Below are 72,089 nucleotides of genomic sequence, written 5' to 3'. Positions count from 1 at the left end.
GCATTTTATTGTCTTTCTTCTTTATTAGACTGCAGGCTTTGAGAACAGAGATCAGGCTGCCTTAATCACTCAGCCTAGCACATGCTCTGCAAAATATTTGTTGAGTGAGTGAGTGAGTGAGTGAATGAATACATGAACAAATGGACAGAGCTATTGTGCCATTGGCCCATCTGCTATATCAGGGGTCCCCAAACTTTTTACACAGGGGGCCAGTTCACTGTCCCTCAGACCGTTGGAGGGCCGGACTATTAAAAAAACTATGAACAAATTCCTATGCACACTGCACATATCTTATTTTAAAGTAAAAAAACAAAACGGGAACAAATACAATATTTAAAATAAAGAACAAGTAAATTTAAATCAACAAACTGACCAATATTTCAATGGGAACTATGCTCCTCTCACTGACCACCAATGAAAGAGGTGCCCCTTCCAGAAGTGCAGCGGGGGCTGGATAAATGGCCTAAGGGGGCCGCATGTGGCCCGCGGGCTGTAGTTTGGGGACCCCTGTGCTATATTGTTCTCAGCAAATTCATTGTCAGTTTCATTGCTCTTGTCAGGCTTTCCTGGCTACACTGCCCAGTGAGAGTTACATTCACATGCTGGTTTTACTCCAGGGGCACCTGAGCTCCTGTTTTACACAGTTCAGAAGAGCTTCCAGGAACCTTCTCTTCCTCCCTTTTCTCAGAGCACTCCTGCAGCTGAAATACTGACTGAGCTATTGGCATGAAGAAATTAAATTTATGTCTGCTCAGAAATCCCAAACCAGCAGGCTTGCCATCAGTAGGCCTCAGTGGAATAATTCTCTTTCCCAGCAAGTCAAAGAAAAAGGAAGAATGATCTTCATTAAGATGTTTCACCAATCAATTTCTTTCCAGATGAACCTAATGGCTCCCTACACACTGGAAAAGTCCCATCACCCCCAGACAATGAGGTTATACTCACATTACCAAATCTGTGACTGGAACCTGTGGACTACTAGCATTTCTCAACCTTTGCACTATTGACTTTTGTGGCTGAGTAATTCTTCATCATAGAGGGCTGTCCTGTGCATTGTAGAACTGTTGCAGCAGTGTCCCCAGCCTTTACCCACAGATGCCAAACACACACACACACACACACACACACACACACACACGTGTGTGTGTGCACACACAACCCCTTCCCCACAATGATTAATTTTGTGTCAAGTTGTCTGGGCTACAGTGCCCAGCTATGTTGTCAAACATTATTTTGGATGTTTCTGTAAGGGCATTTTGGGATGGATTGACATTTAAATTGGTGGATTTGAGTGAAGCAGATTGTCCCTTACAATGTGGGCAGGCCTCATCTAATTGGTTAAAACATAAATAGAACAAAAGACTAACCTCCCCAAAGCAAAAGGGAATTCTGCTAGCAGATGGCCTTCGGACTTGAACTGCAACACTAACTCTCCCCTAGGTCTCTGGCCTGCTGGCCTTTCAACTGGAACTGCAGCTGTTGGATTTGCCAGCCTCCATAACCACATGAATCAATGATTTAAAATCTCTTTCTCTATTTATATACACATATTTTATTGATTCTGTTTCTTTGGAAATCTGTGACTAATACCCCCCCAAAAGGTTCCCAGGCATTGCCAAAAAGACACCGAGGGGCAAACTTGCCTCAGTTGAGAACAACTGCTGTGGACAATGAGGCCAGCACTCCCTCAGGCCCAGTTCCTACAGAGGTGGACCTGGCTAAAATAGTCTGGAACCTGGAAGAAGCTAAAGTATCTCCTGGGAGGTGTTTTCTATATGTGATTTGGTTGTCCCACACCTGACCTGAAAACTGAGGTCTCAAGAATCTCTGGAATAGCTTCAGCTAAAACTAATCAGCCCGTGCTTTGAGCCATAAAATCCTCTCTTCTAGAAGAACCATTTTATATATGCTTGAATTTTACTTCAAAGAAGAATCAAAGTGATCGCCCTTTGAATCCAGGATTTATGTATATGTTCTCATGTCTAGTACTCTCTCTCAGTTCTGTTGAAAAATAAAGTATTGTTTGCAGAATAAAGTCATGCAGGAGCTCGGTCAATGCAGATTTGGGGTTCCTACAAAGGGCGCCCAAGAGAATCAAGTACAAAACAGCAGAGGAAAAGAGAAAAATACTATGTCACCATTCTTGAGTTTTATACTTTAATATTCTAAGTCCTTTCTGAAAACAGTACTGAGTGAGTCCCAAAGTGCCTGTATTGATGACAAAGATACTTCCACCAAAAATGAACATAAAGGGTTTATTCAATGAAATAAAAAGAAAAGGCAATATTTCTAAATTTATATATCATTTTCAATGTAGCTTTAAATAGGTACAAGCTACTAAATAAATATTACAAGGAGACATTTAGCTGCTTTACTTATATCTATAAAAATTTAAGTAATCAAATTGGCCAAAAGGCATTTTGGGGAATTCTCTGGCTGGAAGAGGGAGGAGCCCCACCACACAAGCACATTCAGTATTTGTTAAGGAACCAGCCCTTTCTCGTTTCTTCCTCTCCTCCCCCTCCTTTTCTTCCCTTTACTTTTTTTCTCTACTTCCCTTTTCCCTTCTCCTCTTCCTAATCTGCTGCATTCTCTCACTCTGTCTTCTTGTTCTCCCAGCTTGGCTTGCTCTCCTTCCTTCCTTTGTATTTTTTTCCACATATGTGTCTTTCAAACATCTCATCCCCTGGGTCACATGCACTTTTTCTTATTCACATATCAAATTTTGATGGAAAGAAGAGAAGAAATGCAGAGGAAGAGGTAGAAAAATTCTGTTCTTGTTCCGTTTCTGTGAATGTCAGGGTGTAGGAGCCTACACAGGGATGGACAGGGTGTGGGAAAGGTTGTATGGAGCATGGTTCCCAACATGAACCTGGCAAATATTGTCCATTGCCTCCCGTGTGAATCTGAAAACGGGGCTTCCCAGCACATAACTTCAAAAAGCAATCAGAAAAACAAAAGTAAAGGTTATATCTTAGTTATTCCTTCCATTACAGCTATGAGTTTGCTGCAAGAATTAACATTTTTTCTTTTCAAATCACATCAATTTGGCTAAGGTCTCACTCACCAGGGGTAATGAACATTTTCAGTTGGGTTTATGGAAACCACTTTCTTACTTGTGGATAATAAAGAGTTCTACTGGACTTTAGCTGCCCATAAAATTAAGGTGTCAGGGCCTTTAATCTTTAGTTCATATGATTGCCAAGAAAATGCCCATTCCTCAAGCCCCACAATCTTCTAGGTAGGTGCTGCTGCTTCACCCACATTCTCCCACAGTTCAGGAGTCCTGCCCTCCCAGTCCTCACCTCCACTCTACCTCCCATCACCACCCTGAGGGTATTCTCCCATAGTTCAGAAGTCCTGCCCCCCCAGTCCTCACCTCCACTCTACCTCCCATCACCACCCTGAGGGTATTCTCCCACAGTTCAGAAGTCCTGCCCTCCCAGTCCTCACCTGCACTCTACCTCCCATCACCACCCCGAGGGTATTCTCCCACAGTTCAGGAGTCCTGCCCTCCCAGTCCTCACCTCCACTCTACCTCCCATCACCACCCTGAGGGTATTCTCCCACAGTTCAGAAGTCCTGCCCTCCCAGTCCTCACCTCCACTCTACCTCCCATCACCACCCTGAGGGTATTCTCCCACAGTTCAGGAGTCCTGCCCTCCCAGTCCTCACCTCCACTCTACCTCCCATCACCACCCTGAGGGTATTCTCCCATAGTTCAGGAGTCCTGCCCTCCAAGTCCTCACCTCCACTCTACCTCCCATCACCACCCCGAGGACACCTGCAATGTTTTCCCTTCTGGAGATTCCAGCTTCATTTCTCCAAGAGCCCAGCCTCTTCTTTCTTCTCCCCTTCCAACTCCTTCTCTTCCTCCTCTAACTCTTCCTTTCCCTTCTCTTCTTCCTCTTCTTTTACTTTTTCCCCTCCTCCTCTTCCCCCTCTGCCTCTTCCCCCCTCCTTCTCATCCCTCTCCTCCTCTTTCACCCTCTCCTTCTCTTCCACCACTACCTCCTCCTCCTTCTTGTGAAGAGCAAGGGGTGTGAGAAAATGGAAAATACCTCTCATTCTTTTAGTTACAGCTGTGAGAATGAGACTAAAGTAATGCCAAAGTAAATTATATCCCTATGCTTCTATTTCTGATTTCCAAACTTTGGTGAGTTTTCTTAAAAGCTCCTACTTGAAATACTTGAACAAACTTTTGAGTTATTTTTACCTTATTTTTTTTTTAATCTCAGTTATTCCTAGGTATTGTTTCTGGGTTTGAATTATCTCTTTCTTTTAGTGTGTGTGTGACAGAGACATAAAGAGACAAAGAGAGAGACAGATTGGGACAGACAGATAGGAAGGAAGAGCGATGAGAAGCATCAGTTCTTCGTTATGATACCTTAGTTGTTCATTGATTGCTTTCTCATATGTGCTTTGACTGGGGGCTACAGCAGAGCGAGTGACCCCTTGCTTAAGCCAGCAACCTTGGGCTCAAGTTGGTGAGCCTTGCTCAAACCAGATGAGCTCATGCTCAAGCTGGTGACCTCAGGGTTTTGAACCTGGGTCCTCTGCATCCCAGTCTGATGCTCTATCCACTGCACCACCACCTCGTCAGGCTGAATTATTTCTTCATTATTTTTTTCTTTTGTTCCCATGAAAAAGACAGGGTAGCTGAAAGGAACAAGTCTAGAACTCTCCCATGAGTATGCTTATGAGCTTTGCCTACCTTTCCCCAGGTACTTTACTGATGCATGTATTTTATAGATATTTTAAAATACTAGTCTTATAAATACTTATTTCCCCTAATAGATTTAAAAATGTGCAGGTAGGGCCAGGCCAACCCTTTCCTGGGGTTAACTCCAAAGTCATTAAATGACCAGAGTCCCTAATGCCTTATAGGGCAAGAGATTGTAAGGCCAGTCTTTGCAATTTTTCCTTTATAAAACTCTTAAAATCTGTTCCTTCTTTGAACTCCATGCAGTCAGCACATTAGTCTGGACTCATGTGACTCTGTTTAAGGGACTGAGATAATCCACTATCATTCGTGCTGTAGCAGAGCCTGCCAGTAGCCTGTCCGTGTCCCCCACCCTCACTTCATTGCACACTGTCTGGCCCCCCAAACTGCAGATGCATCTTTGTCTGAGTATTCCTCCGATGCCACCAAATGCCTTCTTAATGCTCACAAGGTAGACTGGAAGTCTGGGGAACCATGGTCCCCTGCCACCAATAGCAGCCCTCAGCTCTTGACTGGTGGGAATTCATGTATAAACCCCCAGCTCCTGGACTCTGTGGCTGGGATGCGCTCTGAGGTCTGTGCTCTGCACTGGCTCCTAGAGCCCCCCACCCCAAGGTTGCTCTCCAGTTACCCACATGGTAAATAGCCTGATGATGAACACACTGGCTGCCCTCTGTCCTGCATTACTATTTCCTGGCAGCAGCTCCCCAAATCAGTTATTTTCTCCTGAATCTTTGTTTTAGGATTGACTTCTGGAGGAATTCATTCTGAGACACTGCCTTTCATGTTCACCTCCACAAAACATTGAAGCACAGTCTCGTGATATTGAATTTTCTACAAAGAGATTTCTTTTAAAACTTTGCAAACTTAGAAATCATTGGAAACCTCCAGTGGATAAAGTACAAATGGTCTTTATTTATGGTCTGAGATTCTGTACAATGTGGCCTTTTTCTACATGTGTGGTCCTGTTGCCTACAACTCCCACTTAAAATGGAGGTTTGAACCATTGCAGACCACTCACCCATTCCCAAGGGCACAATGCTCATCTTGACCCCACAGCATCTTCTGGTACTGTTTGCCCACATGAATGCCTCTCCACCCCCACTTCAGTGTATCTAAAGCTACCAGCCATCATAACCATCACCCTCTCTGAACCTATTTGCTTAACACACCATGACTTTGGCACTTTGCCTCTGTTTCTTTTTTTTCTTTTTCTTTTTTTTTTTTTTTTTTGTATTTTTCTGAAGTTGGAAACGAGGAGGCAGTCAGACAGACTCCCGCATGCACCCGTCTGGGATCCACCCAGCATGCCCACCAGGGGGCGATGCTCTGCCCATCTGGGGCATTGCTCTGTTGCAACCAGAGCTATTCTAGTGCCTGAGGCAGACGCCATGGAGCCATCCTCAGCGCCCAGGGCCAACTTTGCTCCAATGGAGCCTTGGCTGCAGGAGGGGAAGAGAGAGACAGAGAGGAAGGAGAGGGGGAGGGGTGGAGAAGCAGATGGGCGCTTCTCCTGTGTGCCCTGGCCGGGAATCGAACCCGGGACTCCTGCACACCAGGCTGACGCTCTACCACTGAGCCAACTGGCCAGGGCCTTGCCTCTGTTTCTTTACTCTGATATTTAACAATTTTTTGTTTATTCCTATCCTGGCCTTCCCATCTGGACTGTAAAATGCCCCTCAGACCACTTTCTATAACACCTCAAATGCTGCTCTACAAATAGTAGATAATGAAGCAAAATTTGAGCCCTGCCATTTATTAACTGTGTGACCCACACACACACATTACATTGAGTATTATAGAACCAGTTCCTGGGCATTAGGAGAGCCTGATTCATATCTACTCAAATATTCATTAATTCTACAAAAACTTTTTGCTTTAATGTAAGTCAGATCATTTTTCTCTCCTGCTCAAAACCCAGAGATGTCTTTTCACTCAAAGTAAAACCTAACATCTTTAAAATGACCCCCAAAAATCTTTTTACTATCTACTAACCACTCCCCCCTTCTGACCTTGTTTTCTGTTACTCTTTTCCATAGTTGACCCCAGACGCACTGGCCCGCCCTGTTTCTCAAAGACACTAGTTATGTGGGATGGCGATTCCTGACTTGGGTCTTTGCTCTTTCCTCAGCCTGGAAGGCTCCTCTCTCAGAAATATGTTTAGCAAACTCCCAAACCTCTCAAGTCTTTCCTCAAATCTCTCCTTCTCAGTGAGACCTACTCTGACCACATTGTTCGATGTTGTAACTTGTCCACCCACTCTGATTCTCTCTCTCTACCCAGCTCTATTATTTTTTTACTGTAGTACTTCAGACATATCCTACCATAAATATATTTATTGTTTGTTATTGTTTGATGTTTGTTGGCAGGAGTCTTAGTTTCACTGACTACTATAGCCCACGTGCCTAGAGCAGTGCCTGGGACAGAGTAGACTCCGAATAAATATAGTTGTTAAATCGTTGACTAAATTCTTACTATGTGCCACTGAAAAAAATGGCTAGGATCCTGATACTTGTGAAATTATAGTTTAGCACTGACACTCATTTAACATATATTATTGACAACCAAATATGCGCTGGGCGATCTGTGAGGCTCAGAGATCTATAGCAAACAAAAGGAATGTCCCTGCTCTCATACAGCCAATTCCTGTGAAGTGATTTAGTGATGTTATCAAAATACATGTATTAATATATATGAAACTCTCAGACACCAAATATAAAATGCTAGAATGTTATTTTAGTGTCCCTATTTTGTGGACTGGCTCTAAGAGCTCCCTGCCCTGCACATACTCAATCTCAATAGTACAATGTGGTGGAAGAAACACTATATAGTGTAGCTCCCCAAAACCTAACTTCTACTCTCAATGCTAACCCATATTTTAATTCTGTAGTTTATATAATTTATGGTCCAAGGAGGGTTTTTTTGGGCCTAATTGTTTTGAGTTGCTAAATACTAGATAGTACATTAAAGACTATATGGTAGAAATTAATCTTATCCCTCAAAACAGAAAAAGGGCTGAGGATTAGGCTCCTAAAACTCTGATGATAGTTCTGGTTTTTCTCCTGGTCTTGGCACTACACTAAACAAGTCATATGACTGTGGCTGGTAGAGAGTGCACTCAGATCTCATACTTTTTCAGGGTCCACCACCAGACTCAAACCAAGGTCTCAGTCTCCTCGGGCTTCTCCAAGCTCACAACAGAATGTGGCCAGGATGTAAAAGCCAGGACTTTTCTTCCCAACTTGGGACTCTTCTAATGGTTAGTCTTTGGTTTGAGGCTCCATACCAGCCTGCCCAAATCTTTCTCTGAGCCTTTCCCTAGGTTTCTTCCTCCACAGTCCTTCCTTCCCATATCAAAGGCAGAGGTTCTCCCACTGAGCCCATTCCCCCTTACCTTTATCATTCTCAGGCTGTTCCCTGCATAACTCTATGGTATTGCTAACTCTGTCTTTGTTTTTTCTTCCCAGATAACTTGAAATAACACAACTGGTACTTGTAGTGGTTCCAGAAAGCTGGCAGTAAAATGGGACTTTAAGGCTGGATCATTTACCCTGGGCTGTCAAGGAGGAGCACCCTTCCAAGTGGTATGTGGGGCACAGCTAGTCCTGGGCATAAGGTGGGTGCTCAACTACTAAAAAACCACCACTGGTGATGAGGAGGATATCTGGGGAGGAGAAATGCTCTTGCCAGTGCAATGGTCCAGACATTTGGAAGTTATGGGGGTGCAACATATGTAAGGATAGCGGAGTTGGAGGTTTTCCTACAGAGTGATAATGAGAACTGGAAGCAAGTAGTTAAAGGCAAGTGGGAGAGCCACAGGCATTTTGGAAGCTTACAAAGAGGACAGTAGACGGAGCAAGCACAAGATTTCAAACAGTCACGAAGCTCCTAAATCTTTTAGTTGTTTAGCCAAGGTAGTCTATTACACTGAAGTCTGTAGCCTGACTGGGAAAACATGAGACCCTGAAATATGGGACAGGGATTTTGACTCTGCTGACTTCCCTGAATGTATAGGGCTTGCCCACACCTCCTTATTAAGAGCTAGAGTGCCCTTGTGCAGGACGACACTGCAGAGGCTTCTGCAGCAAGACAACTGCTCCCCTACCCCCTGCCTTCAGGATCTGCTCCTGGTGCCTCTCCTGATAGCCAGGCCAATAACAGAGTTAAATCCAGCACAACCCAGCTGAAAGCATGCTGGTCCTGCTGAGTGTGACAGAAGATTATACCCCAAAGAACCTGCAAGAATTGGCCAGCATCCATATACCATCAAGAGCAGAAGAGTACCTAGGTACTGGATTGTGAGGGTGCTTGACCAAGGGGCTCGAGAGTAAGAGTAAACAAACTGAAAACCATTTCCTTGGGGTCAGTGTTTCGGGACTTAGTCTTTAATACCATGACAAGAACCCCGGAAGATGGGACAAACACATTGCTGCGTGGCTATCCTGAGCCTGAAGAGCAAGGGCTAAATTCCTAGGCTGTCATAGTATGTGGTAAAATAGGATAAAAAGTAGACAGAAAATAGGATCAGAAACAGTTCATATACCTTGGAATGAACAATAATATACATTTATGGTTTTACACCAGGGCTATGTTAGCTCACCACCTTCTTTCTTAATATAATTCAAAGAGATGTGAACCCTCTGAACATCCTGCTGAGCTCTGATCCATTACATTAGTAAAATAAAGACATGGCTCGTATGCTAGAGTCCTGGGTAAGAAATGTGTGTTTAAGAAAGGTGGAGACTGGCCCTGGCCGGTTGGCTCAGCGGTAGAGCGTTGGCCTGGCGTGCGGGGGACCCGGGTTCGATTCCCGGCCAGGGCACATAGGAGAAGCGCCCATTTGCTTCTCCACCCCCCTCCTCCTTCCTCTCTGTCTCTCTCTTCCCCTCCCGCAGCCGAGGCTCCATTGGAGCAGGGATGGCCCGGGAGCTGGGGATGGTTCCTTGGCCTCTGCCCCAGGCGCTAGAGTGGCTCTGGTCTCGGCAGAGCGACGCCCTGAAGGGGCAGAGCATCGCCCCTGGTGGGCGTGCCGGGTGGATCCCGGTCGGGCGCATGCGGGAGTCTGTCTGACTGTCTCTCCCTGTTTCCAGCTTCAAAAATAAATAAATAAAGAAAGAAAGAAAGAAAAAAAAAAAGAAAGGTGGAGACTAACTCTATAAAAATTCAGGGACAGGCCACTTCAGTCAAGTTTTCAGGAAACATAAAAGCTAAGACTAAAAAGGGGGGGGGGCGCACACTTTCAGGGTCAGGGGCATGTCTCGACATCCCCTCCAAAGTAAAGACATTTGCCTCACTTTGCATTCATAAATACAAGGAGGAAGTACAATGCCTGGTGACCTTTTCAGGCCTTGGAGGGCACATATTCCACATCTGGGAATTCTGCTTCAGTCCACATACCGAAGAACATGGAAAGCTGCCAGTTTTAAGTGGGGCCTGAATCAGGAAGAAGCTGTGGAGCAGACTGGGGCTGTAGTGAAAGCAGCCTGACCACTTAGACCAAAACATCTGGCAGACCCTGTGGGGTGGGAGGTATCAGCACTGGGAAGAGACGCAGGTAAACGCAACTATAAGGATCACAACCCAGGGCCTCGGGGTTCTGGAGCAAGGCCATGCCATCTGTACTGAAGAATTATACACATCTCTAGAAACGTCTCCTGGCATGTTGCTGATCCTGATAGAGAAGTTTTTACTATAAAGTATCTAGATTTGCCCATCTATAGCTGCCTATATGAAAGGAATTATGTTTCTCACCTGTTAAGTCATAAAGCCAGGTGGACCCAGTCACAATCCATTATAAGATGAAAATTGTATACCAGGGACTGAGCCCAAGTAAGACTGAAGGGCCTGAGTTAGCTTCATGAAAAAGGAGTACAGACCTCCATATCTCCCACATGACTGCACCAGCCCCCGTCCTCAGCTCTCATTGGCCACATAACAGGGTCCTATAACAGCTGAAGGAGGAAGACAAAGGCCAAGCATAAGGTACAGATGAGCTAGCTCAGTTGGTGGGTGCAAACTAAAACTAGGCAGCATCTTTTCAGCCCCACTCAGGCTGAACGACAGTGAAGAGAGAAAATCTCCCTAACAGGCATGCACCTGCTTTATGTGGAAGGGGATATGGTGCCATATGTGACACGACTGTGGATCACATGACGTTCTTTGCTGTGAAGTGTGTCCTCTGTTCAGATGCTGTGTTGTGTAGGATAGATATGTGCCTATGTGTCAGGTACTTATGAACTCCTAGGTAGATGCTCTGTGGGCAGGAAAGGCAAGCCTGTTCTTGGACTGGGACTCTGTCCCTCTGAGGAGAAACTGCTGACTATTCCTGAAAGAAAGGTGCCCCATGTCATCAAGTTACCAGCAGGTGGCCTGTTGCTCTCTTTGGGAAATAGTCCCAGATCAGGGACTCAGCAGTGGTTTCTTTTACTGGCAGGTTCTAGTTCAGATGAAGCAGTAGTTAGATAAGTGGAAGTTTATGCTATTGGGGCCATGTGTAGTCTCCATGTGTGCCATGCCATTCATGTACCTATCATGCCAGTTTTAGAGTGCCCAATTCTGAAAGCTGGCTAGTGACAGCTGGCTGAGTTATTTTGTCTGCTTAGTTGTTCAGTGTTCATGGTGAATGCCTTTCAGTGAGTATTGATATGTGAAAATGTTCACATTTTGTGTCCTCTGCCATATGTCCATCCACATACCTTTACCCTGGACCTCCTTAAGCCCCATTGTCCTTTTCCTTCCAGGCCTCTGACCAGCTGTTTGAGCCATTGACCAATGATTAGAGGGCTGGTTCCAGGGCAACCCGGGGATACCAAAATCCATGGATGCTCAAGTCCCGTATATAAAATAGTATAGAACAATGCATATGTAACTCTGATCAAGCCTAAAACCAGAATTTAAACAAAAACTTGAACCAATAAAACATGTTAATTGTTCTCATTCTAACAAATGAGAGCTAGTACATGTCACTTAAGGAGTTTTATTTCTATAAAATCATAATACAAGTTAAGTAAGTGCTCTATGTATATATGATAATTGGTGGGCTTTGAGTGATATTAACTAGTCATTATTTTTATTTCTTCATCACATGCTGACAAGATCTTTCATTAAAGGCAGTGGTGGGATTCAAATAATTTAATGACCGGTTCTCCGCCCTAATGACCATTTTAAGTATAAAAAAATACATTAAAGGGTAGTTTATTATTTCATGCATTTAATACTTTAAAACAATAAAAAAGGAACACAAAACTAGATTATAGGAGTTTTAAAATATTAATGAAAAAATATTAAATAATACCTAAAAAAATAATAAAATTGTTATTTAAGATATTTCCATATTGCTTCTTAAATTTTTTTAAATTTTAATTTTTTCGTTTTGTTTTTTACAGAGACAGAGAGTCAGAGAGAGGGATAGACAGGGATGGAAAGAGATGAGAAGCATCAATCATCAGTTTTTCGTTGCAACACCTTAGTTGTTCATTGATTGCTTTCTCATATGTGCTTTGACTGCAGACCTTCAGCAGACCGAGTAACCCCTTGCTCGAGCCAGCGACCTTGGGTCCAAGCTGGTGAGCTTTGCTCAAACCAGATGAGCCCATGCTCAAGCTGGCAACCTCAGGGTCTCGAACCTGGGTCTTCCGCATCCCAGTCCGATGCTCTATCCACTGTGCCACTGCCTGGTCAGGCCATATTGCTTCTTAACTGGCATCCCCACTTGCAATTTTCTTCACCTTTATCCAATCATCATCAGCTGTGTGAATTATCCTTAGTCATCTTTTCACTCTAGAAGTAGGATCCATTCCTTCAGAGGTAGGCCAATTAGACTAATAATCTAATTAAAATGTAGTTTTTCATCAAAGGTATAATGAATTTTATGAGCTGGATAAATAAATATTACAAGCATAGTTCTGTCAAATCTTTTTCACCTATGAACAGAATGAACATTGCTATGGGTGCTTAGAATACGCTGTTGCACAGATGAACATTAAAAAAGATTAAGAAATGTAAATTTGTGATTTCCACATTGGGTGGCTGCCCAGGCACCCACCTTAGAGAGAACCCTGATTACAAGTGCTATTTTAACAACTGGTTCACTGAACTCAACAAAAAATTAGGTATTGGTTCTACAGAACCGGTGTAAACCGGCTGAATCCCACCAGGATTAAATGTGATACTTTGTACTACAATCAGATAAACTTTCATATTGGTCATATGATTTTCCTGCTGCTCCTAATCATTTCACCAAAGAAAGTAAGTTAGGACAAGGTCACTTTATTTTTACTAGACAGCAAATAGACATTATGAATATGTAGTTAATATTTACTCTATTAGTACAATTTTTAGCAAGTTTATGGTATTGAAAAACATAATCCTTCCTCCTCCAAAGCATCCTTTTAACTAAAGAAAAATGTGTTGGCAACTGCTCCGTTTCCATGGATTTATGATTCTAATAGGTCCTGAAAATAAAACCCAATCTTTGCCAAAATCTCACTTATGCTTTATATCAATAACATGCCCTTTATCCCTGCTTCTGTATTTTGGAAACAGAGAAACAACACCAATTAGTTAAAAAGTCATGAATTAGAACTCTAAAGAACTGATTTGGGGGAAGGGAGATGTGTGGGAGCTGAGAGCTAACACACTTTATTTTTATGAAAAAGAGAAAAGTTGCACAAAATCACAAGGAATTGAAAAAAAAACATTTTCTCAAATTCATTTGAAAGTGTATAGTCCAGATTTAAACCATTTTCAGTATCTAATGATATTAAATCGCTACAGGAGACCTCAAGGAACAAGAAGATTACAGTTATGTCCAAGTGTATTATACATTTAATTCTTTAATTCTGGTGACTGCAAAGGACGGATCAGAAGGTGACAGGGCTTAATCCTCAGTTAACTAGAAAATCAAATCCACAACTTGATCTCCATGCCTTAAACAAGTGGCTCTGAATTTTGGCTGCACATTGGCATGATCTGGGGAACTTTCCAGATTTTCAGTGCTGAGTTCCCACTCAGACTAATTAAATCAGAATTATTGGTTTTGTTTTTTTGCTTTTTAAACTCCCCAGGTGATTCTCATGTGTGGCCAAGATTGAGTCACCACAATGGATACTAAAATTATTTTAAGTTTTAGCTTACTATTATTAAATTTTGTTTTAAACCAGATTAGATTAAATTACAAATTAAATATCTACCGCTGGATAAAGGCATATTTTCCAAGTGACCTTTAATGTTACTAGAGTAACAGTGAAATCTAAATGCCTGGTTAATATTATGTCTGATGGACTTCCAATCCTGGTGGTGCTCAAGTGACCCAGTTTTAGGCATTGAACTATAAGGCGAACCTTGCTGGGTCTTTTCCTTCTGGGATAAAAGGATAGCAGCCTACTGAGGGGGAAAGTAAATTTATTTTTTTCTCCATTTTTTCTAGCCCTGAACTCTGATGTAAATCCTGAAACTGAGAAGTACATCTTGCAATCAGAAAACACCAGTGAAATAAGTCAAAGACAAACACTGTACGATCTCACTTATATGTGAAATTGGAAAAATCCAGAATTTACTAAAACACAACAGATTGGTGGTTGCCAGAGGTGGAGTGAGATGTGTGTGTGATAGGATGGATAAAGGTGGTCAAAAGGAACAAATGGAGGAAAAATAAATAATAAATGAAAGCAGCAACTGGGAAAATGAAGTTGACAAGCAGAGCATGGTGAAGCATAGAAGCTGTGAAAGAACATGAGTCTTTTGTGACATTGTGGAGTCATTGAAAAGGAGCAATGATTTTCAACCAGTATGCCATAAGAAATTATAAAACATGAAATATCAGACTATTTAGTCAGGGCATGGACTTCTTTTCCTTTAGACTGTCAAATAAAAAAATGACAACAGCTAACATAACAGTAGCTGTCTGGTATGAATGAATCAAAATTATATCTATTTTTTTGTCAGACTGGCAAAAAAAAATACATATTTTGGTGTGCTGCATATTTTTAGTAATTAATTTGTGTGCTTATGGAAAAAAATTATGTGTGCCATGAGATGAAAAAGGTTGAAAATCGCTGAACTGAGCAACCAACTACCTTCGGAATTTTGTTGTGTGAAAAAAAATTATTGCTTATTAGCTGAATTCTCACTACTTGTAAACCAAAAGCATCTCAAATGGAAAAATCTTGGTTCTATCTCTGTCTCCCAAGCTATGAATCACTCAACATTTGCTATTGGCCAATAACTTTATAGTTATTATTACTTCTGTGTCACAGAGCAACCCCATAAGTGTTGTCATTCCCATTTTAAATATGCAGAAACTGAAGCCCATAAAAACTGAACTATCTTGTCCTTGGTCATACAGACCTTGGATTCAGAGCCAGATTCATTTGATTTAAATGCCAGTCCTCTTAATTACATTGCTATAAAAACTCTTGGATATATACTAGTCTAGTTGCTCTGATTAAATTGTATCTTATATTATTTAGGAAGAGCATTTTGTGCTTCTAGGAATACAGATAATCCTAGACATTTAAATGATTAAATGTTTGAAGAACTGATGGGCTTAACTTGGTTAACTCCAAAACTACAGGCTAAGCTTTGTCGCTGTTGTGCAAAACCACAACATACTCTCAGTCCACTACAAACAAAAACACTCAAGTGAATCTACTTTTTGACAGCATAAAAGGCTTGAGAAAAACATTATTAATATTAATCAAACACTTTTTGGTATGTGATAATTTTTTTCTCCCCGATGAAAAGGCAACTGAAAGGGTTTTGAGGTACCTGTTTCAGAAGCTATACAGATGTGTCTGAGAGGATGTAAGGTGCTGCCATCTGTGGCCTTGAAAATACAAACATGTACTTGTGAAGTTATTTATATATTTAGGCTGGCATGTACCATAGTATTTGGCTAATAAGCACTGATGATAGACCTGCAATTCTTGTTCTGTATTCTCTTCTCTCAAGCATTTGCTGCAGAATTAATGGATTAAGGAAAGCAGTACAAGGCAGTCAGGCTGAGTTTGGAGTCAGGCTCACCACATCAAAACTACTTTATGTTTCCCCCTTTTCCCATAACACGAGGGAGCAAGACCTACCTGAAATGTTCTTATGAGATGTAAATGAGTTTAGATGCAAACATAATGGTTGAGGCAGACAACAGATACTTATTAAACACCTCTGTGCTGAGTAGTGGGATAAGTGCCTAAGTAGTGGGAAAGTTGCCCTGACCCTGCCTTTAAGTCTAGAGAATTATCAGGCTGAAGCCTAATGCCTTGAGGGGCAGTCAACTGTGATTTGGAAAATAGTAAAATCTGAGCTTAACACACCTGGTATCAAGTTCCAATTGTTTAACTTTCCAAGTGGTCCTGCAAAAGATATGTCAGTGTCCTCACCCCAAAACTTATGGAAATGACCTTTCTTGGGAAAAGGATCTTTGCATATATAATTGAGTGAGGACCTCCAGAGGAGATTATCCTGGATTATTCCAATGGGCCCTAAATCCAATGACAAGTGTCCTTATAACAGAGGAAAAGACACAGAAGACCATACGAAGACAGAGGTGGAAATTGGAGTGATGCAGCCACAAGCCAAGGAACACCTAAAAACTCTGAGAAGCTGGAAGGGGCAAAGAATTCTCTCCTAGAGCCTTAGGAAGGTGCACAATCTTTCCAGCCACTTGATTTTGGACTTCTAACCTATGAACTGTCACAGTCTTGTTCAGAACTGGCCCATTGTGCAGCAAACTGGTACAGCCCCTCCCTGCTGATCCGTTCCTTTCCACCGGTTAGTTGCATGTTGCCTCTCATTTGCACTCGTCCTTTTCCCCTGCAGAGCAAACTGGGATTAGGTTTGTTGAAAATGACCTTCAACAACCAAGGACACTAAAGTGTTTGTGTTTTGCTGTGTTCTGTGATGAATGGGAAATGCAGATTTCAGAAAGACAGCCATTACTGTTTGAAAACAGGAGAAGGACCTAAGACAAGTAGATCATCCAGGGCAGGAATGGTTAGGTGTTAGGACCAGACCATATCCTTTCCCCAGCCATCCCCTCCACCAGGGGCACTAGCATGTCTTTGGCTGATGTTCCAGGTGCATCGGATCTGCTGGTCGTTTTTTCTCCCCCAGGGTTGCGTGGCCTCCAAGATGGTAGTAGCAGCATCCCCAGGATCCAGTTTTCAGTATGTTACAAAACCTCCAAGGGGAAATTTCTGTTATAGAATAAACTGTGTTTGACACGAGCTTGTGGTGTCAGTTTTCTCATCTATTAAATGGTGGACACTATCGTAACTAGTCTGTTTCTGAAGTGGAAAATGTGATAAATGTAGTCTGGAATAATGGACAGCTGTTAAAAATGGCAAACACTGAACGCTAATCCTGACCATTCACTGCACTAAGAGCTTTCCATGTGTGACTTAGCTATCCCTATTATACTGCTCAGGTAATCAGAGCTCCGAGAAATTTAGTAATTTGCCCGATGCCGCACAACTAGAAAGCAAGGTAACCAAGATTACAGTTCAGGACTCCGGAGAAATCTCTTTTATCCTTCGCACTCGCCCGCCAGAGAGAATGCAAATTCATGCACTCTGAAAACATTCAGTATTTTAGTGTTAACCCAAATTATTGGATTCACCACGCCAACCACACCGGCTTCAAATACTGTCCAGCCCTCGCGAGAAGGGACTGTCCTCTGTCCTCTGCGCTGTGGAAGCGACAGGGTTAATGACGTCACTTTCAGGAGCCGCTAACACGTCCTCGCCCGACGGATCTTCTCAAGGACCAAAACGCACGTGTGGCATGGCCTTAAAACACCGAGTTTCTGTTTTCCCAGCGAATCCCCGCCCTTTAACTCAAGTTCCCTTGCGGAAGAAGAAAAAAGTGGCGCCGGGGGCGGGGCAAGTCCAGGAAGCGGAAGCGGCAGCCAGGCCGAAAGCTTCTTTTCTGTGGGCTACACGTGTGCGGTGAGTGTCTTCGGCTCGGGTGACTGGTCCTGGCACAGGTTCGCCCTGTGCTCGGCGCTGGAGTGGGAGGGTCTCGGGGTCACCCGAGAGGGCAGAGATGTTCATACCTGTCACTCATTGGGCAGTCTTCTGTGGTCTCTATCCCGGGAGTTTTGAGATAGACGGGAGCCTGGCGATCAGGGTGGGTTTACGATCTTCTTCCACGTTGTCCTGAGAGTGATTAGCCTGACTACCTTCACCCTCTATAACCGTAGCCTGTGCTAGTTGCGTTAATCTTTTGGTAGTGCATTTGAAAAACCTCCGCTCTGCTCCTCATCAGTGCTAAGTTCCGAATTTACAGCCTGAACGTACACTTGTAAGTTCTTAGCGCTGGGAGGCAAACTTACTGGGTACTGAGGGGAGTCTGAAGAAGTGATCTTTAAGCCGACCTAAAGCATGACTAGAGGCAACCTTGAAATTGGAGTCCCGGGGAGAACTCCTTGAAGCAGAAACAGTAACTTGGGCTCAGTCCCTGAGGTGGAAGCTATAGAAAAGGAGCCGATGTCGTGAGCTAGGAGTACAGTGATGCAACATAAAATTAGAGTGGTAGCGTGGGACGAGGTTCTTAAGGGCTTTGAAGGCTATGCATTCCTGTTTCTATTCCCATTTGTAATTAAAAACAAATAACCCGTTAAGGCTTATAAACAAGGGAGAAAATTATAGGCCCTGGTTATCTTTAGAAAATGTATATAATTTCTGTTGTTTATATAATTGGAGGTTATTGATGGTTTGGATTAAGGTGGTAGTGGAGATCAGAGCTGGAGGGTTAGAGATATATTAAAGAGGACTGAAGAAGACTTAATGAAGGACTGAAGGTAGCAGACAAGGGAGAAGAAAATTGTCAAAGATAAATTTTGGTTTTTTTCCTTGTATCATTGTGGATGATGTGCCATTGGTTGAGATGGAGAATAATAAATAGGGTGGGGAAAAGATGAGGGTGTTATTATTTGGGTGTTATTTGCAGTGTAGATAAAGTTAAATAATTATGCTTTGGACTTAGTACGTGTAAAGAACATAAATGGAGGTATCAGGTAGGCAGTTATATACAGAAGTCCCTGCTTCTCACTTAAGAAAAAGAAGAAAAGACAGAAACATTAGTATGAGCTTATTTAATAGATACAGAATTATAGGTTTGTGTGTACACAGAGCTTAGTGAACATACACATGTATTTTAGTCCTGTCTGGTGAAAAGACCTGGAAGCAGCCGCACCCCACCAACAGCAAGCATACCTAGCACTCATATCCTGGTTTTAAACACCATTCTCAGTAAAAGGAACCAGGAGAGGTGGCTGATTTCATGACCACCGCAGGAAGAATATAAGGTGAACTTAGAACAAGTTTCAGGAAGTAAGAACATGCTTTAAAGGAAAAAGATGGGGCTGAGTCAAAAGGACACAGTAACATGAAAGATTTTCCACTGGCCAAGGTTGGAACAATTTGAGCAATAGTATTAGGTTATAACCCAAGTAATAAAATATCTCTGAAACCATACTAATGTAACTAAATGGGCGGTGGGTGGGACACATTTTCCCCATGGAAGAATTCAAAATAATAAAGATAGAAGTAATGTGAGAAATAGAAAGCATTAAAACACCACAGTAATTGCTGTAGGCAAGATTCATGAGAATGCTAAAATTAGTGGGAGAAACAGGCTATCACATAATCTCAGAATACATCATCCAAATATTTATTAGTTGCTGTCTATGTTTAACAGATTCTTTAATTTACTTCCCTCTGGGAAGTAGAGCTTAATTCCCCTCACATTCAGTTTGGGCTGAATGTAGTGACTTGATTCTAATAAGTATAGTACAGAAAGGGAAGCATAGTAAGCTTACAGTGGAGAAACCTGGCAAACAGTACCTTAACCAAGTGATTAAGGTAATATTGCCAGTCACGTTGATATCATGTTCCTCTAATATGGTGTGATGCCACAGCACTTCACCTCTGTGGTAGTCTTCCCCAGAAATTTACAAAGCCAGTCTAATAATAAAATATCAGAGAAACCCCAAATGAAGGATATTCTTCAAAGTGCCTGACCAGTAGTTTAAAACAGTGGCCCAGTCCTGAGAAACACGTAAAGACTGACAAACTATCGTAGAAATAGGGTGTTGTCTGAGATCCCCAGCATCTACACTAGAAAGTCAACTTAAGAAATTTAGGAATGAATCAAATGTACAACTTTGGAAGGCAGAGAAATAGCCAGATGCCCTTTGCTCTTGACGTATTCTGCTGCTTTTAGGAGCCTTGTGTAAGTGAGGGGTTATCTGTCGTCTGTCCTGTGTACTGTGGGGTTTCTGTACCTGGATGTGACCTCTTAGGCAAGATTCCTTAAAATGAAATATTAAATGTTTCAGCATAGTCATATTTTGGAGGTCACTGAAAATTACTTGAGAATAACAAATTAAACATTTGAAGTTAGTCTTTGTTTTAGCTACAATGTGTTACATAAGGAACTTTTAGATAATCTTTTATTTTTGTTCATTAAATTTGAATATATGGTAAATGCAACCTGTTGTTTGTTTCTGCCTTTTTAGGATAGAGACCCAAGAAATCAAATGATAATATTGTCAGTTTCTCATCACAAAATCTTCCTAGGTTATAAGAAACACAAACTGACATGTTTATCGTGTTTAATGTATATAATGACCTATGTTTAGCCAGTACTACTGCAGAAGTATGTATATCACACAGTAGCCAAGGTGTGCGTGCGCAAGTTTCTATGTGTGTATTTTGTGTTGGTATCTTGTTTATTTTTTTTTTTTATTTTTTTTTTTTTTTCCATTTTCATTTTTCTGAAGCTGGAAACGGGAGAGACAGTCAGACAGACTCCCGCATGCGCCCGACCGGGATCCACCCGGCACGCCCACCAGGGGCGATGCTCTGCCCGCCAGGGGGCGATGCTCTGCCCATCCTGGGCGTCGCCATGTTGCGACCAGAGCCACTCCAGCGCCTGAGGCAGAGGCCACAGAGCCATCCCCAGCGCCCGGGCCATCTTTGCTCCAATGGAGCCTTGGCTGCGGGAGGGGAAGAGAGAGACAGAGAGGAAAGCGCGGCGGAGGGGTGGAGAAGCAAATGAGCGCTTCTCCTGTGTGCCCTGGCCGGGAATCGAACCCGGGTCCTCCGCACGCTAGGCCGACGCTCTACCGCTGAGCCAACCGGCCAGGGCCTATCTTGTTTATTTTTATTTGTAAAATCTTAGAAGCAGTGATTGTTTACTTCCTGGACATGTGTAGGTACCCACATGAATTGTCCTGCATCTGTGAACTCAAGGACTAAATGTGGCAGTGACTACTTACTGCCTCTTGGATGAGAGCAAATCAGTGATCCTTTTGAGTTTGTTTTTGTTTTCCAGAGTTGCTATGATGGAAGTCAAAGTGAAAAAGAAATTAACAGGAAAAGGTACAAAGACATCACAAGAGAAAAACAGATTTTATAAAAACAACGGTAAGATAGCCTTACCAATATATGCTTCCCGTGTGGTTGTTTTGTTTTCATAATTGGAGGAAGGTGTTTGTGGAATGAAGGGGCATGTAGCAGATGGCAGTCTGTATTCATGGGCTAGAATTAGGATTAAAATAATAGGAAAGTCGTTGAAAGTGAGACATTTAAGAAATTGCCAGGGGAATAGGATTCTGTATTCATAAAAGACTCATTCACGTCAGCTGAAGATGCTGTTGCCTCATGTTAGTCACACTGATTCACTCATTTTAATGTTTGGTAAAATGTGGCCGATGAATACATTCTACTGGTATACCAATACTTTTATCTTCAAGATTTCTAATTGTGCTGTCTTTATTATTCCATCAGGTGTCAGTATTGCAAAGTAGAAAAGTCAGAGTCTAAATTATTCAATGTTTCCTAAACAATCTTTGTTTTATTTTCTTACAGCAGTCTTAGGGTGTAGCTGTTGTTATTTTTATTTCATATCTTAGGTAGTTATTTTGTAAGCTTTGTTGACCAAAGAAGATTTTTGTCAAATAACTTTAATAGACTTTGAAAATTATTTTCAAAAATAGAAATTTTGAAAAATTAATATTTTTAATTTGTCTATGTGTTATACCTCCTAAATTTCAAGTGTTTGTTTTATTTTTAGATTCTTATGATATTGAACCTTTAGAAATCATGTGTAAAAACTTTAATATGCAGTCATTAAGGTAGAATACAAAGGTATTTAAGTAATACCTCATTTCTACTTATTGCTTAAAATAGAGAAAGACACCAGATTGGCAATTGGTTATCTCTAGAATTGGATAGTTTTTATTATGCATTTCTCTACTTTATAGGGTTTCTATAATGAACTTATTATAATTTTACAATCAGATTTTAAACTTTGTTTTGGTATTTTAGATCCTACTCTGCTTCGTATTTGAGAATAAAACAAAGTATTTTCACTAAAGAGGGTGTAATTTTCAGTAACAAATACAATTCAGTGGATAAAAGAGGTCTAGGCTCAGGATCATTGAACTAATTATTATTTATTATTGTCACTAGATTATGGTTCTTCAAAGACCTTCCCAAGAAAAGTTATTAAGGATGGTGGACCTAAAATCACATCTAAGAACTTTCAGAAAAATGCCACAAAACCTTGGAAAAAAGGTGTAAAGCAGTTCACGAACAAGCAGCAAGGGGATAAAATATCAAAGAACAAATTCCAGCAAGCAAATAAATTCAACAAGAAGAGAAAATTCCAGTCAGACAGTAAAAGTGATGGTAAGCCCCAGTTCATTCCTTCAGCATAGTTTTTGTGGAAGCCTTGCCCTGCCTGAGCTATGGCCAGAGTCTGTGCACTAGACTAAAAATCTGTTAGAGACCTCACGTTCTTGTTCTTTGACAGGCAACACCTGGGGTGGGAGAGAAGAGTAGGTGGGATTAAATAAACAACAGGAAGTATCTCTTTGGTCATAATTGTCCTCTGGTGTTTAGAGTCCCTTATGTTCCAGACTCTTGCTGAATTCACTAAGCTGTGGAGTTAAGCTAATTTTAATGCCTTTATACAGAGGGATCTCAATATAACATTTCTTTTTATAGGCTAAAATTTATTTTATTTTATTTGTGTTTGTGTGACAGAGACAGAGAGAAACAGAGAGAGGGACAGATAGGGACAGACAGGAAGGAAGGGAGAGAGATGAGAAGCATCAGTTCTTCGTTGCAGCACCTTAGCTGTTCATTGATTGCTTTATCGTATGTGCCTTGACTGGGGGACCACAGAAGAGCGAGTGACCCCTTGCTCAAGCCAGTGACCTTGGGCTCAAGCTGGTGTGCCTTGTTCAAACCAGATGAGCCCACGCTCAAGCCAGCAACCTCGGGGTTTCGAACCTGGGTCCTCCATGTCCCAGTATGATGCTCTATCCACTGCGCCACCGCATGGTCAGGCTAGGCTAAAATTTATTTATTCATTCAGTCAGTTATTAAATAAATAAATATTTAAGTTTTCTGTGCACTTTGCTTGGAGATGTAAAAATTTAACAACCAGTAAGTGTACTCGTCTTGTCTAATCAGCATAGAAGCCAGCCTTACATAAGTAGTGTGTCCAGCTAAATATCTGCCTTGGCTGAGGATGTCTTGGTGAACAAGAAACATATAGGCCCTGCTTTCATGGAGCTTAAATCACTCTAATGTAGTCAACCGATCAAATGGCTCAGATCCAGCAGGCAATTCTAAGGAGGGTGTAGTACAGGGGTTCCCAAACTTTTTACACAGGGGGCCAGTTCACTGTCCCTCAGACCGTTGGAGGGCCAGACTATAAAAAAACTATGAACAAATCCATATGCACACTGCACATATCTTATTTTAAAGTAAAAAACCAAAACGGGAACAAATACAATATTTAAAATAAATAACAAGTAAATTTAAATCAACAAACTGACCAGTATTTCAGTGGGAACTATGGGCCTGCTTTTGGCTAATGAGATGGTCAATGTGCTCCTCTCACTGACCACCAATGAAAGAGGTGCCCCTTCTGGAAGTGCAGCGGGGGCCGGATAAATGGCCTCGGGGCCGCATGCGACCCGCACCTCCGTAGTTTGGGGACCCCTGGTAGTGTATACATGGCCTATTTGACTTTCATTGGTTCAGAACAAGTTGCTAACTGATGGGATATCCTCAGGCCTCCTATTTGCCTGTTGAAGCAAACTGCTAATCTCTTTGTCATGATGTCCCAGGGGTTGTTTCTAACCTAGAGCTTTGCTGTCTGTTACACCCTCTTGTGTATTATCTTGCATTGGTCTCCAGGTTACATTTGCTGCCATATATAAATATATACCTTCTCTGATGCATCATGGGAATATCTCTGGTGTCTTTCATTGTCTTTTTCTCCAACATGGCCTGTCCTAGCACTGCTCCTTTGCTGCCAGCTGAGACTACTGCCATACAGCCTTCTCAGTCCAGTTCCCTAACCCTGTTCCCTGCTCTCTACTCTGCCTGGGGATGTTTATTAGAGGGACAGCCTCCTTAAGATGGAGGTTGTGGGAGAGGAAGGAATGGAAATTTGTCATTGATTTTTCACTAGGCCTGCAGGGTCCTTTCATGTTCCAGCTTCAGTGTTTTCTTTTGAACTCTTTTTCTTCCTCGTTTTTCCTCACTTCTGCACCCCATACCTTCTCTTTCAGGTTCTCTTCCCTACCCTCTCTAATAGCTTCTAATTCTTCCTTTCCCTGCTGGAATTCTTGGCACTGCATTTTAAACACACACATTTTCACGTTAATGTCCTGTCATGCTGCAGTCTGGTTCATTTTGATATGGGACGTTCCTGACATCTCAAAATGGAACTCTGATTTTATTTTCTCATATTTTTATACTATAGGGGATTGGATACTAGACATCCCTAAAACTTGTGTCTCTACTGCAACCTACCATGGCATATATCAAGGGTACCCAAATGTTTGTGGAATTAAATGAGCTCTGAATCACTTACTGTCCTCTGCTGTATAGTACATGGTGGTCTAATATGGATGGTAAATATGCCTCCTGTTACCTACAGCCCTCTATTACCAGGCCAGGAATAAATAACCAGTAAGGGGAATAAATATGTTGTATGTTGTATAGTCATTAAAAGTTATGGTTTTGAGGAATATTTAAGTAACACTTAGGATATAGTTATTAAATTTAAGTGGAGACAGTAAGATTCTACATTTTTAGGAAGAGTAATATAAAATATTCATAGTAAAAAGACAAGGAAATAAAATGTTAATGCTTATATCTTAAGTTTTGGGATTATAGGAGAATTTTGCTTTTGGATTTTCTAAGTTTTTTATAAGGAGTGTATTTTCTAAACAGAAAAAAAGGAGATATTTAGAAGCAACTAATTCTCCAAAAAGTTCTTTGGGAGGATACTTATGTTAGCAATACATATTTTATTAAGTTGTTCTTTGTTTGGCCTCATCAGCCTTTATTTTATTTTTTTTTTAGATTTTATTTCTTGATTTTTAGGGAGAGAGAGAGGGAGGAAGAAAGAGAAAGAGCAGGGAGAAGGGGAGAAGCAGGAAGCAAACTCATAGTAGTTGCTTCCTGTATGTGCCTTGACTGAGCAAGCCCAGGGTTTGACCTGGTGACCTCAGCATTCCAGGTTGACACTTTATCCACTGCATCATCACAGATCAGGCTCATCAGGCTTTTTGATTAAATCAGTAAACCAGTTCGATTTTTGAGGACAAAATAGCTAATAGAAAGTCACTTGAATTATTCTGCAGAGAACTTAGGAATTTTTTTGATTGTGCTTTGTTGTTAGTTAAGAGGCTGCAGGGCATAAAGTTTCAGAGTTGTCTGGATTTGAATCCTGACTACCATTTACTAGTTACAGGACCTTGAACTAGGAGCTTAACTGTTTGATGCCTTTGTTTCTGTTTAATAATAGTACCTCTTAGCAAATTTCCAGTACTCAGTACAGTATTAAGGATAGTCATCCCGCTGTACATTATCTCTAGACTTACTCATCCTATGCAGCTGTGACTTTGTACCCTTTGATCAGCATCTTTCCATTTTCCCACCTACTTGCCCTGATAAACCAGTGTTCTACTCTCTGCTTCAATGTATTTGACATTTTTAGATTCTATATCTAAGTAAGATTTTACAGTCCTTCTTTTCTGTATCTACCCCAGAAATCATCTTGTACAAGGAAAAATATAGTACATTAGAATTGTTGTAAGAATTAAATGACTTAAATAACATCATTCAGAATAGTGAATTTTTTATACATTGTTTTTCCTGTTTTAATTTGGACTAATTAACTAGGACTAATTAATTTGGATTAATTTGTTTTCCTCACTGATTATACCTAAAGTCCAATGAACTTAATGTTCTAAAGTAGAATATTATTTTATAATTGAAAAAGATACAAGTTTTGAATTGCTTTATCATTCTTTCAGTTTTCTTTTTTTTCTCAGTAGGTATCTTAAGATCAAAAAATATCTGTTGAGTGAATAAATGGTTAGTTTTAATCAAATTTAAAATGTATAAATGCTCAGAAATGAAGTAAAGTATAAGTTTATAGAGAATGATATTTTCCGCCTTCTAGTTTCCCCATTGAGTATATGTAGATCTAATCAGCAATTGTTCTACATCCCTGATTTGTTCTTGTGTTTGGCACTCAGAATGCTAAATGTAATTGGAAATACTTTCTATAATGACTAGAATCAGCAGCCAAGAAACCAAGATGGGATGATTTCAAAAAGAAGAAGAAAGAACTGAAGCAAAGCAGACAACTCAGTGATAGAACCAACTATGACATTGTTGTTCGGGCAAAGCAGATTTGGGAGATCTTAAGAAGGTAATGCTCCTCAGTGGTATCTTATTCGTCTCTTTGAGCTGATGGAGGAGTAACAGTGTGCCTTGTAAATAGTGAGATGTCCTAACACAGGGGTCGGGAACCTATGGCTTGCGAGCCAGATGTGGCTCTTTTGATGGCTGCATCTGGCTCGCAGACAAACCTTAATAAAAAAATAATAACGTTAAAAATATAAAATATTCTCATGTATTATAATCCATTCATTTCATGCAATATAAAATATTCTCATGTATTATAATCCATTCATTTCATGCCGCTCATGTTCATGGTTGTGGGTAGCTGGAGCCAATCACAGCTGTCCTCCAGGACAACACCAAATTTTTATTGGATAATGCGTAATGTACACGAGTCATTGTATGGCTCTCATGGAATTGCATTTTAAAATATGTGGCGTTCATGGCTCTCTCAGCCAAAAAGGTTCCCGACCCCTGTCCGTTATAACTGAAATGCCTTATTAACACTTGGAATATTTAGAGAGTATTCCTCTAACACTCCGGCAGAGAGGCATCAGTAGTTGGATATCTGCACATTGCAGAAATGTGAGGAATCATTAGAATGGTGTTAGATATGTTTATGAAAATGTATGAGAGTGAAATTGGATTTGAGGTTCTTCCTGAAAGAAGTCTGAGAAAATGAGGGACAATTTCATATTGGTTAGGTTTAGAGCTACTTAAGTATTTGATATACTGTGCTTGTTTTATTATTTTCTTTACTTTTGAAGTTCTAGCTGTTAAGATTTAGATTGATGCATGTAATTATACCTTGTGAGATGAGTTTCTGCCTTTGAGAAAATTTATTTTCTTTGGCTGCTCTGGAATAGTAATTTTAATGTCAAAAGCTTTGCCGCTTTTAAAGAGAAAATCACACATAACTGAGTGAATATAACGCTGAAACACTTTAGTTTTGCATGTTTAAAATAATGTCTTTACTTAAGCTATGTTTCCTCCTTTTATTCTCTTTTATAGAAAAGACTGTGACAAAGAAAAAAGAGTGAAGTTGATGAGTGATTTGCAGAAGTTGATTCAAGGAAAAATTAAAACTGTGAGTAGGGCATACTTACAGTTGCAGTTTTAACAGTTGAAATTGACTTACTCTCAGTAAAGGGTAGCTGATAGATGACAAGTGAAATTATTGGTTTAAGTGTATTTGGCCAAAAAATTTTAAATATCAACTAAATAAAGAGTTTAATAATAAGAAAACTTATTGCTGGGAAATTGTAAAAAGACTGTCAAGTATTTATGTCATCTTAAAATAATAAACTTAAGATAAACCAGTGTTCTTCAAAGTGGTCTTGAGGAATTTATTAGTTCAGTACTATGTATTTAAATGTCTTGCTCTGGACTGCATATATTTTTGTATGTGATGCAAACATGATTACATCTTTTCTTCCATGCTTTTACAAACATACAAGATTTCTTTTTTTTTTTTAAGTTTTTTGATTTTTAGAGAGCAGAGAGAGAAAGGTAAGAGGGAGGAGCAGGAAGCATCAACTTAAACTTGCTTCTCTTGTGTGCCGTGACCGGGAAAGCCCAGGGTTCAAACTGATGACGTCAGCATTCCAGGTTGACACTTTATCCACTGTGCCACCACAGGTCAGACAACATGCAGGATCTTTAAAATATAATAGATTTAGGAGTTCTGAAGTAATTTTTATTGTTGCTGATTAGTCCTGTTTTATAATAAACTTCTAATGACTCATACGTATTTGGATAAATACTTAGTGACTGTTCACTGTTCATGTGTAAGGCAACCTACTCAATAGCTTTGGGGACTCTGGAGGGGCAGCATTTGACAAACCACATACATAGGGTCTAACAGGCTGCATTGCAGTTCAAAGGAATGTCTTCAATAGCAAAGTTCCCAGCTCCTGCTTTCTTACACATCCAGCAAGATCTTCTTAGAACAGAATTGTTCCTTTGTTCTAGGAGTCTGTTATCTTCTGTTTACACTCAAGATCTTTTCCCGTTACCTTTAATCATTATTTCATGCCTGTGGACGTGGGAGTTAGTCCGGTGTTTAAATCTGGTGTTCTAATCACTCTGCTGCTTAACATTATCTGTGCCTTTCAACAATGAAAATTTATTATTTACTGTGTGCTAGTAGTTGTGCTAACTAACGTATGTGTTGCCTCCTTTACCTTAGGTTGTTATCACTGTTAGACATTTTGTACCTCTGGGACTCAGACAAGTTAATGTTCATTCCCAGGCTCACAAAGGATAGCAGGCTCCCTAACTTCTACTAAAACTTATTTTCTCATCTGTAAAGTGGGAATAACAACAGCTCACTCTTAAGATTACTTTGAGGTCTAAAGGAGAAAACTATATTTAAAGCATGTACTATATTTCCCATGTATAAGACGCTCCCATGTATAAGACACACCTTAATTTTGGGGCCCAAAATTTGAAAATAAATATATTACATAAAGTTATTGAACTCAAGTTTTATTCATCATAAAATTCATACAACTCCTCATCACTGTCAGAACTCCCACAAATTAGCTTGTTCTCATCAATGTCTGATGACGAATCACTGATCACTGTCTTCAACAATGAGCACAAAAACAAGTGCAAAAAAGTGGGAAATGCAAGTAAAAAAATCTACAACTTCTGTATAAGATGCACCCAGTTTTTAGACCCCAAATTTTTCAGGAAAAGGTACATCTTACACATGGGGAAAAAAGGTATATTGATATTGTAAGAAGTCAATATATGTATATACAAAAACAGCCTTATTTTTTTTTTTAAAAAAAGTAGTGTTTTAGTTTTAATAAATGTCTATATAAATATCCCGTAAGGAAATTCTTCTGAAATCTGTTACTCCGATGAGTGTGATTCTACCTTCTGATTTGTTGGAATTAAAAAATTTTAAAGACAGGCTAAGCAAGAAATAATAAGCACTATTAAAGTAGACAGGTAAAGCCCTGGCCAGTTGGCTCAGCGGTAGAGCATTGGCCCAGTGTGTGGAATCCTGGGTTCAGTTCTCAATCGGGGCACACAGGAGAAGCAACCATTTGCTTCTCCACCCTTCCCCTTTCTCTCTTCCCCTCCCGCCATGGCTTGGCTTGAGCAAGTTGGCCTCAGGCACTGAGGATGGCTCCATGGCCTTGCCTCAGGTGCTAAAATAGCTCAGTTGCTGAGCAACAAAGCAGCGTCCCCAAATGGGCAGAGCATTGCTGGGTAGGGGGCTTGCCAGGTGGAATCTGGTCGGGGTGCATGTGGGAGTCTGTCTCTGCTTCCTCGTCTCTCAGTATAAAAAGTAAAATAAAAGGAGACGGGTAGGCCCTGCCTGGGTAGTTAAGTTGGTTAGAGTATCGTTCTAATATACCAAGGTTGCAGGTTCAGTCCACAGTCAGTGCACATACAGAAATCAACCAGGGAATGCATAAATGAATGGAACAACACATTGATGTTGCTCTCTGTCTCTCTCTAATAATAATAAAAAAAAAAGATAGGAAGGAAAGGGAGGGAAGAATGAAGGTAGGAAAGGCAACTAGACTGGTACTATATAGCATAGTAAAAAATAATTTTGCATGCCTTACTGTTCGTGGTTCTTGTTACAGAAAATTAATCACCAACTCCTTCATTTAGGACTTAATTGATCCAGTGGTTGTGAGGGACAGATGGGTGATGGGATCAGATTTGAGATACAACAAATTTTTAGGACTCTTAATTGGATATATGTTCAGGGAATCATAATAAAAATGTGAGAAATTGAGGGATTGACTTATAATTGCTAAGGTGTAGATTCATTTACTTATACAGCAAGCCTTTATTAGATCTATCTTATATCTATACTTTTGGTTGCCAGAATAATAGTATTTTTGAATTGGAAAATTCCCCTTGTAGGGGAAGTAACTCAGAGAAATGAGAAATATAGTGTATATAATCATTAGACAGATTTAGTTTGATTTTTGGTTTTAATTAATCATGATAGGAATCTGGCAAAATGGTTAAATCTGTCCTTGTCTCAGTGCCATATTGTAGGCAGCAAAACCAAAGAATGCCATTTTGAACAATTAAAACAAGTATTTCTACTCCCAGGTAACCTAGATTTAATTTTATTCATGAAGGCTCTACCTTTTTTCTAACAAGGAATTCTGAAAGAGATAGCAATAGAACATAAATAATATGGCAGAAACCTAAATATCAGAGAGAATTAGTCTAAAGGCCCAAATTGTCACTCCTACAGATTGCATTTGCACATGATTCGACTCGTGTGATCCAGTGTTACATTCAGTATGGCAACGAAGAACAGAGAAAGCAGGCCTTCGAAGAACTGCGAGGTATGTCTTCTATTTTGAAGATTAATTGTAATCATTTTAAGAGGTCACTTGTTTTCTCTTTAAATACCTAAGACTATCCTGGAAAATAATTCTGCTGTGGGAAAGCAGTGTCCTCTGTAGGGCCTTTTTTGTTTATATTTGTTCTTTGCCTGAGACAGAGAGCTAGTTGTTTGTATATATTTCCAGGATTATGCAGTTACTTAGTTCTTTCCTTTGTTGCTAAGTAATCACTGTAATGTATTTTGTTTTTCAGATGATTTGGTTGAATTAAGTAAAGCTAAATATTCCAGAAATGTTGTTAAGAAATTTCTTATGTATGGGTGAGTTGTTTTATTTATAAAATATATTTTTACTAGTTTTTTAATGGTGTGAATACTGATTTTGGGCAGATGTCACTCAAAAGTCTGTGATCCAAATAGTTGTCCTCAAAGGATGCTTGTAGTGTTTTTAGGGAGTGTAGTCTTAAAATTTAATTGAAGGTAAAATAAAACAGTGGTACTGTACTGCCTTTGTCATTCTGAGGAGTATATCCTGAAGCCCTAGAAGAGTAGGATAACTAACTGTAATTAGTTATTAGTATTTAAAGGGTGGAGGGTTGGAGGGGCAGGTGAGTAGACACGGAGAATCAGAGGGTCAGGAAATGTCAAGATGGGAGGATTTCCTGTTTTAGGTGGAATTGATACTTGTCTTGATTTCTCTTTTTGAGTGTAATAAGGTGCCAAAATATGCTAATCAGCAGCAAAAAAGTATAGTTGACAAAATTTTTAAAAACTATTCCTGACTATAATTATGAGCTGCTTGATTTTAGGTTGTAATATAAATACTTATGATTAAGTCTTGTTTTAAAAGAGCATCCTTAGAATATGTTTTATTCATATTTCCATGCAGCTTTGACTTTTACCTTCTCCTTTTCTCCTTCTTTAATTTTTCAAGCAGAGCAATTTAATGGAAACTGACATTTATCGAGCACTTTTGACGAGCTGGCCACAGTTCTCAGTACATCTTAACTCATTTCCTTCTCACATCAGCGTCGTTCTTTCTATTTTATGAGTGAAGAAACTGGCACAGATGTTAAATAACTTGTTCTAGGTCTTGCAGCTGGTAAGCAGAGCCAGGTTTCAGCTACTGAGTAACTTAGGAAGCTTGAGGTAGAAATACAAGTCAGTTTGATCTTATTTTTCATAAACATTTCACTGGTAGCCCCCGCCCCGTTGGTCTCGGGAATTATGTTGGTGACAGGTTATGTTTTGTCATCACCCAGCTTTCTTCTTCTATCACTTATCTTTTCCCATTATCGCCTTGGGTTAGGAGTAAACCACAGATTGCAGAGATAATAAGAAGTTTCAAAGGCCACGTGAGGAAGATGCTCAGACACGCGGAGGCATCGGCCATTGTGGAGTACGCGTACAATGACAGAGCCATTTTGGAGCAGAGGAACATGTTGACAGAGGAGCTCTATGGGAACACGTTTCAGCTTTACAAGGTAACATTTCAAGGCATTTTTTCTGACGTTTTTACTTTTTCTGTGTGTTACTACTTCTGAGGCCCTGTTTTCAGAATGTATTTTTACTTGGGCTGGTCCTCTAAGAGATGGTCTTTTAAGGACCCTTTTTCTCATGGATTATTTTGTCTCTTGGTATAGTAAGCAAATGATGATACTTCCTCTTTCACCCAGAGCACTATTTTTAAATCCCTTTGAATCAAACTACTTTTGTTACTCCCTCCCAAGTGCTCTGTGTACTGCTCCAGTACTTCCATTTCTGCAGTCAGGTAGACCAAGGCAGAGGACGCTTTACAGTCAGTGTGGCTCTGCATCCACCCCCTGACCAGCTCTGGCAGAGGTGCATTGGACGCCCTGTTAACGCCTTGTCTTCACGTCTGTGGATTACCCTTCTCCAGGTTGTACCTAGAAAGAAAGGGGAGTAGGAAGACTCATCCTGTGATATAGTACAGGGATTGTGTCTGGAAAGGCCAGTAACGGGACTAGGACATTTAAAGGATGTATTTCAGAACTTGGGATGTAAATGCCCACATTTATCTCCAAGGATGTGGATTAATTCCTGGGCTGCTTCTACTAGCCAGGTTCAGTGCCTGGGTTTAGTGCTTTGTTTCTTTCCTAACATTCACGATAGGAATATGCAGGTAAGTACAAAACATGTTGGCAAAGATTTGAGAACTGACTCTTGCTTATGCTAGTCTAGTTCCTGTGGGCTGCTCGAGTTGGTTGGCTGTTTAGTGTGGCTCATTCAGTACATTGGTGGGCATATATACTGAGAATCAGATAATCAGAATTACTCCATGAATGTATCAGTAGCAGGGCTTTTGTTATATGAATATAGGAAGTCTGAAAATGATTTTATTTGAAATGACTGTGATTCTCTTTGTATGATGCTGAAGAAACTTGATTAAATTTAGAAAGATTTGATTTTTCTTCTGTTGCAGTCAGCAGATCACCCAACTCTGGACAAAGTACTAGAGGTACAGCCAGAAAAATTAGAGCTTATCATGGATGAAATTAAACAGATTTTAACACCAATGGCCCAAAAGTAAGAAAGCTGTTTTTGTTTTTTCTTAACAAATAGTGTTTGAAGGAGCAAAGTTTTGTGTAACCCTTGTATAGAAAGGGTGCATAGTTTTTCAAATATAATGTATTTCAGTTGGATTGGAACACCTAGAAAGTGAGCATGTGACGTTGCCATTTGGACCATGGTGGAGTGGTTAAGGTGTAGCCTCAGATCAGATGGCCTGGGCGGGAATCCTGGTGTCCCCCTTAATCACTAACTGTGACCTTGGGCATGTTAACCTCTCTGTGCCTCAGTTTCCATATCTATAAAACTGAGATAATAATTGTACTTATTTCATAGAGTTTTATGAAGATTAGATGGGTTGATATTTCCAAAACACAGAACAGTGCTGTGCCTGTAAAGCAACATGTTTCTGCCATCTGCTTAGACGAGGAACTTGAAATCTTTGGTACCTAATTGGCCCCCACCGCACACTGAATTCATCACGTATCACATTAGGAAGCTCGGGTCAATTAGGTGTTGCTGTTGCTGATACTATCTTGATCTACTCTGGGTTTAACTTGGCTAAAATTATTTTATGAAACAGAAGCATTGTGAAAGATGCTTGACAAAAAGAAAATAGCTATTAAAATAGGTCCACATATAGATTTCTAATCATATGTTCATTGTTGGGTAAAAAATATTGATGTCCTTATTTAAGAGAGTGTATTTTGAATGATTTCATTTTGCTGATTAAATACTAGAAATTTGTACCCTGGTTTTGGTGATAGATGGTAGGCACTAAAATATTTGTGTAGTCTAAAGTTATTTTAATTTTAATATTGCTGAATGATACAGTCAGTCCTTTGATAAATTATATTTGCTAAAACCAGTTCACTTGATTTGATTATTTTAGGACGAGGTTACTATGTCTGTGTTACTGTAGCATCACATCTGACACATTTTGTTTTCCCCTTTTTCTGTTTTCAGGGAAGCTGTGATTAAACACTCATTGGTCCATAAAGTATTCTTGGACTTTTTTACCTATGCACCCCCAAAGCTAAGATCAGTAAGTTCTTTGTTTTAGTTTTTAAACCAAAACACAGAAGAAGAGCCATGTTAATATGTAAAACACTGCTTTGCTATATGTTATCTTTTAGAAGTTTTAGAGAGTTCTTTATTTAGAGAATACACTAAACTTTCTTTGAACAAGCCTGCTAACTGCATTTAGATTTTTACCAGAATACAGAATTGACATAGTTTTATCAACTTCATTGACTTTTTATATTTTAATTATCATCTAGCATATCCTCTAGCAAACTGAATCTAAAAATCAGCTAACAAATGGTGGGATATTCAGCATTCAGGTATGTAGTTTGAAATTCACCTGAGCCAATACAAAAAGTTATGTTGGTGTTGAAAGGTTAGAGGACACTTATGTTAAACTACATGGACCATGACACATTGGACCTTATATGATAGGAGGAAAGGAACAGAGGTTGAAGGTAGATTGCACTGCCCTTCTCAAGTCACTGATGGGACTACAAGTGAGAATTCATCATCTATCCCCTGGACTTTGCTTGCCTCATTATACAGTGAGCTCATTGTCCACTAGTACTCATTCTAATAAGGGATGACTAAAATAATAACACTGAATTCTTAACAAATATGCCAGACTAAACATTCATAGGAATTTTGACCCTCTTAAAATTGGCATACAAAATACTTTTCCGAGAAGAGCCACCCACCAAGCTTGAGTTCAGTGACGGCAGCAGCTGCTGCTTCCCGTTTGGGGACATCTCTCCCTGTCCTGCAGAGCACAGTATCTAGATTTACTGAGGCAGCACTGTATTTTCAGAACTGGAAAATGATCATTTTAATATATTCAGTGGTGAAACATTTTTGTATTCAGTTTTAAATGTGTTTTAGTAATAGCACAAAAAATCTTTGAGAACCTAGTGTGAATATAAAGTAATGAGGAAAAATTTTTTCTGGCCCTGAGGGCATTTTCATAAGAGAGACTTAAACCTTTGAGGGTAATGGAAGCATAATTGGAGTATGTATATAACTCTCCAACTGGATAGCTTTGAAGAAATTTGTAAGTTAGGTACATAAAATTGAAAGCACTGTTGTTGAGATCCATTCTGGTAAGGAGTGTAAAATATTTATGGGTGAAATTGCTTGTTCTTTATTGATGAAAATAGGCACAGGCCTTTATCCTGGCAGGAGACCTTGTACTTATTTATTTAATACAGATTTTTAAATTGGGAATGAACTAAAATGGGGCCCTGCAGTTGTAAACTGCCAGAAGTCATTTACATCTATATGCTAGACTTCCAAAATGTAATTTAGAAATTCATTAACAGTGAAGAATAAAGATTAAAAATAAGCTAAACTACTTTGTAAGAAATTAACAATTAGGCCCTGGCTGATTGGCTCAGTCATAGAGCATTGGCCTGGTGTGTGGATGTCCCCAGTTCAATTCCCAGTTAGATCACACAGGAGAAGCAACCATCTGCTTCTCCCCCACCCCGCTCTCCTCTCTCCTCTCTCCTCTCTCTTCCTTTTTCTTCCCATCCCTCCACCCTCCTCCCTTCCCACAGCCATGGCTTAATTGGTTCGATTGAACTGGCCATGAACACTCAGGATGGCTCCATGGATCCTCAGATGCTAAAAATAGCTTGGTTGCAGGCATGGGTCCTGATGGGCAGAGAGCATTGGCGCCAGACTCTGGTTGCTGGGTGGATCCTGGTCAGGGTGCATGTGGGAGTCTGTCTCTCTATCTCTCCTCCTCTCATTTAGAAAAAAAAAGAAAAAAGAAATGAAAGATAATTAAAGATTGAGTTTTTACTAAGGTTGCTGATGGTATGGGCCTAATCTTATATATTCATTTTATTAGGGAAGTGCCATTTTGTTTTGTTTTTTATGGTGAATTATTAATGTTATTTCTGGAAGTATTGTAATTTGGTGATAAGCCAAAAAGGACTTTTTCAGCCAAAATTAGTGTTTTGGTTCTCATTATATACATGTCTTTTTTAGGACATAGCATTTTGTTTAGTTTATTTGGCTTTTCTGTTACCTTCTTACCATAGTGCCCTCCTAGCTAGCCTCCTTTTTCTTGAAAAGTCATTTTAGAATATTCTATGCATGTATATTCTTTGAGTAGACATTGCCTTTAATATAGACATATTTTATAAAATAGACAGGTATTTTAATAGAAATTGCTTTCCAGAAGTATTTGCCGCTCTTGATGGAAAAGAATGTTCCTGTAAAGATGTTTGTGTGCTTCTCTACAAAATGAAAAATTAAATTGTTTGCTACCTATAGTCTTTTTTATTCTCTGCACTAAACTGCTCCCCAGTAGACAGATTTTTTTAAAGACAGAATGAAAGAATAAACCAAAGCCCTGATGGCATTTGTTCTCTAGGAAATGATCGAAGCCATCCGTGAAGCGGTGGTGTACCTGGCACACACACATGATGGCGCCAGAGTGGCCATGCACTGCCTGTGGCACGGGACACCCAAGGTAAGAGTGTCAGGGCTTGACTTGCCTTTCCTTAGACTTTCTGTCTCCCCTGTCTTAACCCTGTTGTGCATAAACATCTGGTTATCTTTGCAAAGTTGTGACTCTGGCCCTCACAGGAATTGGCCTTCTTTGGGCCTTGTGTTTCTTCTCTGCTGGAGTTTTCATTAAAGTATAAAGACTCTCAGTTGTCATTATTTGAGAAGGGACCTGTCAAGCAAATAAAAACAACTATATATGTTATGCTCACATTTACAGAAGCTTTGGTATCTGTGGGGCTCTTTGATTCCTTATTTAATGATCTTAATGGGGGAGGAAGCAGAGGCAGGAGATAGTGCATACTTATACATTTGTTCTTATGGGTGTTAAGTACTTAAGGGAACAGGGATAAGGTCACATAAATTATAGAAGTTTTACAGAACTGATTCTCATTTCTTTGATTAGTATAACTGCTTTTAAAAGACAGTTGTACTTTGTGCACTTCTTAATTAATACAAATTTAATTTCTATTTAACAAGTATGTATTGAATGCCATAGATTATATATTTGAAGACAGTTTAGACATTGGAAGAGGGATCTCAATTCTCACTGTAAAAGGCCATTTCATTAGGTTGCCTTGCAACTGATGATTTTATGGGTCCATATTTATGTCTGAATGGATTATCACATACAAGTCTTAAGATTCTTGTAGCTCTGAAAGTGCTAATATACTGCAACTTTTTGTTCTGGCTGCATAACTATTTTTACTAATGAAAAGTATGCCACTCCAGTGACAATTCAATATAGTATTATAAAATGTTTGCCTATGAAATACCTTGACACTATAACTAAAAGTTGAGACAGTTTTTCTTTTTTAAGGACAGGAAAGTGATTGTGAAAACACTGAAGACTTATGTCGAAAAGGTGGCTAATGTAAGTATAATAAAACTACATAATCTTAATCATGTTTAATAAAATAAAATGTCTATTATAGAAAATTGAGAAAATTACCAAGAAATTAATTCATTGCCTTATTATAATCTTTTATGCATATGCATGAATTTTATATATAAAATTTACATGAAATGAGATTTTTCCTTATTTATTTAACATTGTATAGTGACAATTTTCCATTTTTATATTTTTCAAAGACCTGATATTTACTATCCTATTTAATGAATTTGTTCAATCATATTATTAAACATTGAAGTTACTGCCTAGAATAAATTGTAACTAAAGTTTTTTGTAATCCTTAGGAGATGCTGTAGCAGCTTTCCTAGTGAAATTAGAAGATACACAGTATTTCTGAGGCAATAATAACCTCAAAAAATAGTATTTCTATGTATTTAAATACTAAATAGTTTTCCATAGTAGTTCTAGAATGCAGGGTGCAGGAGAAGTAGGTTTGCAGTTGTTCATGTAGAAAATAACACAATAATAAAAATACAAGAATAAACTTTTGTATATTCACAACTACGAACCTTCTTTTGGCCCACACTGTATATATAGTAGTAAACAATATAAAATTTTTTTAGTTATTTTGTGTGTTACATTTTATAACTCATTTACTGGTGAGCTAAAGTTAGTGATAGCAACAACTTTTTTCTGTGAAAAATCTAATGAGAACTAGCATCTGGTGAATACTTAATATGGTAAATACAGTACTGATTCAAACACATCTGCTGTGTGATTGTATACATACCTGTTGTCTTCTGTAGGGTTGGAGACCAGGAAGAGAGTACAAAACCACTTATAAAGCAGCTAACTTCTATAACAAACTCTAGTGAGTTGTTTCCAGAGTATGAGAATATTTTATGATTCGTTATTCAGTTATTAAGTAAGTCTTTTTGTATAACATTTAAATTTGAGTATTTTAAAATAGAACTGAATAAAAATAGGATGTTGGAAAGTTTTAAAAGGTATTAATAGTAAAAGACCTTTAAGTAATAAAAATAAATTGTTTTAATTTTAATGTTTAGTTACAACAAAAATATTTTTTTGAGAAGCTGCAAGGCACTGTGATGGTAACAAGAAATTAACAATGCAGTATATTTTTTATCACAAGGAGTTGCTTCTAAAGGGGGGAGATAAATTAAAACAACCCGTGGATTTGGTTTGTGGGTTATTTAGAAGTGTTTAATTTCCAAATATTGGGGTTTTCTTGACATACTCTGTTATTTCAATTCTTTTCAATTTATAAAGAATTATGGCCTAATGTGTAGTCTACCTTAGTATCTTGAAAAGAATGTATTTTGTGGAGTTACAGGGTATAGTACTCTGTAAATGTCAATCAGATCAAGGTGATTGATAATGTTCAGATCAAAGTCTTTACTGGTTTATTATCATTGTTTTTAATTCTATCTGTTGCTGAGAGAAGCCTGTTAAAATCTTTAACTATAATCATAGAATTATCTATTTCTCACTTAAATTCTGTATCAGCTACTTTTGTATTCACCCAAAGATGTTTTGTACTTGGGTCTGTTTCTGGGGGTAGGAATTAGAAAATCCGGCACCAGTGCTTGTGTTCTCTGTGCACATTAGTTTCTGCCTTGTTTCCTTCACTTATCTTGGGTCATTTTATTTTAGTATGTATGTATCTGTCTGCCTCACTTTTTCTGATGACTTCATAATATTTCATTATATGACTTTTATAATTTATTTAAGCAGTCCCTACTATTGGACACTTGGATAGTTTCTAGTTTTTTATTTCAAATAGTATTCCAGTGCATGTCCTTTGTGCATAGCATCTCTATGAATAAACTCAGAACTAGCATTGCTGGATCGGGAGGTACATGGATTTTTAGTTTGTTTGATGTTGTCAGTTGCCCTTCAAAAAAGTTGAACTACTTTACATTCTAATAGTGACATAAAAGCGTGTGTGCTTTTCTTCAGACCTTTGCCAAATTAATATATTATCAATGGTTTTCACTTCTGCCCGTAGAATAGGTGGAAAATAGTATCTGTATTTTATTTATTTATTTATTTATTTTTTTATTTATTCATTTTAGAGAGGAGAGAGAAAGGGAGAGAGAGAGAGACAGAGAGGGAGACAGAGAGGAGAGAGAGACAGAGAGAGAAGGTGGGGAGGAGCTGGAAGCATCAACTCCCATATGTGCCTTGACCAGGCAAGCCCAGGGTTTCGAACCGGCCACCTCAGCATTTCTAGGTTGATGCTTTATCCACTGCGCCACCACAGGTCAGGCAGTACCTGTATTTTATTATTTTAATTATTGCCCTTAATTAATGAGCATTATTTCATGTGGGTTAAAGCCATTCTGTACTCTTTTTTTTTGGAAAGATACAACCTCATTAGATAAAAAAAAAAATGAGTCTGGGCTCTTTGATATTAAAGAATGTACTTTTTTGTTTGTCTCTCTTTCTCTTTAAGTCAGTTTTTCCCCCCATGGGTGGAATAAAAGGGGAGAAGCTAGACATTTTTTTTAACTGTTTCTGGCTTTGATTCTTACAGGGCCAGTACTCCCATTTGGTTTTACTGGCGGCATTTGATTGTATTGATGATACGAAGCTTATGAAGCAAATAATCATATCAGTAAGTAATTCTCTTGGTTTTGAATTTAAGTTAAATTAATATATCATTCGTGGGTTTGTGTTATTTTGTACATACATGTGTAAAGACTTCGAAGTATCCACCTTGACAATATTTTGTTATTGACTCAGGTCTATTTTGGGTTTGATGTATTTCTGTGTAAACCATAATCTTATAATGTTATTAATAGTATTGTTTTAAATATGTAAAAGAATGGTTAAATTAGGATAAGATGCCTTTTTAGATTGTATAATATATTAAATGAAAAATTAGCAATGCAGTACTTAGATTTAATTAGAAATTTGTTGACATAGTAACTCTTTAATTATTCCAGCACTGGTATCCAGGCAGAGGATATCTATGCCCTTTCTCTTTGGAAAAATTACCTCTACTCAGTTCTCCAGCTCATTAATACCTCTGTCCTAGATTGAGCTGGAGAAGGAAAACTGATACAACTCACTCAACTGTGATACTTCTTAGAGCTTTTATGAAAGTTTTTGTAGAGTCGGATTAAAAATTATTACTAAAATGACCTAGCCAGGTACCTCAGTTGGTTAGTGCATCATCCCAAAGTACAGAGGTGCTGATTTGATCCCCGGTCAGGGCACATACAGGAGCAGACTGATGTCACTGTCTGTCTCTCTCTGTGTGTCTTTCTCTCCCCCACTTCTGCACTAAAATCAATAAATATTTTTTTTAATTATTAATAAAATGAAAATGCTAGGTTTTTACATTTCAGCTATTTCTTCTAGCCTGGTATGATGACCATAAAGTAATAATTGAATGCAACTTATTTAACCCTAAATTTGCCTTCAGAAAAACTGCGCTGTCTTCTTGAAAGAACTTCTCTAAATAAAAACTGCATTCTGAAATCATTTCCTTCATTCTATAATGGTTGACTTCTGAATCTGTGTTCCTCTCCTTCCTTTTATTTCTAATGTGCAGGTAGTGTTGGGTATGTAATAAAGGTTTCAGGGGTAGGTAGGGTTAAGAAATTGCAACATTGGTTGTAGCATCAAAACTTGGAAACATTTTTTAAAACCACATAATCTGTATAAACATATTTATCTGAAAATGACACAAACATTTCTGTTTGATAGGCATGGATTTGGAGAAATCTTAGTGACAAGAACTTATTTTACACCATCTGCAGAGAGAAGCAGGTGGAGGTTCAGAAAGAGACTTTACCTGTTGGCATGTGGTGGTGCTGTGGCCTCTCTGTAGCCTGTCTGGACTAGTTGAGCTGCGTGTAGGAGAAAATAAATATCAGCTCTTAGAGGGAAAGGAGATTTTCCTCGGATGCCAATTGTAGGTCCCAGTGAGCGTGAATTTCTCATGCCCTTGCTGTCATTTTCCAACTCTCCCCTTGACTATTTTAAGATTGTAATGACTTCCTTTGGAGCAAAATTGTGGGAAGAAACAATTTGGCAAGACTTCCATGTCACAAACTGAGTATTTTGACATGTTCCTTGTGACTCTATTACCCTTTTGACTCCAATCAGTAATGATTGTTTTTCATTCTGGTGACAGTGATGTGAGGCCATTGATTTTGCTAATGAATAAAGTTGTCTCGTGAGAATGGAAACAGACTGGGCTATTTGAAGTTAGCTTTTGTTTAATATTTTCAGGACAACTAAAATTTGCATGACTGTTCCAAATAGATTTCAAGAGAAACCATACTACCTTCAGGGTTTGCCATAAGATTTGCCATAATTTATCTGCTAGATATTTTTTCAAAGATTTGTCCAACTTTTACAGTTTTAATTCCCTTATACTTATCAGTGTGATTCCTGCCACTACTTAACCAACATTCCTAATGACTTTCTCATTCTTAGAGCAGCTTTCCTAGAAATGTCCTGATTTCCTCTCTTGCCTGTAACTGACAAGCTCAGCAGGTTCTGGGTATCATTAAACTATGTAGCTAGTGATAAAATTCTGGAGTGCTAATTGCCCTTGCATTTTCCCCACCCATCTACCAGAAACCTGTTGCAGTGTACAGTTCTTTGTAAGAATACCCAAGAAAGCAAAATGGCCCCTCACAGTGGCGGGCAGGCAATCCGTGCATCCTCAATCCCCCATCTCTCTCGAGAGCAAGCACCCTATAGCTGTATATAGGCCATGCACATGTGGCGCAGCCATGCACTCAAGTATCAATCAGGCAAAGCGCTTGCAGCTGGTAACCCTGCGAGCAAGCCTAACACAGCTGCCCCACAGATGGTTAGATCCTATTGCACCTATTCTCTGGAAACCTTAATGTAGTATGGGGAAATCTGTATACATAACCTTAAACTTCTTCAAAACTCTGTAGAAGAGCACAGTGGAGTTTACAGTCATGGAAAGAGGAAATCATGTCCTGGGTGAGTGACCTTTACTTATTTGCTTTAAGTCACTTGTTTAAACCTTGGGCTTCTTACCTGTAAAATGAAAGTAAGCTATACTACCAACGTCATCATGATGTGAAGAGTATTTAAGATGATGGACATACTGCTCTCAGCATAGGTTCTGTTTCCTAGTACGCACTTAACTGTTAGCTATTGTTATTAGTTGTAGGAAGCACAATATACTTTTGTGCAAGAAAATGAGGGAAGCTTGGGATTTTAAAAAGAGAAATGTGTCAAATCTAGAGTTGCATCATCAACCTTGGGTTCATGAATTTTGCTGTATCATGTACAATGGTTGATAACTGACTTAGTTATCAGTTAACTCTGCTAACCACCACATTGTTGTCCATGTCTATGAGTTTTAGTTTTATATCCCACATATGACTGAAATCATATGGTTGGTTCTTGACTTTTTCCATCTGATGTACTTTGCTAACATGACACTCTCAAGATCGATCCATATTGTCCTAAATGGTAGCATTTCTTCTTTTCTTATGGCTGAGTAGTATCCACAGTGTGTGTGTGTGTGTGTGTGTGTGTGTGTGTGTGTGTGTGTGTGTAATGTCTTTATATTGAAGCACACTTCAGTTATTTCCATGTATTGGCCACTGTGAATAGTGCTACAGTGAACATATATCTTTACAAAGAAATGTTTTCAAATTTTTCAGGTGGATACCCAGAAGAGGGATTGCTGGTTTATATGATAACTATCCTTAATTTTTTGAGGAGCCACCATGCTGTTTTCCATAGTGGCTGTTCTAGTTTATATTCCCACTAGCAGTGAATTAGGGTTCCTTTTTCTCCACAATCTCTCTAACACTTGTTATCTGTCTTGTTGATAATAACATTCTGACAGGTGTGTGGTGGTATTGCATTGTAGTTTTGATTTGCATTCCCCTTTGTAATGTCTTTCATATCTCTGTTGGCCATTTTTATGTCTTCATTGGAGAAATGATGACTGACTTAATTTTTAGCTTGGTTCCGTGCACTAAAATTACTGATCTCACTGTAATAGACATTTAAGAGAATGGCAGATCTGAATGTTACCTCTCATAGTGAATTCATTTTCCTAGGAGAGATTGTATGTCTTTGAAAGAGACTAGAGCTGGAATCAGGGACCAGGACTAGTCAGAGTCCTGCCACAAATACTCTTCATCCTCTGGCAAAGTCACCTCTCCTCTTTCTCGGTTCCTGATCTGTAAGCCTGTGTGATTGGACTGAATTCTTTCTATGGGCCTATCCAGTATTGAAGAATCTCTGATGCTCCAAAATACATCGGTTTTGAATCTCTTACTAGGTTTGTTGCATGAAATAGGAATGTTAGAGGGAGGAAATAACTGATGGTGTTTCTGTCCTGTATTCTCTATTAAGATCAAAGGAATTTTTAAACTGGATTTTCTGTCTTTGAAAACATCAGAAAATTTCACAGGAGCTTAATTAGGGTAGGGATGACAATTGCCTTTGTTCTTTATTCATACAACTAGGAAAGGAAGTTACTGCTCTTGGGGAAGCTGATTGAAATTGTCATAGAGTATAGTGATTGTAACTGCTCTATGGAGTCTTTCTGCATCTGTTTCACTTCCCCCCCTTTTGTTTTCTGTGCCATACTAAATAGCCTTCATGTGCCACGAATAAGCAACCTACTTTAAAAGCCTTCACCCACTTGTTCTATTTAACAGGGTTTCTTTATCTCCCTTCACATACATCTCAGTGGAGAAATTCTAATAAGAATGTTCTTCTCTGCTGATGCTGCATTTAAGTGTAGCTGCAAATCAGCTGATCTGCTTAGCGACCCCAGCAAGTGATGTTCGTAGTAATGGTGGCTTAAGAAATATCAGTTATATAGTGAATGGAAATAACAACTTTATATATTTTTTTAAATCTTGAACTTGGTCAGTTGTATGAATGGATTTTTCAGTAATGCTAGTCACAGTAGAAAACCCATTCTGTGTTATAAGTGTAAATTTCTGTGCTTTAAAGAGACGATTTCAGAACTAGTTCCACATTTTCCATTTTGTTGGGGAAAGCAGCTGTGTTAGGCATGCTCGCTGGTTTACTGGCTGCAAGCACTTTGCCTGATTGGAGCGTGAGCACGTGGCAGCGCCCTGTGTGGATAGGCTATGTAAGGCGATGGGGCTTTCCCTCAGTGGCGATTCTCCCAGATCGCTTTCCCACCACCGTGAGGTGCAGTTTTCCTGCTCCCTTGTCCTTCACTGCGGAAAGCAGGTTGTCCTATGTTTATTGGCTCTTTTCCTTTTTTGCTTATTTGCGAGCCTTCAGTACATCTCTATGGCCCAACGCTTTCAGGCTCCGCAGTTCCTCTCCGTCTGCCTGAATTCAGTGAACCCGCCTGGCCTCAACCACCAGCATTACAATAGTTAAGTGTGTGTCCTTCGTTGCCATTCAGATACAAGCATCCTTTAAGCATGCAGATTCATTTTTTTGTTCCTACACTTTTACAGGAAATTATTAGTTCCTTACCTAACATAGTAAATGACAAATATGGAAGGAAGATCCTGTTGTATCTTCTAAGCCCCAGAGACCCTGCACATACAGTACGAGAAATCATTGAAGTTCTGCAGAAAGGAGACGGAAATGCATACAGGTAAGAACAATGGAGTGGTTTGTGCCCTTTGTCCTCTGGTTTATTAATTTTCAGTAGCGTGTGCTTTCAGAAATCTGCTCATGCATGCACACCCTTCTCATGTTCCCTCTCTCAAACTGAGAAAGTCAATTCCATTTTCGAGCCTTTGGTTGTTTTTATCTTGAAAAGGAAATAAAAGCATCATTGCCTGTGGCCATCTTGCACAAAGTAGGCACATAGGTGTGTGACTTGTTTTGGTTTTGCTTTAATTTGGAGCTACTGATACATGATAAAGTGCTCTAGAGAAAAGTCCATAAAATAGTGTTGTCTTATGAGATATTTTGTTGTTGATTTTGGATTGTTTTGGTTTTTTCATTACATAAAGCAAGCTTCCACTTATTGAGTACTTGTTCTGTCCTGGGCACTAGTCATATGTATCCTGGGGACACACATGAAAGACAGATACCCCACCCTCAAATCATTTAGGTACATGCATAACAGAATGATACGTTAACCGTAGCCTGGGACACAGACTGTTTGTTATAAGCCTTTACATCACCATATATCCTTTGCCATCTATCTTACCTTAATTCTCATTCAACCCGTTCCAACAGTAAGAAAGATACAGAGACCCGTCGCCGCGAGCTCCTGGAAGCCATCTCTCCAGCCTTGTTGAGCTACCTCCAAGGGCACGCGCGAGAGCTGGTGCTGGATAAGTCTGCGTGCGTGCTGGTGTCTGCCATTCTGGGAGCTGCCATCGGAGACGTGCAGCCTGCCATGAACGCCGTCGCCAGCTTGGCAGCAGCAGAACTGCATCCTGGTGGCAAGGATGGGGAGGTAATGTGCTGGTGTAAGACAGGCAGGAAAGCTGCAGTGCCTGCAGAAACGCCAATCACTGAGAACATTGCTGCGAAGAGGATTCCAGTGATTATTAACTCACTGCGTACCAGCAGAACATTTGAAAATTGAATTCAAACACAGTGCTCTTTCAACACTGTCTTGCAGTGACTCCATGAGTAAAAAAGTCCTCTTAATGTGCCTCTCTGTTGTCCATGATTGGCCCCACACTGTCTTCCTAGTATATTCTGTGCTCTTAATTCTATTTTGAATTTGATGTGGACTTTGGAACCTCTCTGCATTTCTACCTGCTTCTCTCACTCTCAAGTGTTGCCCATATCTTTTTGTTCCTTGCTTTCCATGAAGAAAGCCTTACTCATCCTTCAGGATCCCTAGAATCCTCTGTGATTTCTTCCCTAGTCCCCTTGTTAAAGTAGAACTCTTGCCCTAGCTGGATAGCTTGATTGGAGAGCATCGTCCCAGTATGCAAAGTTGAGGGTCTGATCCCCAGTCAGGCACACACAGAAACAGAGCAAGGTTTCTGTCTCTTCCTCCCTTCTTCTCTCTCTAAAATCAATTAAAAAAAGAAAAGTTTGTCTTCTCCTGCTACTCCTCTTAGTTACTATCTTTAAAAAATAATAAAATATAAAAAGTCTTTGCTCTCTCTGATAGGTCCTTCCTATATTTTGTCTTAGGTTATTCTGCCCTTCATTTTAAGTTTATTCATTTGTGTACCTGATAATGTGCTAGACTTTTGGGTCAGCACTGCCCTCCGCTCCCCTCCACCGGGAAGCTTACCATTTTGGTGAAATAATCATTTCCAAAAAATCATTTCTTATTGAGATACATGCTCTTATATATGGTAATTATATAAGAGTGAGAGCCATTCTATTCCCAAGAAGGCTTCCCTGAGGCAATGAATGCTAAACTGAGACCCAAAGGACTATTAGCTCAGTGAAGAATGGTAAGAAGAAGAGTCTAGGCAGAAGGAAGAGCATTTGGAGCAACCTGAAGGAAGGAAGCTGTTTAGCTTGTGTGAGAACAGAGGCTCGAGGGGTTGGAAATCACTTAGCAAAGGGAAGAGGAAGGCAGAAGCCAGATCAGGCAGGGCCCTTTTTAGCGCCTGACAAACTGATGTGTATTGGGTACCTGTTTTTTTTTTCTTTTTTTTTAAGTGAGTGGTTGGAGGCAGACAGACAGGAAGGGAGAAAAATGAGAAGGATCAGTTCTTTGTTGCAGCGCCTTAGTTTTTCATTGATTGCTTTCTCATATGTGCCCTGATTGAGGGGCTCCAGCAGAGCGAGTGACCCCTTGCTCAAGCCAGTGACCTTGGGGTCTTGTCTATAATCTCACACTCAAGCCAGCGACCTCGGGATTTTGAGGCTGGGTCCTCAGCATCCCAGGTCAATGCTCTATCCACTGCGCCACCCAACAGTATTGGGAGCCTACTGTTTTCTGACCCACAAATTAAGAGAAATGGGCTGTGGATCTTAGAGAAGCCCTGGCCCCTGCTCTTGTAAAGCAGATCCTATTAACAAATCAGGAAGCTGCATGCATAATGAAAGTTTTCTTTTAAAGAAGTTGAGCTAGGTGTCTCTCATGCTTGATAAGGAGAGATCCTAGGTACTGTGGGAACAATGATGTGGCATTTAGAAAGGAATAAGATTGAGCTAAAGAGTTATTTTTTGGCCTGCTTATCAGATAATGTCTGTATATAGTCACATGTATATAAACATTCAGCATTAGATTTTAGTGTTTCTGCTATAGTGTCCTTTCCCATGGGTGTGTTTGTATCTCAGAACTGCATATCGCAATCTGAAAAGTGGTGAGCATGATTTTAAGATGAATGTGGTGGTGCTTTTTAAACTGAAACTCATGAAAGCATGCCTAAACTAGGTCTAAGTGGCAGTGGCATCTTGAATAACTGTCTCCGTATTAGTCTGGGGATTAGAGTAAATCTCTGGTTCCTCCAGATATAATGGTAATTCTAGATAAAGATTTCTTAAGCCACGTGGAACTTTCAACTTAGCTGTGCCCTTATCTGTATGTGGTGTTGTAGAATGAATTTTAAGTCAAGGCGTGGATGAAAACAGCTTATAAATTTATAAATTACTATGTTCTTGACTCCTCATAGCTTCACATTGCAGAACATCCTGCAGGACATCTTGTTCTGAAGTGGCTAATAGAGCAAGATAAAAAGATGAAAGAAAACGGAAGAGAAGGTAGGTTGTTAAACTCAACCTTTTGTAGTAGCCTATGTGAAATTTCAGTAATTCCAGGTATCGCTGAACCCTGTGTTAGTCATTCCAGTTCAGATGAAGTTCACTGAGTGTTCAGAAATAATGTTTGTGAGTAAGAGTGATTTAGTGGTTGCAAGTATTGCTTAGAGAAACGCTAGAAATTTGTGTCCTAGAATTCTTTAATTTTTTTTTCTTTTTTCTACCCTCCTCCACTCTCATTCCTCTTTTTTCTTATTTATTTATTTATTTATTTATTTATTTATTTATTTATTTGCTACTTCGGAATTCTGACTGGGCCTGGTCAGTTTTCTAAAGTGCCATTCTGTTCCTTGAGGATGGTGAGATCAGAACAGTAGGTAGGGGGCCATTTGTGAGTATCATTATTCCATTGCAAGTCATATTTAACTCTAGTGTTGAGGAAGGGATAAGCAGAAGAAAATTACTCCTATCAGAGAATTGTGAACTGGTGCCTATTTGCACTGAAATGCATGTGACCAAAGAGCAAGCCAGTCCTTGGTGCTTACTGTTTTTTCATAAATCTTATGGCTGCTCTGTAGAAACTCATCTCTCAAGAGGAGAGCAGCACCTTTTATCCGATTGAAAAGTTGCATACCATTCCCTGTATGTAACCGACCTCCTCTTACTAAATTCAGCTCCATCTGGTATTTTAGCCACTAAAGAGATTTCTGCCACTTGAATAGTTTGGGTTTTCTATTACTGTATCTGGAAAAAAAGTGATAGATTATGGATTTCTGTCTTTTGGCAAGTTGCATTTCCAGTGGCTAGTAAAGCAGTCAGTATAGCAGTAGAGCTATATTCTCACTCTACCTTTAAGAATAAAGACTTGGAGCTATTTATCACTGAATTTTTTTGTAGAAGAGAAAGCATCTACATTTTGAAAGAAAAAAACCAATATATTGAATCATCTTTCTCATCCTTAAAAAGTTGGTACGCATTTGAGCTGAGTTTGTCAGAAAGTTTGTTTGATGTACTTTTTAAAGTCCAGGAATTTCCTTGTGATTTTTCTTCTTCTTAATTAAAATGCCTTGACAGCCCTAAAATATGCCTGGTTGGGCCTCAAGTGTTGGTCATTTTCATGTGGCACCAAATGAGTGTCACTAGCTGTCTTGGTTATCTGTTGCTGTGTAGCAAATTACCTCAGAACAGTAGTTTTCAAAACAGTAATCATTTGATCAGGGTTTGGTGGAGCTTTTTTCTTCTCTGCTCAGAGTGTTGCTCAGCTAGGGGCTAGACAGGTGTCCCCAAACTACGGCCCGCCGCATGCGGCCCCCTGCCGCACTTCCAGAAGGGGCACTTCTTTCATTGGTGGTCAGTGAGAGGAGCACTGTATGTGGCAGCCCTCCAATGGTCTGAGGGACAGCGAACTGGCCCCCTGTGTGAAAGGTTTGGGGACCCAGAGTGTCCACTTTCACAATGCTGACAATGGCTGAGGCCAGCAGTCTCAATTCTGGGATCTCTCTAGGCTGCTTGGGCTTCCTTACAACATGGTGGGTTCTGTTTTAAGAGAACAAAGTAGATGTTCTTTCATGGTTTAGTCTTATGCCAAGACCAGCTTGGCAAAGGGTGTGCATGAAAGGAAGGTGCTGCAGGAATTAATAAAAAACACTCAAGGCACAACAAAGAAAAGATGGGTACAGGAGACTCCCAGACTCAAGGACTAAAAGCCCAGATCTCTGCAACCTCATCATATTTTTCGTTTCTTTACTCATCAAGCAAATTATCAGAGCCTGGGTTAAATTAGCAGAGCATGGATTCAGGTACAGAGAATGATGACTAATACCTTTCAGGTATGCAGAAAATGGCTATAGGGATCAGCTGCTTCCTTTAAACCAGTGGTAGTCAACCTGGTCCCTACAGTCCACTAGTGGGCATTCCAGCTTTCATGGCGGGCGGTAGCAGAGCAACCAAAGTATAAATAAAAAGATTTAACTATACTAAATTGTTTTATAAAGATTTATTCTACCAAACTTAGCGAAAATTCAACATAAAGTACTTGGTAAGTAATTATTATTATGTGCTTTAACTTGCTGTAACTCTGCTTTATAAATTTTATAAAGTTACTTCCCTAGTTTATAAATCACCATTACTGTGGAACCGGTGGGCGGTTAGAAAATTTTACTCCTAACAAAGATACAAAAGTGGGTGGTAGGTATAAAAAGGTTGACTACCCCTGCTTTAAACAATGTTATCAGTGCTTGCCAGGGCAGCGTTCTGCCCCCGCAGGACTTGGCGTTCCAAAGTCCGCAGCAAAGACTTGTGTCAGGGCAGCATCCTAATCTCTGGCCATTTTCCTACAGTCTCAGAATTATGCAGCATCACTTTCATCATCTTGGTTAAGTGAGTCATAAAGCCCCACTGAGATTTGAAAGAAGACATCAGTTCAATCTCTAGATTGGGGAGGGGGACAATATTCTAGAAGAGCTCACAGGAGATAGTGTGGTCACCTTTGGAAAACACCATCTGCCTCCCTAGCTGGTCTCTGTCTCCTTAGCATGCACCATGAAAATCTAAATAGCCATTAATGTCTCTTGGCTTTTAAAGGCTCCTTACATGTGGGTATCTCTCAATGAGTTACACATGCTACCTACTGCCTGAGATGTTTGCTTTCAATATAGGTTCTCTGTCTCCAGTTGTACTGAATCCTGTCCTTCAGAATTTCTCCCTTGTCCAACAATTAGTTACACTTAGATGGCACAGTGATAAGATATACCAAGACCTTGGAAATCAGATATGCCATAACAAGGAAAGATTTGATAGGTGAATGTTGAGTATTGAGGAGTAATTGCCAGGTGTAGGCACCACTACCTATGCTTCTGAGTGAGCATTTTCCATGAGGAAAACAATTTCAATCAACGCCAACGTGCTGCTGTGAGACATTTACTTCCTGAGTACCTTTCAGGTTATGGTTAAACCATTCAATAGAACAAAAAAACACACACATGATTAAGTGAGCATTTTATAAGAATTCATTGTTTCTCTTGAGTAATCACTGCTAAGGATTTAGATTAGATTTGAAAGATGGCTGTATAAGAATGCACTATATAAACTGGAACTGAAATTTTTAGTGTTAAGGGAATTTGGGTGAGAACTCTTTATTAGCTTTTTTATTAAAACATACTCAGATTTAAGGCAGTAGAGAGGGAGACTGGGCATTTAAATTTTTGTATATGATGTTCACTAAGTTGCTGTACATTTTACAGGCTGTTTTGCAAAAACGCTCGTAGAGCATGTTGGCATGAAGAACCTGAAATCCTGGGCTAGTGTAAATCGAGGTGCCATTATTCTTTCTAGGTACGTATACTGTGCCCTTCTCAGCTCAGGGTCCCTATCCTGACTACTTGTTCATACATCAGATTTTGCACATTTATTTCTTAGCTCTAGTATGTGTTCCCCATAATCCAGTATTACTCTCAGTCACTCGTGATCTAGACAATTATACCAAATATTAGAAAGCAAACTCTTTCAGTCTGTCCTTGCAGTTTTTTCCATTTGCCCTCTTTTAGATGTTAAAGATCATAAAATTATGACAGTCAAAGGAATCATTTGATTGTCTCACCAAATTTATGGTTTTGACCAAAATGTATTTGCATTTGAAAATGATGAAAGATTTCTTTAAATTGTGTCTGAATTTAGATGTAATTTTCATTCATTGTTTTCAACTATTCTGATTTGAGAAGCATTTGCTTCTGAAGTCTGCACATGAATTGTTTATTTCTAATTGAGATGGATAGAAAACTGATGATTTGTGAATTGAGGCATATGCTTAATATTGTTCTCTGGACACAGTACGTTGAGTTTATATTTTATAGATTATAAAAAATTTGGGGCATTCTGTTTCCAGATAAAACCCTTCTATTAATATTCATTTAAAAATAGATTTGTGTATTGTTTTGAAGCAATCATTTTTTATTTTTTTCTTTGCTGTGTTACTGAGTTTTGGTAACCTCAGTATACCAATCTGGGTTTGAATTTCCCTCAATATTTTCAATACAAGTGCTTTGCCATTTCACCCATGTTGTTTATAAATGTTGTGTGTGTTCAACATATTATTTGATTTGCTACACATACTTACAAATGTACACATTCCATACGAATGTTAGTTTTCTTCAGGTTCAGTTTCTCCAAACATGGGTGATACAGATCATTTTGCTCATTTCCCATTAAAATTAGTTAATTTTTCAGTGGATGTCTAACACCCAGAATCCATTAGCTGAAAAATGAACTCTTTTGCTATAAATTTCCTTACCAAGCATATGAAATGTTAACACCTACTGACATATTCTTTCATTATATTTAATTAACTAAAAATTTCAGCAATGCCATAAAATTAATTTATAGAGATTGCTCATTAATCCAAGCTGCCCTTTGGTAGATTTCAAACGTAAGAAGGATGCTATAGTTTATTATGGAGGACTGCTTAGAATTGGAGCAGGAGCACATGAAATACTTGGGGTTCTAAAGGGAAGTTGAACTATAGGTAACCTAATAACTGATTAATTCAATATTCATTTCTGTTTGGACTTTAGAATATTGTCATGTACTTGACTTGTTTGGTAAAATTCTCTGCTTGTTTATAATTTTACTTCAAAGCTTTGCCATTCTTTTTTCCTAAATCTGTTTTTACACTAATTGAAAAAGCATTCTGGGTGAAAAATAAAATCAGCCTTGTGTGCAGTCTGAACAATAACTCAGGGAAGCAGAGTTACCTAGCGTTTACAGGCATGAACTGTGGACAGACTTCTTGGTTTCCAGTCCCAGCTCACTGTGTAGCCTTGGGCAAATTATTCAGCTTTTCTGAGTCTTAATTTTCTTTGTTGTAAAATTAGATAAATAGTGACCCTGTGTTACTTTTTTTTTTTTTTCTGAAGCTGGAAACGGGGAGAGATAGTCAGACAGACTCCCTTCCCGCATGCGCCTGACCAGGATCCACCCGGCACGCCCACCAGGGGCGACGCTCTGCCCACCAGGGGGCGATGCTCTGCCGCGACCAGAGCCACTCTAGCGCCTGGGGCAGAGGCCAAGGAGCCATCCCCAGAGCCCGGGCCATCTTTGCTCCAATGGAGCCTTGGCTGCGGGAGGGGAAGAGAGAGACAGAGAGGAAGGAGGAGGGGGTGGAGAAGCAAATGGGCGCTTCTCCTATGTGCCCTAGCCGGGAATCGAACCCGGGTCCCCCGCATGCCAGGCCGACGCTCTACCACTGAGCCAACCGGCCAGGGCCCTGTGTTATTTTTTTAAAAATCAGATGGTACATATAAAATACTTAGTGTTATGTCTAATACACATGTTCAATAAGTATCATCTTTTATTACTATTACGCATTATGTGACTAGGTGCTTAGCCAAGGTTTATAAAATAAAAACGCTTAGTGAGTCACAGGTCTGTTAAAAGGGCACTTGACTTTTCGACTTTTTAAGTGGCAAGCAGTATTTACTTCCTGTGTCCCACGAGAGGGGCAGTGCTGCTTGGGGTTTCTAGTTTATCCTCTTCTTTCTGGACATGATGAGAGTTATTGGGACCAGGCACTTTAAAAAATGCCAAAGATGTGTTTTAGAAGTCCACATTTAAATGCCCTGAGGAAGGGGGAATGGGGATGGGAGAAGAGAAGGAAATTCAGCCCCGGTGTTCTGCAGTCAAGTGTCTGAGTCCCAGCCCTGGAGAAAGAGAAAAGGAGCTGCTCTTACCGGCCTGCAGGGCCCCGCTGACTGGTGCCGCTGCACTCCAGCGAGGTCTCAGACCTTGGAACTGATGTTACTCTGCTTAATAGCTCTCACTAACTGCATGCTCATCACGTGTCAGACTCTGGCTAGGTGTTTTACATGCAAGATCATTTGAGCCCCCAAAACAACCCTGTGAGGGAGAAGGTGGTTTCTGTTGTTGGTCCTACTTTACAGGTCAAGAGTCTAAGAGGATTTTAATAGCATTCTCTTGGTTGTACAGTTACTGAGTGGCAGGCAGGTTTCAAATGTAGGCAGTTAAGCTACAAGGTAAAACTCTTCACCTCTTCACTGAATGTTTTAGCTGCAGACTTCAGCGAGGCCATTATAACCGCTTCCCTTCCACTGCCCCAGTTTTTCTCATGCACCTTTATTCACTCATGTTCCTTCCGTCACTGAGCGAGCGTTTCTTGGCCGTGTGTTCTGTACATGTGGCGCCATGTGCTGCTCCCGAGTTTAGATGGAGAAGGGAAGATGGAATCCATATGGTAAATAATCGTAAGGCCGGGGGTGAGTCCCAAGGTGGCACAGTGAAAGTAGGACCAATTCTGTGTGGAACAAAGTCGCACCTACATTTGCTTGAGTGACTGCACCAGCAAGATTATGAAATGTTTTTTATTTACGTGGTTTTAGAATACAGGCTACTAGCCCTATCATTTATCTGATGAAAAAAAATGCATTTATAGTTATAAGACTTGTCTCACAAGTCACTAAATTTTGTGTACTATGGATGCAGGTGGCTCTTGCAAATGATCTAGGGGTTTTTATGAAATTTAGTCCTTCTCTCTTCAGCCTTCTCCAGAGTTCTGATCAAGAAGTTGCAGACAAAGTCAAAGCTGGACTGAAAAGCCTGATTCCCAGATTGAAAACAGACAAAAACACCAGCAAAGGAATAGAAATGCTGCTTGAAAAACTGTCTGCATAGATGGAAGCAGTTAACAAGATGGAATCATTTTTTCTCTTCTGATCTGCCTTCCCAGCGTGGGAAAGAGGGCGAGGGACCCACCTGACTGATACTTGTGTACGCTGTATATGTTTCTTCTTTGTATAAGAATTTATTTATAAAAGACTTTTTAAAATACTCTTTTTTAAAAAAAAAAATTCCAGCATTTACTTGATCATCTTGAGTAGTAAGTCACAGTGTGAGGTGGTGATGTAAAAGGTGTTACACACATACACAGTGGTACCAACCAAATACATAGACAGTGGTTGCACGAGTGATTCGAGGGTTGACATCCTCTGTGAGCAGTAGTCTGAGAAGGCTTCATGGAGGAGGTGGGACTTAAGATGACCTCAGAGGAAAGCAGGATGTGGAAAGAAGAGCCAAAGGGAATTTTTGGTGGGATCAGTGAGGTAGAACTTAATGGTGTTGAACTGAGCTTTAGGAAGCTTTGGGGCATTGGTGGATACAGAGAGGGGGGTGCCCTGCCACCAGGGCAGCCACATTCCTAGCTGCCTGTGGGTTGGGTTCAATGTTAGCTTGTGTTTGAAAGCTAGTCGGGTAAATTAAATTCAGGCTAACAGGGAGAAATGTGCTAGATAAATTAGGAGAGCACGGGTTAGCAGGTTAAGGTCAAGGTCACTTGGAAAATCTGCCTGTCTTTGGATCTGGGCCTTCCAAGTAAGTAGTTCCTTTTGATGAGCTTTTCTTCATTGGGATTGTCCCTGAAGTAGTTGACTCCTACAGGGTTTGAGTTAGAGAGGAGATGCTAATTTGTTAACAGTGCTGAAGTTTGAATTTGAAGTAGGATATTTGAACTTTATAACTGTGCTTGGCTTTTAGCAACAGAGTTTGGAAGGTGTGTTAGATATTCAGGCTCATGTAGCCCTGCCCTGACTACCTTAGATATCAAGCCTAGTGTTTTCTCTAAGTAGCCTACTGTAGTGTGACATCCACTGGGGTTTGTCACTCTGATTACTCTGGCTGGAGAATTGCTGGGCCTTTCCTGACCAGATTTACAGAGTGTAATGCTGGTGGCCGAGGCCAGGCAGGTTCATGTTGTATTTGGACAGACAGCAGAGGAACTGTGGAGCCAGAAAGTGTTGGGCCATTTCCATTTAACAGACTCTCAACGGTGGATGAGCAAACAGGGGGAACCACTTCTCACTGCAGCCCACGAATGAACAGCAAAATAGCCCCTCGCAGTGGCAGGCTAGCAATCTGCCAAACACCGCCCTGAGTGAAAGCATCCTTAGCCTTGCATAGGTTATGCACATGTGTCTCTGCCATGTGCTCACGCACTAATCATGCAAAGTGCAAGCAAGCAAGCCTAACATAGCTGTTTTCCCAACAATCCATCCCTTTAGGGTTGCTAGCTTCACAATCTATGTGACAGGTATCTACCTCAGTGCTCTGCGAGGAGTGAGGTACATTACAGAAACAGCATAGACTACAACAACCAAGTTAAAAAGGTACAAGCTATACCAAAAATGACTAATTACACAGGTGCCCTTCACAATGTCTCCCTGAGCCCTCTACCCAGGGCCTTAACTGCAGGTCCATCTAGCCCCCTAGCCCATGGTAGGTGGGAGGGCCTGTATAGACCAGGGCCATGTCCACTGAAGAAAGTGTTTTGTCTGTAACTGAATGGGAATAGCTTCCTGGTGCAGGAGGGCCTCCATAGGTGTCACAGCCCCGCCTACCAATGTCTCATTACTGTCTACAAGTGGCGTTTCCATCCAGCAAGGGAGCCGGTAACCCCCTCTTTTTGCAGTTTCTTCTTCAAGAGTTCATTATACTGCTCAATGGTCAATCCATAATAGACAGCCCAGCTGTCTGCAAATCACCAAGGTAAAGGTTCATTGCAGCTCTTTGATAATGGACCTCAGTGCCTTTCCACAAGCCCCATCCAAACCACTCAGCAAGCTTGCAGGGCCTTTGGGTGGGGGGTCAAACAGATTCAGAGCCTATCTGCCTTGACAATTCTTAAATACTGCTACAAAAAAGTCCCTATTATTTTCTAAGGCCAACACCTATTGCACATTAGAAGGAGACCAGTGGATTGCCAATTCCACATGGGGCCTCCTGCTCCCACCCATCCCATTAGACTGGTCCCTCAACCTTCCCCCCTATTTAAACTGGAACAATGAGTCTTGTGGATCCTCTCCCGCAGCTGTCTCCATCCTATAATTCTGCAACACAAATGCCAGCCATTTCCTTGGCAGCTGCCAGAGCCGCCTGCTACCCCTGCTTTGCAGCGGCTGGAACCTCTATTCTGGTTTAAATGCCGCCAAAGCTCTAACAGTACTCTTAGACCTGCCATCTAATTTCTCTATCTGCCCCAACCTGTAATAAAATCTGCCCACATCGGTGTTTGGGCAGCCTTTACAGGCCTGTTTCTCTTGTGGGGCAGCATGGGCAGCAACCTGTACAGCCTTATGGTTCCATGCTGCCTCCACCTCCCCCAAATCTGTCTAACAAATTTATCATCTGTGTAAGTGTTGATGGCTGCTTCACACAGGGGCTCAAGGTAGCCACTAGTGACCCAAAAAAGGTCTGATAGGGTGCTACAGAGAATAATGTCCTTCATTGCTGCCTTGAAAATTCCTCATCTGGCCCATTGGACCTCAAGTTGAAAGTAGCATTCTTTATACCTAGTTCCCAAGAGGACCTGCTGCAGCTCAGTATATGACTGCCACTGACTCACTGCCCCTGGCAAGTTCCATTCTGCCAGAGCATATGAATGGCAGCCATCACCCATTCTAGTAGGGAGTGGTTTCCTGTGTTGTCATGGCAGTTTTGAAGATACTGCCTCAAGGAGGAGTGTGTGGTAATGGCAGCCAATTTCTCCATCTTTATTCTGGAGACCATGTCATCCACCCTATGTCCCCAAACCACAGCAACCAAACTGCCAGGGGCTCAATTGTTTTCTGCCTGAATTATATCCCCAATTCCATCAGCTCTGCCTGGGTGTAGGGCGGGACCACAGAGTGCTCTCTGCTTGTGGAGGGGGTTGTGTCTGCCCCTGAGGCACTCGGCTGTTGGGTTTTTACCTTCTGGGTGCCCACTGGCCAAGCTCTGAGTTTGCAAATGGCAGTTTCAGCCCAAATCTCAAAAGAGGAGGAGTTGGAAACACCTGCTACTGCAAACCCAGAGCCACTCTGCCTGCACAAATGCAGCTCCTTCTTCAGAGACTGCTTCTGCTCCTGAGACTGCTGGCTCTTAGCCTAAAGCTGAAGCTCGAGCTCTTGAACCCACAGTTGTTTCCCTAACAACTGCCATTGGCAGTGTTCCACTTCTAAGTCAAACTGCAGTTCTCAGACCCGTACTTCCTTCTCACATAACTATTACAGTTCCAGGTTCTGCTGGCATCCAGCCTGCATTTCACACTGGAGTTCTCAAAAGCAGTCAGCCTCCTACTCTAGCACTCATTCCAGTTCAAGCCATTGTTGGTTCTCAGCCTGTATATAGCCTAAACTGGAGTTCTGGAATTCACAACTTTCTCCAGTGACCATTCCAGCTCATGCTGTTGCTGGCACTCAGTCTGCAGCTCAACATGGAGCTTTTGACCTCACACAGTCTCTTGCACTGAGCTTTCAGTTTCTTTTGACAGGGCTGTAAGGAAACACCCAGCCCATGGCCCACAACAGGATTGCCACAGGGAACAGCCACTCCTCTATTTCACACTTCAAAGGTGTCAGCGGGTCCATAATAATCTGATCCGAATCCTTTCAACTACACCAGATGTAATGCTGGTGGTCTAAACCAAACAGGTTCACATTCGATTCTGGCAGATGGTAGAGGAACTGCGGAACTGGAAAGTATCAGGCCATTCATGTTTAATAGATTTTTGCAACAGTGGGCAAACAGGCAGGGGAACCACTTCTCACGGCAACAGGTGAATGAAGAGCAAAATGGTCCCACACAATGGCAGGCAAGCCATCTGCAATCCACAAGAACCACCCTGAGGGCAAGCACCAATAACCTTACATAGGCTACACACATGTGGGTCTGCCACACGCTCATGCACTAATCATGCAAAGTGCAAGTGAGCAAGCCTAACACATCTCTTTTCCCTACATGAGGTAAAACATAGAAGACCTTGCAAGTCAGAATGTCTATTCTGTTCTTTCATACCTGAGTCCCTAGTTTAGCTGGATATAGAATTCTAGTTTGAAACAGCTCAGATAAGAGCCTAATATCCAAAATATATAAAGAACTCATAAAACTCAACAACAAACAATCCAATAAAAAAATGGGAAGAGGACATGAACAGACACTTCTCCCAGCAAGAAATACAAATGGCCAACAGATATATGAAAAGATGCTCATCTTCATTAGTTATTAGAGAAATGCAAATCAAAACTACAGTGAGATACTACCTCACACCTGTTAGATTAGCTATTATCAACAAGACAGGTAATAGTAAATGTTGGAGAGGCTGTGGAGAAAAAGGAACCCTCATTCACTGTTGGTGGGAATGTAAAGTAGTACAACCATTATGGAATAAAGTATGGTGGTTCCTCAAAAAACTGAAAATAGAACTACCTTATGACCCAGCAATCCCTCTACTGGGTATATACCCCCAAAACTCAGAAACATTGATACGTAAAGACACATGCAGCCCCATGTTCATTGCAGCATTGTTCACAGTGGCCAAGACATGGAAACAACCAAACAACCCTTCAATAGAAGACTGGATAAAGAAGATGTGGCACATATACACTATGGAATACTACTCAGCCATAAGAAATGATAACATCGGATCATTTACAACAAAATGGTGGAATCTTGATAACATTATATGGAGTGAAATATGTAAATCAGAAAAAAACAAGAACTACATGATTTCATACATTGGTGGGACATAAAAACAAGACTAAGAGACATGGACGTGAGTGTGGTGGTTACCGGGGATGGGGGGAGGGGGAGGCGCGGGAGGAAAGGAGGGAGAGGGGGAGGGGGAGGGGGAGGGGCACAAAGAAAACTAGATAGAGGGTGACGGAGGACAATCTGACTTTGGGTGATGGGTATGCAACATAATTGAATGACAAGATAACCTGGACATGTTTTCTTGAATATATGTACCCTGATTTATTGATGTCACCCCATTAACATTAATAAAAATTTATTTATATAAAAAAAACAAAAAAAATAAAGAACTCAGAAGGCATTGGTCAATATCTCCTTTACCTTGCGAAATTGCTGTGGAAGTTCAATGCCATCTTCTTAATCCTTAGTCTTTTGGTGGAAGTCTTCTGAAAGGTCACGTTTTTTTAAAAATCCCCAGCTACTTTATATTTCAGGGTCATATGAACTGGTGTCCTGTGTGTCTGTTTCTCATTCTTCATGCTGGCATGTGAAGTGTTTTAGAAAAACGAAGCCCTTCCATCCTAGGAGCTGTATTTGTATTGTTTCTCTGAACCCACCCCACTCCCCACACCCACATCTATTTCTTTCTCTTTGGAACTTCTGTTTCTGTGGTTTTGAATGCTAGTTTGATCCTCTAGTTTTCTTTTTCAGTTCTTTGGCTTTTGTTTTACTTTTCTGGGTGTGAGATATTTTGTCCACACACTCTGTCAGTTTTTCCATTGGAAAATATATATATATATACATATATACATATTTACATGTATATATATATATTTACATATATATATTATACACACACACACACACACACATATATATATATACATGTGTATATATTTCATCTAATAGAGACATTGGATGAAATGTCTCTGTGTCTCTGGGGATGTTATATTTTATGTTTATTTAATAATTTGTTTTACTTTGTCTCTTTACTATTGTCAACTCTTTTTGCTTATTTTTGGTCTCTTATTGTTGAGACTTTCTTAGAGATTTTTGACTCTCCTTATATACTAAAAACTGATTAGAAAGGGTCAGGGTCCATCCTGGTTTCTATGGTTGAATGTTCATTATCCAGATGACTAGCTGTGGATTCTGCTGTCTCACTGGAGTCCTTCAGAGGTCAGGACCTGTAAGCTATTTGTCTGGGACCATTCATTACCTCCAGAGATAAACATACTTGGCAGCCAGTATTCTGTTTGCTCAACACTCACTGTGCAGATTTTAATTAACCTACCTGCTCTCAGATTAGTGCCTCTCCCTCCTGTACCTAAAGTTGCCTGGTTTAGAGAAAGTCAACAAACATGAGTCCACAAAATAAACAGTCAGCCTTCTGCCAAGAAGTGGAGGGATAGTCACTATTCTAGTTAATATCTCCTTTCCCATCCCAGGTCTCACCCCAGTTTTCCCCAGTTCTGGCACCTGTAATGGCAGGATTTGCTGTATATCGTGATGAGAATTAACCTCCTACTCTTGCACGTGGTAGTCAGCCTTCAGCTCGGCTACTTTGTGCACAGCTTCCTTTGTTGCTCTCCTCGCCCACTGATGGTCTCGCCTGTTTATTTTGTTTCTGTGAGTTTATACCATTTTGAGCAGCATTCTACAAATGGTTTTAACCAAATGAAAAGCAATGGCACCTGGCTGAATGGCGTGTTTATTTTCCATGTAAGAGCTTACTGAGTTTGAGAATGTCTTTTACTTTAAAATTGAGCTTTTCATAGTTTCAGATTAGACCAATACCATGCTTTCCCCAGGGAACAGACATTGCCTAGAAGGGAGAGCCCTATGTTCCCTTTAAGGCAGGGGTAATGTCCATTTGCAGGACAGAAGGAGGGCCTCTTAAAGGAAAGGCATTCTGCATGCCCAAACTCTAAGCTTTTTAAAATATGAGATGGCACTTCTGTTTGTTTTCAGCAAAAATTCACAAAGGTTGTATCTTAATTATAGCAGATTAGTCATTCTTAAGAGAAATGTATATTTAGAATAATGGTTAAGAAAGCACAAAATCTCAAAGCACATCAGTCAATACTGAGTCACTAGTCATAAACTATTCCTATACCAAAACTAAAGAACTAAACAAACACTGCCGTCTGCCTCTTGTACTCATATCTCACCTCTGAATTGCTTAACCTAAGGAAGTCAAGTTTCTAATCACCTCCATCTTCTATGGGCTGAAGTGTGTCCCCCTCAAATTTGTACTTTGGAATCCTAACCCCCTAGTACCTCAGAATGTGACTATATTTGGAGATAGGGCCTTTATGGAGGTAACTAAAATGAAGTGATGGGTTGGCCCTCATCCCATATGACTGGTATTCTTACAAGAAGGGATTCAGACACACAAAGAAAGAAAAGACCATGTGAAGACTGAGAATATAACGATCTACAAGCCAAGGAGTGAGGTCCAAATGAAATTAACCCTGTTGACACCTTCATCTTGGACTTTCAGCTCCAGGAACTTTGAGAAGACACATTTTTTTTTTTTTTTTTTTTTTTTTACAGAGACAGAGAGTCAGAATGAGGGATAGACAGGGACAGACAGACAGTAACAGAGAGATGAGAAGCATCAATCATTAGTTTTTCGTTGTGCATTGCGACACCTTAGTTATTCATTGATTGCTTTCTTATATGTGCCTTGACCGCGGGCCTTCAGCAGACCAAGTAACCCCTTGCTTGAGCCAGCGACCTTGGATTCAAGCTGATGAATTTTTGCTCAAACCAGATGAGCCCACGCTCAAGCTGGCAACCTCGGGGTCTCGAACCTGGGTCTTCCGCATCCCAGTCCGACGCTCTATCCACTGCACCACTGCCTGGTCAGGCGAGAAGACACATTTTTGTTGTTTAAGCAACCCAGTCTGTGGTGTTTGTTAGGCAGTTTTGGCAAACTACATCTTTTTTTTTCTAAATTTAAAGACACCAGCACCACCAGAGTGCTGTGAATTCCCTAGCCTTTCTTCCAGATGAACAGTCCTTAGTCTTTATATATATATCCAGATGAACATCTTAACAAGGGATATATGTTTGCTCTTTGTGTTGCATGTCTTTTATGAATAGTAACCGAATGGCTGCTCTGCCCTGCATTGCAGAGTGTGCAAACAGACACTGATTGTTGTGTACATGTTTGTACCCAAGATGGTGCCTTGGAAGATAGCGCCCATATCTCCACTCCCATCCCTACAAAGGAATAGTATTTGGAATCTTTCATCAAAATGTTGTATTTAGTTTTAAACATGGACTCATGCCCAGTGTTGAATGTAAGTGGACAAAGCAGGCTGTGAAAACACAGTAATGAGAAATGTTGGTCCGTGTTGTCTTATCCTTAAGGGAAATTAATTATGTCCTGGGGAGAAATTATTAGCTCTTAGTTTTGCCTGATATGTGATGACCACTTGAGTCGAAGGTGATAGAAATCTGGTAGGGTTGTGAGAATCATTTGCTTTGTGCTCTTGGTGACTATTACTAAGCATAATAAATAATTTAGATATTTTAAATGACTTCCAGATGCTTGAAAACAGACTCTCCTTTCAGATAGAAATAGTCTTGCATTGAAAACTCATTCTTACTGATATACCTACCAGTAAAGACATCAACCTGCTGCTACTGCATTCAACACTGGGCAATGATAGAATAAACATGATTCTTAAAGTCCTGTGGAGCAGCAAGAAAGTGCTTTTGAGGAAATGGATAAGTCTTAAGTTTTACTTTTCTTTCCTAATCAACTATTCTACCACATCTGTATTAATTAATGTTTAACTCTAGTTCTAAATTTAAATTGTTGGATTCCACTGTGTCTGCTTCTGATAACCTGGTGGACGTATGGTTTGGGGCTCCCACATTTTGCAGTCATCCTATTTGGGTGGGGTGAAGCCATGACTTGCTTTCACCAGGTGCACAAGACCCAGGTATCCCAAATCAACCCCATTTCCTTGACTACAGGGATTAGTTTATGGGTGAAGTATATGCTCTTATTAATAAGTAGCATCAAATCCGATTCTGGCATCGGACCAAACCCCAGGGCATGTGGAGTTTTGGCTTCTGTGCGATAAATCCCAAAGGATGCACCTCTGCCCCTGGGGTTTCAAACTCCTTAGCCTACTGCCTGGTGCTGCCTGCCTGGATATTACTATATTCATCAATTGTACTAATGTACTTTTTTGGGTCATATTTTAACAAATCTGAAAGGATGTGTCTTACAGCTGGTGGCATCTTTTTTTTTTTTTTTTTTTTTTTTTTTTTGCATTTTTGCATTTTTGCATTTTTGCATTTTTCTGAAGCTGGAAACAGGGAGAGACAGTCAGACAGACTCCCGCATGTGCCCGACCGGGATCCACCCGGCATGCCCACCAGGGGCGACGCTCTGCCCACCAGGGGGCGATGCTCTGCCCATCCTGGGCGTCGCCATGTTGCGACCAGAGCCACTCTAGCGCCTGAGGCAGAGGCCACAGAGCCATCCCCAGCGCCCGGGCCATCCTTGCTCCAATGGAGCCTTGGCTGCGGGAGGGGAAGAGAGAGACAGAGAGGAAGGCGTGGCGGAGGGGTGGAGAAGCAAATGGGCACTTCTCCTGTGTGCCCTGGCCGGGAATCGAACCCGGGTCCTCCGCACGCTAGGCTGATGCTCTACCGCTGAGCCAACCGGCCAGGGCCTTTTTTTTTTTTTTTTTAATTTTATTTTTATTTTTATTATTTTTTAATTTTTTATTTATTCATTTTGGAGAGGGAGAGACAGAGAGAGAGAGAGAGGAGAGAGAGAGAGAGAGAGAAGGGGGAGGAGCTGGAAGCATCAAATCCCATATGTGCCTTGACCAGGCAAGCCCAGGGTTTCGAACCAGTGACCTCAGCATTTCCAGGTTGACGCTTTATCCACTGCGCCACCACAGGTCAGGCCAGCTGATGGCATCTTAACATGGTTATTCTTAATAGGCAACTTTTTTTCTCTTAGTGACACAAACTAATGATGGGTCTTGCAGTCAAGGTATGTTACAATCGGTATAATACAGTATTCTGTTTTTTCTTCTCTACAGAGCCTGCTTGCTTTTCTGTAGTAGATTTTTACTCCTCCCAAAATTTTTCTTCTTTGCTAGATTCCTACATGTCTCCTGCTGTATATTTGCATGTAAGCCATGCCCCTTCAGAAACTGAAAATCAGGTAAAATTAGAGGCAGTGGTGGCTAGTAACTAGGAGGGCTGTCTCATGACCACGTTGTGATTTTTGAGTAAAATACATAACCTCTCTGCCTATTTCCTCGTTTAGAAAACGAACATGATGCGCATTTCACTGGGTTGCTGTATTAAGTGAGTGTATTTTAAAGGACCTAGAACTAGGCCTGACACACAGGTGGGGCTCACTCTCTGGGCCAGGCTCACATTGAGGCAGGAAGGATCCTGGGAGACTTAGGGGTTGCCGGAAAGGCCTCTGTGATAACTGGGAAAGCTGTGACTTGGAAGTCAAAGTTTCTATCTGAGATTTTTAACATCAAACATTTCAGCAACCCTTACCCCCACATACAAAATTATACTAGCACTTTTGAGTATATATTGGTAAAGGAGTCACATAGGGAGGAACCCATGGATCCAGCACCACTTTTAGATACATATTTTACAATTTGAAACAGTTGTGTACATTTGAATAGTAGTTAAAGGTACGAGCCATCTGTTATTCCATCTGTAGCTAGCACCTGGGTTAATAATATAAGGTTTGCAAGCTCCTTACATTCCTTCTGTCCACTGGTTAGCAAGCAGAGGGAAAAGGCACTTGAGTCCAAATTGACTTTTTAGAAATTGCAAATAATCCTTGTAGGGAAAAGCACCTTTAGCTGTTACCTGTAATTAACATCTTTTTTTCTAAGACTATCAACTGGTTCAAGTAGAATGCTGAGGGCTAGACAGGTTGAAAAGAAAGTTTGTATCCTTGGGAAAAGAGTGAAAGGTAATTTGAGATCACCTACCTAGGCCTGTGGGCCTAGGTAAAGCAGAGAAGTGGGGGCGTTTCACCTTAGGTAGTGGCTTGGCATCCAGAGGTGGACTGTGTCGGCACCAGTAGACCGTGGGCTAACTCCAGGGGACGGTCCTGTAGGAAACAGCCATAAACTTGTTTGGGAATCTTGAACCCTGTATGGGTTCTGACACTTCCTAGGCAGGTGATATTGGTTCTCATTTTTTTTTCATCTATGAAATGGGCTACCTGTCTCAATTTACCAAGACTTTTTAAACAGTAAGATTTTCTGCAACTGTAGAGAGCAATACCGCAGCAAAAAGCGCTTGGAAGTTTCTTTTTAGAAGAGCCGGCTTTGAGGCTTGGTCCTGGCTCTGCCCAAGAATGTGGGTAAGTCACAAGCTTTAGGAATTTCTTTTTTTTTAACCTGTAAAAATAGAGATAATACCTGAAAATCTCAGAGGGTTGGGGTCAGAATCAATGAGATTGTGTATAAGAAGGTGACTTGTAAAATTTGTCAGGTGTTTATGATTACCCAGATAGATCGGATATTCCGTGCTTTATTTTTCAAGTCACAGGATTTCAGTGGAAAGATAAAAGAAAAAAGACTTTTGAACTCTACTGTTAAATAAAATTATCCAAAGCCTAGAACTAAGGCAAAAATATTTTCCCCATTCAAAGACATCCTAGAGCATTGTCAGCAAAACCATGAAGCTCTCTGACTTTTCTAGGGGTGTAACTTTGTTTGATGTATTAGTCTATTATGGGGCTCACACTCTGGAAAGGTGCGTCATAATATGTAGAATATCAATAAGTTGCAACAATTTCTGTCTAAAGTAGAGACATCTCCAAATATTAGTTTTAATGCCTTGTAGAACATTAATCAGTGTTGACCTAACTTCGCAATCTTATTTTAGTTGTCAATCTTTTGTTGAGTATGGTTTGTGTGTGTGTGGTGTGTGTATTAGAAAAAGAACAAATATCCTTCTCAGATGGAAAAGAAAATATCTATGTTGCCTACATGTGTTATGTCTTTAAGTCTCTCTGTGTTTTCTTTTTTATACTATTAAGATAACTTCTATCTATGCTCAGCTTATAAATATATTTTCCCCCAAAACCCTAGGGGTCACCCCTCTTTCCCTCTCAGTGGTACAAACACTGTCCATCTGTTCTATTCCCTGCCTCTCGCCTTCTCCAGGGACTTGGCGAGCAATGCAGGGTGAACCAATGGGAGAAAGAACAGCAGCTCAGGGGAATACCCTCCAGTGAATTAAGTGGGAGGGGTACACAGCCATTCCACCAGGGCTGCTGTGGGGCAAGATGTTCTGACTCGCCATAGAAGCAGGTAATGCCTGTGCTTTGATTCTATAGTATAACAAATATGGCCTTGGGGATAACTGAGAGGCAGCTTGGCAGTAGGGAATTGAAGGATTGCTACGGTAGAGTGAAAAAATCTGTGTGCCTATAATCAGGTGTGTGAGATAGGCTGCGCTATTTAACCTTTCTGGGTCTTAGTTCTGTCCTCTGTAACAGTGATATTCAACTGCCAGTCTGTGGACTGGTGCCTCTATGATCTTCATACCACATCAGGCTAGTTGACTCTTTCATGGACCAGCACGAAATTTCTGGCAGACTGTCATCAGTCTGCGGACCAATGGTTGAGAACCACTGCTCCATAAGAACGGGGGCTTGGAATAGATCAAGTGACTTTCAGATGGGATCCTGGAAAGCCCAGGGTGCCCTGAGATGCCTTGGAAGTTGTGATGTAGGGGGAGGTAGGAGCCAAGCAGATGGGGCTCTTCGCCCACAGCTACCCCGGTTACTGTCTCAGCAGCCCCACTTACATCTCTTTGACACGATCAGACTTCGAGTGCAAATTCCTTCTGTAACAGGGTTCTGCTGTTAAAAAGTGCGGAAATTACCCTTCAGCATCACACCTCCCATGTTCCAGAGGAAGCAGTCTGTGAGTGGCTGATTGCAGTCACCTGCCTGCGTGCCCCGTGCTGGTGGGAGCAGCAAACAGCGCAGAGAAGGAAGTGTTGGGCTGGAAGCAGATTTCCTGTGAATCCAAAGGCACGTGAGTATCAGGGCCCCGAGCTTGCTGGGCTTTCCACATCCTGCTACCTAATATTTTATTCATAATTTAACTGTTTTCTTAAGGGGGGATTCTAAATTGTATAAGCTTCAGGCCCCACAAACCCTGGATCCTCCCATGCATTAGGCCTGAGCTCCTTCATGTGCAGCCATCACTGCCCACCTGTCCGCAGGCTCAGGAAAGGCAGGCTCAGAACAGACTCGGCATTTGGAAAGGGGATGGGGGTTGCTTTGCAAGCTCAGCCTTATTAAGTGATTGCACAACCAATGTTATTTTATTCCGCTAATGAGGAACTGATATAAAATATCCATTATTACTTATAATGCTGGTGGTTGAGGCCAGGCAGGTTCGCTGTGAATTTGGGCAGATGGTAGAGGAACTGCGGAGCCAGAAAGCGTTGGGCCATCCCATTTATTGGAGGCTCGCAGAGATAGGCAGGCAAATAAACAAAGGAAAACCTGCTTTTCACAGTGGAGGGCAAAGTATCAGAAAAACCACCCCTGAAGATGGCGGCTGAGGGGGGAACCACACCTCAGTGGCAGGAGAGCGATATGGGAGAATCACCCCAAGGGAAAGCACCCATAGCTTTTCAGAGAGACACACACATGGCTTTCTGCCACGTGCTCATGCACCAATTGTACAAAGTGCTTGCAGCTGGGAAACCAGCCAGCAAGCCTAACACAGCTATTTTCCCCACATTACTCAGCTTCTTTCATCTCTTCCACCAACACTTTCACCAAAGAAGCATAGTTTAACTGCCTAAGTTGAAAGTTATGTGACAGGCACATTAACCAACTTCTGTAAATCCTAGTTTTGTCTGTGTGTGTGTGTTTTCATCTACAAAAATGACAATTCCCACTGAGCTGTGAAGGTTAAACAATACACGGTCATGATGTGTTTAATGCAGTGCCTGGACACACGGAAAGCACCCACAAGTTTTAGCATTCCTTATGCCATCAGTGAATGACTAGTTCAGGCTGGAACAATTAGTGTCCTATCTCAATGCCTCAGAAACAACCCCAATTTTTAGCTCGTGGCCTGTGCCTGATGCAGACATTTTCAGCCTTCACAGAAAAGGTTTTTGTCAGTGAGGTATAAGAGGAAGTGTTATATTCAGATAGGAAGTCACATTAAAGACAAGCGAGTGCCTGTCTCTGGTCTTTTCTCCATCCTGCTCCTTTGGAGGAAGATGTAATGGCTGGAACTCTAGCAGCTGTACTGAATCATGGAGACAGGCTTGTACCTGAGGGATGAAGTGGTGAGCAGAAAAGAGCATGGGTATCTGACAACCTCATGGAGTTGCTATGCTAGCCTCCAAACGCCAGCTCTCAGTTCTCTATAATGGCAGGGTCCTCAAACACCTGGAGGGCTTATTAAAACAGATTTGTGAGCCCACCCTGAAAGTTTCTGACTTGGTATGTCTGGTTTGGAGCCTAAGAGTCTGCATTTTTAACAAGTCCCTAGCGGCCCAGGGGTCTCCAAACTTTTTACACAGGGGGCCAGTTCACTGTCCCTCAGACCATTGGAGGGCTGCCAAATACAGTGGTCCTCTCATTGACCTCCAATGAAAGAGGTGCCCCTTCCAGAAGTGCACTGGGGGCTGGATAAATGGCCTCAGGGGGCCGCATTGTGGCCCGCGGGCCGTAGTTTGGGGATGCCTGCTAGCCGATATGGATAGTATGCTGGTCCCAGGATAAAGTTTTGAAAGCCAAGATTTTATGTGTTAGGAATATGAACACTTATCTTGTTTAAGCAACTACTAGTTTGGGGCTATTCTGTTATTTTAGATGAGTCTCATATACTATTTAGCTTTAGTAACTACTTGCTCTGCTAAGTGATAAAAAGCAAAATTATTAAAATGCCACTGAAAGTGAAACAGATGGGATTACTTGAAAATTGAATGATTTTCTCTGCACCATTCATTCATCCGATGAGTACTGAGCACCTAAAAGTGCTGGGCACACACGGAACAAGCGTGGACTGTGCTGTAGCTTCAGTTACCTGCTCGCCGATACTCACATAGAATCAGTTGAGACAGACTCCTTGTCACCAGTGTCTATGAGAGTGATGAACTAAGTCAGTGGTGTCCCATCACTCAGTCTGAAAATGAGGAGAGACTCAGGGCAGGAGGGGTCCACAGAGACCATCAAATGCAGTGGTAATCAACCTCACCTGTACACTGGAATCACCTAAGGAGCTTTAAAATACTAATGCCTGGGACTGTCTCCAGAATTTTAATTGGTCTGGGCTGGGGCTTGGGTATCTGGATTGTTGAAAGTTCCCTTGGTGATTCTAATGTGCATCCTAGGTTGAAATCCACTAATCTAAACCAACCCAGAGAGATGAAGTGACTGCCCCAAGATGCTAGAGGGTCAGAGGCAGGTCTGCTCTCCTGTCAAGTGTCCTCCAGATGCCTGGCTGGCTTTTGAAACCTGCAGGGTACGCTGCCAGGCCAATCCTTCATCGCCCTTAATTGTCAGTGACATAGGTTGTGTGTTGCTCCAAGCATGCTCTGCTCCCAGCTCAGTAAGTGACAGCAAGCTCTCTGTGGCTTATCAGTTGTCCTAACAAGATTTTCCTTGGTGACAGAGAAACATTTTAATTAGCATTAGATAATAAGTTTAAACAGCATTGAAGTAATTCCAAAACCTCCCTTAACTGCCCTAAATAACATCATGCAGGAGGTATCTAGTGGGGTTTACTGTTGAAATGTCTGGTAGAGACACAGCTGAAAGTCTCTTTTCATGGGGTTATTTTTTTCCCTTGGTTTTACTTTGAACATATAGGTTAGAACCAGAGACTGTTGGAGCTGCATAGATTTAGATGTCATCGGATGTCCTTACCCCTTATAACAGGGGTTGGGAACCTATAGCTTGCGAGCCAGATGTGGCTCTTTTGATGGCTGCATCTGGCTTGCAGACAAATCTTTAATAAAAAAAAATAATAATGTTAAAAATATAAAACATTCTCATGTATTACAATCCATTCATTTCCTACCACTCATATTCACGGTTGCGGTTGGCTGGAGCCAATCACATCTGTCCTCCGGGACAACACCAAATTTTTATTGGATAATACGTAAGGTACACGGGTCGTTGTATCACTCTCATGAATTACATTTTAAAATATGTGGCGTTCACATTCATGACTCTCTCAGCCAAAAAGGTTCCTGACCCCTGCCTTATAAGGTTGTTCTGAAAATAGCTGTTAGGCTTGCTCGCTTGTACTTTGCCTGATTAGTGCGTGAGCGCATGGCAACACCACGAATGTATAGTCTGTAAGGCTATGGGTGCTTGCCCTCAGGGCAGATGGTGGATTGCAGATTGCCTGCCCCCACTGTAAGGGGCCTGAGAAGCGGTTTTCCCTGCCTGTTTGCTTACCCACCATTGCGAGACTGTTCAATGGGACTGGCCCAACATTTTCTGGCTCCGCAGTTTCTCTAACAAATGCCCGAATCCAATGTGGACCTGCCTGGCCTTGGCCACCGGCATTATACAGGTATACATATCTTCCTGTCTGCTTGTCCCCATGATGTGTCAGTGACCTTCTGCTTAGACCCCACTGGTGACAGGAAATTCATTCTGGATCTCCTGGAAAGCCCTCTCCACTCAGGAAGCCCTCCCTTACACTTAGTTGAAAAGGGCCCCTGGTTACTTCCCCCTTTGATCCCAATTCTGCTCTCTGATGTCTCTGAGAGTATCCTAAGGGATTTGAATGGCTGTTGTGTTTGTGGTGAGTACAGCTGCTGTTAGCCCCTGACTGAAGAGACTGGGATAGCGACCTTACCCTTGTGGGCCTGGAATAGCTTGCAAATGGATGTCCCCTCCCCCTAAATTTCTGTAAAATTTTTTATTCATACTTCTCTGAAAGAAAAAGAAAAAAGAAAAATCTTGCCAACCTTTTAAGCAGTAGGCTTTGGACATGCCCATCTTGTCATTATGGTGTTAGGATCTCTCAGGTCTTACTCTGACGGAGAAAGAGGGGTTCTGCCCCCTCTCCCCAACCTCACAGGCCGTTCCGTCACCAGATCTTAGCTACTTTATGATGACATGGGAGCTGAAGACTCTTAGGTTCCAGTTTTCTTGCATCTTCTGAACATAAATTTCATAAAGTGAGATAGTAAGAGGGGCTTTTAAAAATAAAAGTATTAATTTCG

General features: G+C 40.7%; 1 protein-coding gene across 3 annotated transcripts; it reads left to right on the top strand.

The window, feature by feature from the left end:
* The first annotated feature begins 17,557 nt into the window (after positions 1 to 17,557).
* PUM3 (pumilio RNA binding family member 3) lies at positions 17,558 to 55,181 on the top strand. Of its 3 annotated transcripts, none has more exons than XM_066368066.1 (18): positions 17,558 to 17,667; positions 21,059 to 21,150; positions 22,198 to 22,416; positions 26,335 to 26,470; positions 27,454 to 27,529; positions 30,677 to 30,770; positions 31,024 to 31,090; positions 32,079 to 32,253; positions 33,213 to 33,316; positions 34,265 to 34,343; positions 36,702 to 36,800; positions 37,656 to 37,709; positions 40,246 to 40,326; positions 45,167 to 45,309; positions 45,903 to 46,125; positions 48,260 to 48,347; positions 51,587 to 51,677; positions 54,893 to 55,181. In XM_066368066.1, exons 2-18 carry the CDS (start codon positions 21,066 to 21,068, stop codon positions 55,023 to 55,025), a joined length of 1,947 nt encoding a protein of 648 aa, XP_066224163.1. In that variant the 5' UTR covers positions 17,558 to 17,667; positions 21,059 to 21,065; the 3' UTR covers positions 55,026 to 55,181. The 3 variants fall into 3 exon arrangements, with proteins under 3 accessions (XP_066224163.1, XP_066224165.1, XP_066224164.1); XM_066368068.1 differs by lacking the exon at positions 17,558 to 17,667 and adding an exon at positions 17,685 to 17,705; XM_066368067.1 differs by lacking the exon at positions 17,558 to 17,667 and adding an exon at positions 17,716 to 17,848.
* The last annotated feature ends 16,908 nt before the right edge of the window (positions 55,182 to 72,089 follow it).

The sequence above is a fragment of the Saccopteryx leptura genome, chromosome 2 (genome assembly GCF_036850995.1).
Source record: "Saccopteryx leptura isolate mSacLep1 chromosome 2, mSacLep1_pri_phased_curated, whole genome shotgun sequence".
NCBI classification, from domain to species: Eukaryota; Metazoa; Chordata; class Mammalia; order Chiroptera; family Emballonuridae; genus Saccopteryx; species Saccopteryx leptura.
The sequence above is the reverse complement of the archived record's forward strand: the minus strand, read 5'-3'. Positions and strand labels throughout refer to the sequence as shown.

Excerpts from the sequence above, each read along its gene's own strand:
- PUM3 (XM_066368066.1), top strand. The coding sequence starts at position 21,066 with ATGATGGAAGTCAAAGTGAAAAAGAAATTAACAGGAAAAGGTACAAAG. Across the intron at positions 27,530-30,676 it reads TTCAAGGAAAAATTAAAACT|ATTGCATTTGCACATGATTC; the intron begins GTGAGTAGGGCA and ends TCACTCCTACAG. Across the intron at positions 51,678-54,892 it reads GGTGCCATTATTCTTTCTAG|CCTTCTCCAGAGTTCTGATC; the intron begins GTACGTATACTG and ends TTCTCTCTTCAG.